Source organism: Carica papaya, chromosome 9 (genome assembly GCF_054855325.1).
Source record: "Carica papaya isolate Zhongbai chromosome 9, ASM5485532v1, whole genome shotgun sequence".
NCBI classification, from domain to species: Eukaryota; Viridiplantae; Streptophyta; class Magnoliopsida; order Brassicales; family Caricaceae; genus Carica; species Carica papaya.
This window is the reverse complement of record NC_142317.1, coordinates 24696679-24768767: the sequence shown is the minus strand read 5'-3', so window position 1 is coordinate 24768767 and position 72089 is coordinate 24696679. Positions and strand designations below refer to the sequence as shown.

At 34.2% G+C, this 72089-nt stretch overlaps 3 protein-coding genes and 3 long non-coding RNA genes across 12 annotated transcripts in view; 2 read left to right on the top strand and 4 right to left on the bottom strand.

The window, feature by feature from the left end:
- Positions 1-812, bottom strand: part of LOC110816826 (protein EDS1L-like) — a 2152-nt gene extending 1340 nt beyond the window's left edge. Inside the window, exons 1-2 of the mRNA XM_022045155.2 lie at positions 486-812; positions 1-371 (exon numbers count right to left, since the gene is read on the bottom strand). The exon at positions 1-371 is cut by the window's left edge and continues 400 nt beyond it. Of these exons, the coding sequence (XP_021900847.1) occupies positions 1-371; positions 486-812 (698 nt within the window). The remainder of the gene's footprint in view (positions 372-485) is intronic.
- Positions 1-5806, top strand: part of LOC110816827 (uncharacterized) — a 10501-nt gene extending 4695 nt beyond the window's left edge. For 4 of the 7 annotated variants that reach the window (XR_015816588.1, XR_015816589.1, XR_015816591.1 and 1 more), the window contains 3 exons: positions 1-843; positions 2657-2721; positions 3392-5806. The exon at positions 1-843 is cut by the window's left edge. This is a non-coding gene — a long non-coding RNA (uncharacterized LOC110816827). The remainder of the gene's footprint in view (positions 844-2656; positions 2722-3391) is intronic. The other 3 variants (XR_015816592.1, XR_015816593.1, XR_015816594.1) reach the window with 1 other exon arrangement.
- Positions 2927-5515, bottom strand: LOC110816824 (formin-like protein 8). The gene is made up of 2 exons (XM_022045154.2): positions 4797-5515; positions 2927-4671 (listed from the first exon to the last, which is right to left on the bottom strand). The coding sequence occupies exons 1-2, from the start codon at positions 5513-5515 to the stop codon at positions 3369-3371; spliced, it is 2022 nt and encodes a 673-aa protein (XP_021900846.2). The 3' UTR covers positions 2927-3368.
- An 11084-nt stretch (positions 5807-16890) lies between the features above and the next one.
- On the bottom strand, positions 16891-23936 carry LOC110816830 (uncharacterized). The gene is made up of 2 exons (XR_002540091.2): positions 23321-23936; positions 16891-17206 (listed from the first exon to the last, which is right to left on the bottom strand). It is a non-coding gene; the product is annotated as an uncharacterized LOC110816830 (long non-coding RNA).
- A 1418-nt stretch (positions 23937-25354) lies between these two features.
- Positions 25355-40281, top strand: LOC148240211 (uncharacterized). Its single transcript, XR_015816545.1, has 3 exons — positions 25355-26160; positions 26349-26414; positions 40046-40281. It is a non-coding gene; the product is annotated as an uncharacterized LOC148240211 (long non-coding RNA).
- Positions 40282-57503: 17222 nt separating this feature from the next.
- LOC110816831 (two-component response regulator ARR5-like) lies at positions 57504-59772 on the bottom strand. The gene is made up of 5 exons (XM_022045158.2): positions 59372-59772; positions 59211-59287; positions 58985-59062; positions 58773-58843; positions 57504-58113 (listed from the first exon to the last, which is right to left on the bottom strand). Exons 1-5 carry the CDS (start codon positions 59502-59504, stop codon positions 57870-57872), a joined length of 603 nt encoding a protein of 200 aa, XP_021900850.2. The 5' UTR covers positions 59505-59772; the 3' UTR covers positions 57504-57869.
- Positions 59773-72089: the final 12317 nt, after the last annotated feature.

The following is a 72089-nucleotide window of genomic DNA, read 5'->3' as shown; positions in this document are numbered from 1 at the left end:
AAGTAGAAAGCTGAAGCTTCCTGTAGAGCTCCCTGCAACAAAAGTGAGGATCTCGGGTTTAAGAGATGAAGGATCTGTTGCATTAGTGGCATTATGGAAGTACGAGGAGCAAGCATAACACGAGGGATAATATCATATTTCATGACAAAGTGAATGAAGTGTCTTGTCCAGTTTTCTCGGCCAAGAGCATGGTTGAATATCCGATCACCGACAAGAGGAGATCCAAAGGTTACACAGAGAGGAGACAACTTGGTGATGTCTGGTTTTTGGTATGTCTCCAAGAACTGGACTGTCATTAGAATTGCAATAGCACCTCCTGAGGAGTGCCCTGTAAACACTACCTGCTTCCTTTCCTTCACAGCCTTATCCACCTGTATATATATATAAAGCAAATGGGTATATCTCAATTTGACTTTACATGTTGACCCAAAAGGATTAAAATTTCTTCAGGAACAACAAATGGGTAGGGACATCACAATTGTTACCTCGTTTTGCAGAGAACGATTTGCGAAAGTTAATTGGAATCTTGCCAAGAAGGCTTCATTAACAATTGAATCTTCATCTTTACCGATGCTTCTCAGAGACGGAAATTGAGTTCGATCTATGGTGGTTTCACCAAAAGGTTTATGAGTAAACCATTCATTTGCAGACCAAGATCCTGGAAAGGCAAAAACAATATCTGATGAATTTCGAGTCTTTTCAGAAAGATATTGCTTATCTGGATTTCTGTGGGCTTTCATTGCCATTGAACATGCTTTCTTGATCAGCTCCTCTCTCACCCGGATATCCTCTTCAACCCATGTACCTGCCATTTCTCTTTCTTTTGCAGCAGCAGCAGGTCAGGTGCTTACCCTACTCCTTATTCTTCTTCTTCTTCTTCTTCTTCTTTTAAGCTTTTGGGAAGGAAGAGATGAAATCTTAATTTCCTGGAAAATACACTTCCAATTGACATCGACTTTTCTGGACCCATGAGCTTTTTTGGTATTTAGCTGACTAACAACGTTGACTTCAATTTCTCCTTGACTTGGCTTAGAAAATTATTGCTTCTCTACATATAGTTTATGATTTCTGTTCATTTTTCCCTTTTAACGGGGTAACTGGTTTTCTTTCACTTTTCTCCATGTTAATGGGCATATACAGTACATTACATAAAAGAAGAACATACAAAGAATGTAATGATTATTATATAAGTATTTATTAGAATTAAATTTTAATTGTGATTACGGAATAAGTTGTAGTTTGATTAATGAGTGAGGGTTATGAATTAAGTTTAGAGTTGTACGTGTAATCACTTTTTTTTACTTTTTAAAATGTGGGATATAAAGGAACATTTATGATTATGATATAACTTCATTTTTAATGTCTTTTTGTTCCATTTATATTGAATTATTTTTTGTCCTTTTGAAAAATAATCAAATTAATTACTATTAACATCATCACTAATATATGATGTCACGTGTCATTATTTTTGGCACATATTTTTTAGTCTGATTTATTTTTTATATCAAACTTCACGTGAAAAAGATATATTGATCTATATTAGTTTAGTTGATATATGATATAAGATATAATATTTAATGTGAAAAAATAATTATTTAATAAATATTACGTTTTAAAATTAATAATTATATATGATATTAAGTTTTAACCGTAACTAATTGATTTATTTAAATATTTTTTGAAAATATAAGTAATTTAACATAAAGGTTATGTAAAACTTAAATTGAACAGAAATAAAATAAAATAAAAAAAAATTTAGCCTCTATATATTTTTAAAAGTTTATAATAATAATTTATAGCTTATTAAAATTTTATTATGTTTGGATTGGGAAAAGGAGAAAGAAGGAAAAGAAAATAAAAGAATTTTCATTTTTGGAGTAAAAAAAAATAATCGATATTTACTGAATGTTATAACTTTCATTAATATTAATAATCAATAAAAATATAATAAATCAACTACTTCAGCAAGTAAAATCTTTCCAAACAAGGTCAAAGATGAAGTTTGACAAGGTACAACCTTCAACAGCCGCAAAATTCTGGTTCTGGAGTTGTACCTTCTGTAAACGCTGACTCTGGGCGGAGGTCCTCACCCTTCTCCGTTGCAATGTTTCACTCCATCTCGGTGAAACGCATATTATCATCTTTTTACGATCATTAACCGATTGGGTTAAGCTTATTTTCTTTCTGCCTTGAAATAATTTGGATTCTGCATTTCCGTTTGGATGCTGAGAAAATAAGTTGGAAACAGAAAATGGACTCTGGTAGTTCTTGGAGACGAAATAGAGTAATAAACACGATTTTCTAAGAGAGACGTTTCTGCTGTTAAATTTGTAAACGTATTTTTTCATCCTGATTTGAAGCATTGCTACATGCTGAAGATGCAATATTGCATCTTGGAGTTACTTGCTTAAATTGTTTCAAGACCATTATACAGTTGAAACAATTTGCATGTTGTTGTTGTTGTTTAGAACATTCTTATATGTATTAAGATTTTACTGAACATGAATACTTGTGATGGAAAATAATGGTAAAATCATTGTTTCTTACTTATTTGAGGAAAAGATAATCTTTCCATGATACTGTTAGAAATCTTTGAGTCTGTTTTGCTATTTTTTACCTGAGTCATGCAAGCTAAAACCTATTTTTGTTGCTGCAGAGAAAGTTTGGAACGTGGGAAACTTCTGTCCAGGCCTAATAACTAAGGCGTCAATTTGTGTGACTGTAAGTTTTCAACTCTAACAACATTTACACCTAGTTTATGGGGCTGAGTGTTCCTTATGTGGATAGAGAGTTATTCTGATGTAGCACAATGGGATAGGGTTTAGATAGGTTAGAAAAATCAAAGAAAAGAAAAAGATAAATTCAATCCACAATCACAGGGATTAGCAATAATCACAGTAATAAGATTCTTAGGCTCTCAATTCAATGAAAGAAAAGCAATAGTTTTATTCATAGGCTGTCTATTTAACAATGATAAACCACCTTTTCATATTGTAAGGTGCCTGCATAGTCTAATATAACTAGAATCTTTAAATAGGAAACTCACACTAATGAAAGCAATATAGTTAATAATTCCTAAACAAGCTAAATTGCTTAATAATACATGAACAATATAGTTACATAATTATTCTTATTGAAATATGTCCACCTTAGTATCTCCTTGTTCTGCATCACAAAACATTGGGTGGCCATGAAATCAATGTTGGCAATTCTACTACCTTGTATACTAATTCCATTTGATCTCAACTGAAAAGGGAATGAAATTCTGAAATTGGATCTGGCTTTTGTAGTCGCTTTTCTTTTGACCAAAGTAAGTTCCCTCCCCAAGTATTCCTGATTTGAGGATGTTAAAATTTCTGACAACCTCCTTAGAAATCATCTTCTGATTCAGGTGAAGATGTTGGCCTAGATAGGTTGGAATGCAAGTTTGGGAAGTTCACTGGAGCTTTAGTTTGCTGTAATGGCAAAGATGGTGATGCTATACCCGTCTTAGCATTCCTCCTCTCCAGCTTCTTAATGATGTCTGCACGAACTCGATCTACCATGTCAAGAAAATCCTTCACAATAACAAATAGTTGAAATGGATGTGCTCCTATGTCTTTGGAAGCTCCTGATTGGTAGTATTTGGTTGTTCTTTTCACAAGATCCATGATTCTTATTTGTTCCTTTCTCAGCACATTAAGCTCCTCTTTGCAGTCCTCCAAGAAAGCTTTCATTTTCTTCACGAACCCAGCTATCTCAATGTTGCTACAGCATGATACAAGTCGCTCAACTTCTGAAAATCTGGTTGAAAGCAAGGAGCACATATTAATGAAGCTGTTGTAGTCTATGGTGGCAGCTTTCTTTAAGTTGGAGAATTCGATGTTTAAGGCTGCAATTGCTGGTAAACCTAGCATCAAGTATTCTCTCTCCTTCTCTTCATCAGTCAAGTTGGTTGAATTTATGTCAATATATTTGCTTTTCTTACTAGTATTTCTGCCAAGGCTATTGTTCCGATTGATCACACGTCGCCCCTCTGATCTAACTACTTGTTCCACAACAAAGTGGAGTAGAGTAGTCTTCCCATCAATACTCTTAACATCAGAAAGCTTTTGAAGAGTACTAAGATCGAAACCTTGTGCATTGCCTCTGGAAGTTCCAGCATTCATCTTGTTTCCAGCCTTGAGAATGGCTTCAAGAAGTTTTAGGAAGAGTCCACGGGTCCTTAGCTCCTTGCACCCTAATTCAAGTGTTTGCAAGGACTCCTTAAGCTGAAGTACTTCAGAGTCATAATTTGATCTAAAGAGCATTGCATTGATGCAAATAAATGCAGAAGGAACGGCTTTCAAGATATGGAAGAGGAAAGATTCTGCATCAGCAAGCTCAGTTAGATTTCCATTGAATTGGAGGATTTTGGCTTCTTCATCTGGGGTTGGAGCAATTCTGATTAGTTTTTCAAGAGTGTCAGCACTTAGTCCCTGACCCTCAAAAAGAGCATCAATGATTTCTTTTCTGGATACTACTAGGGATCTCAGTATAATTGCTGTATTTTGCGATTTTTGGGGCTCGAGGATGAAAACTTGCGTTCTTGGGACTAGATTGTGAGTGCTTGAACTTGATGACTGAGTATGATCACGCCACTTGTTGTTATTGGTGAACCCGAATAGAGCCTCTATCATCTCATCATCAAATCTGCAGACCAAATAACAGTAAGTGGCAAGAAAAAGATATATATGGACATGAATTTATTTATGCTACTCATGCAAGCTAAGGAACAAATGTGGGTGTGAGCATCAGAAACATTTATGCTCAATTACCGGAGAGATCCATCGTTGATATCATTCCAAACCATTGAATGTTCAGCTGTAGCTATGACTTTGTCCCAGTGAAGCAGCTTCAGTTTCATTTGACCAACTCCAGTCCCTTCTAACTTCTCTGAAGTTGGTGCAGGTGGAGGTTTCGTTGATGAAAATGAAGTCATTGTGTTAGGACGGAGATGTGGTGCAGCATTTTTTTTCCCTGTCGTTGGCAGTGGCGGTAGTGGTGGTGGTGGAGGAGGTGGCATTGGCAGTGGTGCAACATTTTTTGCTGGGACTGTTGGTTGAAATGTTTCTGAAGCCAGTAATGGTGCAGGACCAATCACAGTGCATAAATCAGGAGGCCGCTGAGCCTCGCTGCATTCATATTTTTTCGCACTCTCTGATATGGCATCGACTCTCTTTTCTTCTGCATGGTCTTCTTCATAACTAGGATTAAACATAACCTGAAAAATAGTATTTTCACCATCGTCAACTCTCCTCATATAAACAACATCCTTCCCATTTTCATCAACAATCAGTCCTTTAACATTTCTGCCAAACTTTCCAAATTCTTCACGAATAACTCCGGTTTCTTCCTTGCAGAAACTTGGATCAACTTTATTTTTCTGGCAGCATTTTGCAAACTTTTTGAACAGCAAGAAGAAAATCCCAACCACAACCAAAGTAGCTGCAGCTGCGGCAGCAACAGCCTTTACAACAGTTTGATTACTTGACATGTTAAGGATTTGAATAAGAAACTTACAAGTATCTCAACCCACCTTTGATGTTACAGAGAAGAATTTGATGGAAGATATCTTTTGACATTTGTGGCATTGTTGAGTAGAAACAGAGAAAGGAACAGAAGAGAAAGAGAAAGAAAGAAAATTTGAAGATCAGAGTGATTAAAAAGCTGGCAGGCAAGAAGGGTATTGTTTGATTTTATTGTGATTTAAGTATCTATAATATAATCACCGTTGTATTGATGATGTTTGATGGAAGCTTCAATGAAGTTAGTTCTTGCTGGTAAATCTATTTATTCTTTTGCGGGCCATTTATTTCAGTATGACCAAAATACCTTCATCTCAAAACAGCAATTACCTATATAATATATATATATATATATATGTTAAATTACTATGTATCCCATCTATTCTTTTTTTTTTTTTTTCTTTTCTCAATTCTCAATGCTGATTTTTGGAATTCATTCATGACAGCTGAACTACAGTTGTTGATAGTCTTGTGGCTGCATCTTCAACTTGGTAAAAACATTGATGTGAGAATACAATGTTTTTATACGTTGTACGCAAAGTCTTTGGTATTATAATCAATAGAAATATAGAAGCTTGTACACATACCAAAGTCCAGCCCCCATCTGTTATCTGCAATATGGCAACTTGGTGTTAGCATACTTAAAATTGTAGTATATATTTATGGTATAAGAATTCAAAAGCATAAATAGTAGTATTACAGAAAAATAATAATAATAATAATTGTAGTATACATATATAGTATAAGAATTCAAAATCACAAATAGCCCACCACAAGCTTGGTCCTTGGCTTAAAAATATTATTTTCGAAATTTTAAGTCACAAATACATAACACACTTGATACAGAACGTAGGAGTATTATAATTTCTGGTCTTGATGGTTCAAGAAAATATGTATCACACTCTCTCTCATAGTACAGCCAATGTTATGTGGGATCTTATATTTGCAATTTAACTTCTGGGAGGAAAAAAATGAAGTAACCAGTAAAATTAATATATTTATTGATAATAATATGATAGGATATACACCAATACATATCCATTATCAAAATCATTCTTCATAATTCATGAAGAGGTGTGTAATTGAAGTTGTAGTGAATTAAGACATAATCCAAAAAGAGGGGGACCAAGAAGATACAAATTTGATCGCAGAAAAGCAAAAAACATATATTAACTTCTTAAAAGTCTGAGATTTGGTATCTTATTCACTGTTCACTTTGTTAATTTATGGTTTAAATTGATTAGAAATTCAGAATTAAGTGAATCAACCTAATTTTCTGGGTTTTTTCTATAGAATTTATTAAAGCAATTAACTCTTTTGTTTGGTTTAGATCATTTAAAAAAAAAAAAAAAACTAGGGGAATGGTAAATCTTGGATGACAATAATGGGAATGGGCAAATTACTAACAATAATTTTTTTAAAATAAAAAAACACCAGAAACCTGTATGAATCAATTAATTCCGTCATATTTTTATTTATATGGCAATGGTGGGGAATAATCTTAAGACCATCAAGGTATTCTATGGTCTTCATTTTTTTTTTTTTTCAATGGATTTACATCTTTCATTAATGAATTTTTTTATTTTTATATTGTGAGTTATAATTTTGATTGTTCATTACTCAAGAATTCTTGTTTTGATAGTTCATATCATCCATAAATAATGTTTTAATTTAAAATTTAAATTTTTCTATATTTTAACAGTAACATATTGTTTCATGAAGTTAAGGTCCAAAATATTTTTTTTTTTCTAAAATAGGTGTTTCCATGATTCAACCACCAAGTTAATTTTGTTCTATTTAATCCCTAATTCCTGGCCACATATCTTTCTGGCTAATAACGTACATCACATTTTTAACCTCCTTAAATACATGTACCTTTCTCATAGTCATATCGTTGTGTGATGCAAAGTTTACACAGATGGGTTATCGAATAGATTAGATCAAATTAAGAGATAAATAAACATGACTAAGATTATTGGACCTAAATTAAAAGGATAATTTAACACAAACCAAATTTACTTGTGGTCCAAAACAAGTCAAGTTAACTCTTGTCTATTAACCATATTGTAGTAAATAACCTAGAGTGATTGTGAAATATTTTTTCATTATTGATGCAGAATCCAAAATGAACCAGCGTGATTAGAAACTCACACAATTTCATTAAAGATATCAAAAAAATTGATCATATAGAAACCTTACTTACTTAACCCGCTATGAAGAATGATAGAACTTAAGGTCACTACAAATGAAAGAAATAGAATGAAAAAATGCTATAAGATCGTACATTAATAAATAGATCTACTTCTTACTCAACAAAAAAAATGAAGAAAACCTCTCTTGAATAAGACTTATAATATTATTGATTTTAATTTTGAATCCTTACAATGAATACTTGATGGCCTATTTATAGGGTAAGACATGTGAATAAAAATATAATAAGCATCTTCTAATATAAAATTGCAATTACATAGGAAATTAATTAAAATAAATTTCGAACTAAGATAGATATGGTCCTTCCCTTTTTTTTGGTCAATTGTTTCATTTTCTAGCCTTTCCATCATGTGCTTGAAGTAAAAGTTGATGAAACCATTATGCCATTGGATTAATTGGTTGGGCTTGTTTTTCTCTTCATTTGAATGGAGCCTCCTCTTTATGGTCTATGTCCATGCTTAAATCATCCCCTCTTCCTTTAAAAATGATTCGTCCTTAAATCAAATACTTCTTATGCAGGAGTTTCACCAATCCTGTTTTCTTTGAAAATATGTCCTGCAAAATAACACTATTAAACAAAGAAGGTTTGAGGTGAGTTAATATTTTTTTCTTGAAAGAGGACATCCTTAGCTCCTTCGTTTCCATATAGTAAGAGTATCTCTTCATGTTGCTTAATCATTCATTTTCTCCGGACTTGATGGAGTTTTTGAATTGCTACTGATCTTTGAATACCTCCTCAGGTGATAGTGGTGCAAGTGTAAAATTATGATCGTTCATGTTAAAGAAATAACGATTCATATACCCATTATAAGTTGCATATCATACTGTCAAGGTCTTTCCAATAGGATGTGACTAGCATGCATAGACACAACATTGCAAGGATGTGACTAGCATGCATGGACACAACATTGCAATGTACTTTATCAATGTATCGCTCAATAAAGAAAGAAACTAATACCTACTTAGTCATCTTCATCTCTCCACAATCAGTCAACCACTGCAACTTGTAAGTATGAGGATGGCGTGTGCATGTTAACCTAAATTTATCAACTATGGTAGTACTAGCAATGTTAGTATAATTACCCCAATCTATAATGAGACTATATACCTTCTAATTTATAAGGCAACGAGTGTAGAAGATATTCTCTCTCTAGTTACTTTCTTTTGGCTTGATTTGGAAATTCAAAACTCTTTTGATAACTAAAGTTTTCCCTTGGGCTAGATATTCAACACTTTCCTCAACATCCTCCAGTGGTGGCATGTTATCATTATCTTCACTCTCATAACCACTAGCATTATCAACTATGTCATTATCTCTCAATAGCATGATCTTTTTGTTTAGGCATTGAGAAGAGATATGTCCAATTTCAAGACACCTAGAGCATTTAATTGTATTATACTTTTAAGATGAGTTAGGTGTCTTACCTTTTATATTAGGTTGTGCGAACTTTTCTTTTTTTCTCGTATGTTCCCTTATTTCTTTTTTCTTGGGTCATTTCAAGCTGTAGGTAGGGGTGGCATATGATGTGCCTCTCCCTTTATACATGAGTTGTCTCTCGATTTTCATGACCATGTGCACCATGTCTTCCAACTCCATATAGTGTTGCAACTGTACAATGTTGGCAATCTGCTTATTAAGACCTCCCAAGAATCTTGTCATGGTTATTTTGGGATCTTTTTTTATATTGACCCTAATCATGGCCATCTTCATCTCCTTATGATAATTATCAACAAACATAGATCCCTGCATCTAGCGTTACAATTTTTGATGCATTTCTCTATAATAATAATAGAGAATGAACATTTTTTCGCATGATGGCCTTCATCTCTCTCCAAGTGAAGACTTATCATTCCCCGTTAGCCGTCTAGTGATGATTAATTGACCCCACCACACTAGGCTATAATTAGTGAATTTCACAGCTGCCAACTTGATCCTTTTTTCTTCGTTATAGTTGTGGTAGTTGAAGATTAGCTCTACTTTTCTTTCTCACTCTAGGTAGACTTCTGCATCATTCCTACCTTTGAAGGGTGATATCGTTATTTTGATGAAGCTAATATTATTATCCCTCCTATTTTCTCTTTTTCTAACCCAATTTTCCTCATCATTATTACAGGACCCAACCTTATTTTCAAGATGTTGAGTTTTAAGCTACCTTGTATTAGGGGCCCTGTGTCTTGCTTCACTTCAACCACTACTTAAATTATCTACCTTCTTAGTAAGCCGTGTTAATTCTACATGTATAATCTCCATAAGGAGCATTATTTTGGTGGGCCTTTGATACTCGCTTGACATTTTAAGAAAATTTCCTACAAAAGAGTTAGTAAAAAAAATTTTCTCACTAGTTTTCTCGTATTTCAATATTAAACATCTGACATTTTAGCTCCAACAATGAAGGCTTTTTCAAAATTCAGGAGATAAATCATTTTGAATATTAGTTGTAAGAGATAAATTACTTCAAACTAGTTTTAGATTTATTAAAATAAAGATCATCAGATAATGATCTTCCAAAATCTTAGTTATTATCTTTAAATTTTTGAATTGTAACAGGTTAGGAATTTGGCACTAAAAAGTAAGGGATTAGTTTATCCCTTTTTTATATAAATAAGTATTCTGAAATGAAAATAATATAACAATTTTTCATTCTAAAATTTTCTTCTTGGATTACTGCCAACCTTTCTTGTTTTTTAAAACCAACAAGTGGTATCAGAAGCATATTTGGTCTTAGAGGATCTATGAGGAAAATTCCATAAAAAAATTTAAACCCAAAATGTCAATGAGCAACAGTCTTCGCTTAGCAGCCCCAAACACCTTTAAGGGTGAAAACTACCCAATTTGCTTAGTAAAAATGTAAACCTATTTAGAAGCTTTTGAACTTTGGGAGGTGGTAGTAGAAGACAGACTTGTACCTGCACTCCCGAGTGGTCCTACTTTGGCACAAATCAAAGCCTATTTCGAAGAAAAAACCAAAAGATTCAAAGCCAAAACTGTTCTTCAAAATTCAGTGGGAGACTCAGTTTTCCCGAAGATCATGGCATGCAAAACTGCTAAAGAGGCTTGGGATAGATTAAAAGCCGAGTATCAAGGAAGTGACAGAACTAGACAAATGCAGATTTTGAATTTGAAAAGGGATTTTGAAGCTTTAAGCATGAAGGGAGATGAGTCCATAAGCAAATACTCAAATAGAATTTTCTTGATTGTTAACCAAATTCGCTTGCTTGGCGAGGATTTTCTATATAGAAGAATTGTGGAATAGGTTCTTGTGACACTTCCTAAGAGGTTTGAATCTAAAATTTCCTCTCTAAAAAAGTCCAAAGATCTTAATAATATTTCAATTGCTGAATTGATGAGTGATCTTCAAGCACAAGAACAAATGAGGGTTCTGCGGCAAGATAAGATTACTGAAGGAGCCTTTTATGTGCAAAACTAGTAGCAAGAAACAAAAGCAAGCGACAATTTACCAAGAAGTCAAAAGAGAATAATGAAGGCTGTAATGACAAGAAAAAATTTGTACCCTGCAAACACTACAAAAAGACTACTCATATGGAGAAATATTGTTGGTGGAGGTCAGATGCAATATGTGGTATTTGCAGACAACTCGGACATGTTACTAAGGTGTGCAAAAGCAAGAATAAAGACTCTTAAAATGGTCAACAACCTCAAACAGTAGAAACAAAAACTCAGGAGGAGAAACTCTTTGTTGCCTCATGCTTTCGAAGCATAAATACTGACAACGGTTGGCTCATTGATAGCAGATGCATGAACCATATGACATTTAATGTAGTAATCTTTAAAGACCTTGATAAAAGCTTCAGAACCACTATGAGAATTGGCAATGGAGATCTTCTTAAAGTTAAAGGGAAAGGTACAGCAAAAGTAAGAATATCTACAAGTATCAAACTTATTAATAATATTTTATATGTTCCTGAACTTAGTCAAAAATTGTTGGGTGTTGGACAAATGTTGGAGAGAGGTTATTCTCTTGAATTTAAAAACAAAAACTGCATTGTTTTTTATAATGATGGGGCTGAATTGTTTTGGATAAAAATGAAAGAAAATAGCTTTGTTGTGGATTGGAATATGGATAAAGCTTAGACAAGATATGAATTATTCAAGTTTATGGCATAAAAGATTTGGGTACTTCAACCATTAGAGTTTAGCCAAACTCATAAAGCAGAATCTCGTTCATAATATGCCAAAAATTATAGTTGAATCTCATGACTGCGATGCATGTAAATTGGGAAAAAAAACAAAGCTACCATTTTCAAACGGTGAAACTTGGAGGGCATCCCAGAAGTTGCAGCTCATACACATAGATGTGTGCGAACCCATGTCAGTTTCATCAATGAATGGTAACCGATACTTTCTTCTATTCATTGATGATTATTTCAAAATGTATTGGGTCTATTTTCTCAAAGTTAGAAGTGAAGTTTTTGCTATATTTCAACAAATCAAAAATTACATTGAAAACCAAAGTAATTTAAGGATTAAAACGATACGGTCTGACAATGGCACTGAGTACAACTCAAGTCAATTTGAAAATTTTCGCAAAGATGAAGGGATTAAACACCAATTAACAATAACTTATACACCTGAACAAAATGGTGTAAATGAGCGAAAAAACCAAACAGTGATGGAGATGGCTAGGTGCCTAATTTTTGATAAAAATTTACTCAAATATTTTTGGGCCAAAGCTGTAAACACTTCGGTGTATCTCTTAAATAGGCTACCAACCAAAGCTCTCAAGAACAAGACTCCATATGAAGCCATCGGTGCATCATCTTAAAGTATTTGGTAGCATTTGTTTTTATCAATTTTCACAACAGAAGAGGGAGAAGCTGGATAAAAGGGCTGAAAAAGAAATTTTTATTGGTTATAGTCTTGTCACAAAAGGATACAAAATTTATTGTTCGAAAATTAACAAAATTATTATGAGCAAGGATGTTAAATTTAATGAAATGGCAGCTTGGAATTGGGAGAAACTTGAAGATGTCCAATCTGAAATTCCAAGTGATATACCAAACGATTCACAAGCTGTTATAGATGATGAAACTTTTGATACATACTTATCAGAGGTGCAATTTTGTTGTCTCGAAGCCTAGTAATTTTCATGAGGCAAAAGCTTCACCAACATGTAGAAAAATAATACAAGAGGAGATTGATATGATCAATAAAAATGAGACATGGCAGCTTGTTAAAAGACCAGAATAACAGAAAGTGATTGGGGTTAAATGGGTTTTTAAAACCAAACTCAATCCTGATGGCTCAATATGCAAACACAAGGCAAGGCTTGTGATCAAGGGATATTCGCAACAATATGGTGTCGATTACCAAGAAACATTTGCTCTAGTTGCAAGGTACGACACTATCAGATTAATTATTATCTTTGCTGCATTCAAAAATTAGCAGATTCATCAACTGGATATTAAATCTACATTTTTAAATTGCTTTCTTGATGAAAATATCTATGTTGAGCAGTCTGATGGTTTTATAATTTCTTAAAAAGAAGATCATGTATATTTATTGAAAAAGGCTCTTTATGGCCTTAAACAAGCTCCAAGAGCTTGGTACAGCAGAGTAGATAGCCAATTAATATAGCTCGGGTTTAAAAGAAGTGATAGTGAAACAACATTATACATCAAAGGAGCAAATGAAAAAATTTTAGTTGTCTCTCTATATGTAGATGACATGCTTGTGACAGGGGAGGATCCTTAACTCATCCAATTTTTCAAAGCTCAAATGAGGGAAGCTTTCGAAATGATGGATCTTGGACTGATGAAGTACTTTTTGGGCATGGAAGTGGAGCAATCAAGAAATGGCATTTTCATATGTCAAAAAAATTATGTAGCAGAGATCTTAAAGAAATTTCACATGGTAGATTGTAAACCTATGAGTGTTCCAATATCTACCTGTGAGAAATTGAGTAAAGATGTTGATGGAAAGAAGATTGATGAAGGCTTGTATAGAAGTCTTATTGGAAGTCTTTTATATTTTACAGTAACCAGGCTCGATATTATATTTGTTGTGACTATTTTATCAAGATATATGCATTCTCAATCTGAAAAACATTATTCAGCAGCAAAACGTATACTCAGGTATTTAAAAAGTACCATAGACCTTGGTATTATGTATAGAAGTGCTGAAAATGAAGAAGTGAAGCTGCTGGGATATTCTGACAACGATTGGGAAGGCTGCTTGGATGATTTTAAAAGCACTTTAGGGAATCTTTTCTCTTTGGGTTCAAGTATCTTTACATAAAGCTCAAAAAAGCAAGAAATAACAACTTAATCAACAGCTGAAGCTAAATATATTACTGTTGCCTCAACTGTGAATCAAGCCATCTGGTTAATGAGACTCTTAATGGATCTTTGTTGTTAATAAAAAGGTCCAACATAAATCAAATGTGATAATCTTTATGCAGTGTCAATTTCAAAGAACCCGGTATTTAATGGTAGGATAAAACATATCAAGATCAAGTTCCACCTTATTTGAGAAGTTCAACAATCTAATGAAATGGTTCTGGTTCATTATTCTTTTAAAGATCAACTTGCTGATATGCTTACAAAAGCTTTACCTAAGGAGAGGTTTGAAATTCTCAGAGAAAGGATTGGTGTTTGTCACAAAAATGCCAATGAGCAGTATTGAACATCTGGCATTTTAACTCCAGCAGTGAAGACTTTTTTAAAATTCAGCAAATAAAATCATTTTAAATATTAGTTGAAAGAGATAAATTATTTCAAACTAGTTTTAGATTTATTCAAATAAAGATCATTATATAATTATCTTCCAAAATTTTAGTTATTATCTTTAAATTTTTGAATTATAACAGCTTAAGAATTTGGTACTAAAAAGTAGGCGATTAGTTTATTATAAGTATTCTGAAATGAAGAAAATATAACAATCTTTCTTCCTAAAAGTTTCTTCTTGGGTTACTGCCAACCTTTCTTATTTTTTAAAACCAACATTCACTCACTTGGCTTTTATCATCTGATAATCTCATACACTATTGTCTTTTACCTTTATATCTTTCACCTTCAAGTTGAGTGCCAGACAGATCCTCTTAAATCAAAATATTCTCAAGTATTATTTTAAGACACCGCAAAGAGTTCTATATAACAAATACTGCACCAATACTATAAGCAAGAGTATAACACACGAAGGAAAAGATAGTGTGTTATCAATTACGTTAAGCTCTAATATGCAATTTAAATGTTTAGATGCATCAGGGAATTAAAACTTAGAACAATAAAAGAACTGAGAGTAGGAAAAAAATTGACGGTTTATAGAATATGTAGGGATTCAGTATTATTCCAAGGAGAAATCCGAAAGATATACCTACCAATCTATTCCTGATGTACGTTGTGTTTTAAAAAAATATATAACCTTTAATGACTATGTAAGTGTGAATGTACGTAGTTGTAAAAAGAAATTATAGAATAAAATGAGCTTTTACCTTATGAAGAGTTGGTTTTTGCACTATTTCAAAGAAGGATGGTTGAGTACCAAAAAGTTAAGTACTTTTCCAATGAGTATGTTACTTCATCGGGATTTTTTTCCTTTATTTCATTTCTTTTCTTTTTTTTTTTTGCATAAGAATCAAAATTGCAAGAAAAGTAAATTAAAAAAAATTGGTACTCAACAACAATTTTATCAAGTCAAAAAAGCGTCAATTGACGTTATGTCTTATTTGGATCAATGTATGAGATAATTCTTTTTCATTATTTTTTTATAGATGAATAAAAATAAATGGTGCAATAATTTAAAGTGCAACAGTAAACGATAGTAGGTTTAGACGGAGGTAAATCTCTGATACCAATTGATGCGGAACCCAAGATCAACCAGCGTGATCAGGAACTCACATAATTTCATTAAAGGTATTAAAGAAATTGATCATATAAAAACATTCCCTACTTAACCCATTATCAAGAATGATAGGAAATAAGATCACTAGAAATAAAAAAAATAGAATGAAAAAATGTCACAAGGTTATATCTTGATAAGTAAATCCACTCCTTACTTAACAAGAGAGATAAAGAAAACCTCTCTTAAATAAAACTCACAATATTATTGATTTTAATCTTGAATTCTTATAATAAAGACTTGATGGCCTATTTATAGGATAAGTAATGTGAATAAAAATGTAATAAACATCTCCTAATTTAAAATTATAATTATATAGAAAATTAATTAAAATTAAAGTCTAAATCCCTAACTAAGTACAATTACATAAGAAATTAATTAAAATTAATGTTTAAATTCCTAACTAGGATAGATATAATCTTCCCTCTTTTCTTGGCCAATTGCTTCCTTTTCTTGTCTTTTCATAATGTACTTGAAGTAAGTTGATGAGACCATTATGCCCTTAGACTAATTGGTCGTGCTTGTTTTTCTGTTCTTTTGGATGTGACATTCTCTTTATGATTTATATCCATACTCACATCAATTATGGACTTATGAGTACACATATAAATATTTTACAAAATTTAAGATTAAATTTTAGAAATTAATATAAACTACTAAGGTGTCATTAGGAATTTAATTGTTGGGTTTTTCTAAGTAAAGAAAATTTAAATTTTTATTAACTTTACTTAACTTAGAAATTAACAAATTAAAGTACGTTTAAATAAGTTTACATCTAAATTATATTTTCTAAAAATAATCTATCGCTATATATAGCATAAGTATGAATCAAATTTTCTAAAACATTAACCTTCACTAATAACATGATATTTAAAAAATAAACATACATTAAATCTAATTAAAAAATATATCATATTTGACTTCAAACTAATAAATAAAATAAATTATAATTTTTATATTAATTTTTAACACTTTTCATTAATGTAAAAATTACAATCACCAAATTTGTCTTGTTGGAATACATATCTCCAATATGTCTTATTTAATTTTCATATTTTGAAGTTTTTTTTTTTTTAATTTTTAATGCACTTCTCACTAATATCCAATTATTGATGCACTTTCTATCAATTTTTAATTATTGATGCGTATCTTATCAAAATCTAATTGTTGACTCACTTCTTATCAACCTTTAACTATTAATGCGTTTCTCATCAAAATTTGTCATTAATTCCCTTAGAGCACTGCTCTCTAATTTTTTTATGTAACGACCAAACCTGAACATCGACATATGGCTATTTATGACATTCCTATCGAAAAATATATGTGATGAACATAAGCAATAGTTTGAAAAGTATGCTTATACAATCATAGCATATTCCAAATCCTACCCACTGAAATATGACCTTTCACTAGTTCGCCTACTGCCTCCCTCTATTTTCCTTTTTCTGTTTCAGCTGTTTTGTATTTTACATTCCTGTGTACTGTATGAAACTCTATCACCCCTCACTTCCATAAAACTTTAATTTCCTCTCTCTCTATGCTTCCGGGATTATGTGGACTGATTCGAGGCCATCTTCCTGTTTTACATGATCTGCAAAAATAATATTAAATAATAGGATGAACATAAAATGCTTAGTAAGCCCAAATTAGCACCTCAAGCAATTAGAATTTGCATTACAGTGCGGTGACTCATTCATCCTGGTGGTTGTTTTCCTCAACTCCAGTCATATACTTTCAATTTTCCTCTTATTCTAATCCAGCAATTTCTTCAAAATACTTTCAAGACAATTTCATTTTCAAATGGATTATTTACATTCAAATAAAGGATCCCCATTTAATTTACTTACCTCTTTACCTATTTTGTAAAACAATTCTCATTTACTTGCAATATTCTGTACGCAACAATTTTTCTAGTAAGTTGAAGCATTATAACAGAACATACATATCACTAATATTATTCGACACAGCCATTGAACTTACCTAATTATATTTCCACTGTTCATTCTCATCATTTCACATTTTTTTCTCTAATTGCCTTTAATTTCTTTCCCTCCGTATTTCACACTCGACTCTACCAGCCCAACTCTCTTTCTGCGTTGGTCACACCAGAATGTAACACACGCACACCGACCACAAAGGCCATGCACACACACCGTCCACAAAACCCACGCATGCACACACACCCACACAGCTTGCACTTTACGCCTTGAACCCGGCCCTTCAGAGCTTTCTCTTTCTCGACCACATCTCTGCCTTGTTTATCACATGCGTTCGAGAGATTCACTCCCATTTGGACTCTCTGATATTTGGTCCACTCTGCTGACTAAGCATGGGTGAACTGTTCCACATCACATGGCCAACACATGCTACACACACACCACAACAAGAAAATCATCAACACAAAAAAAATATGTTTTGGTTCCAGCTCAGTCCCATCCTGCATTTAGCCTCTGGTTTGTATCATTTAATCTTCCAAATTTGGTTTCATTTCTACCCAACATTTTCTAGATTCAACACTCAAAGGCTTACATTAAAACAGTTCTACTCTAGTATCATTCCCAATAACAAATCCTCAAATTAATGATGTGAGTCGTCTGAGAGTTTCCTTCGAGTTACCTTTATTTTGCTCACTGTTCTCCATCACCCTGAACACCTTCCTTTATTCTTCTTCCCCTCTATGTGTTTGGTTAGTCGGGTTTCTATCTCCAATTTACTCCCAAAATTCATTTGATGGAATGTGTCTACCCGGAATCCCTTCTCACACTCTGAATACTCGAATCACCAACACATCTCAGTCCTCTTCTTCAAACACTGACACGCTCACATTTACATCTATTTCGAAGATAAGGAAATACACATGTATGTACGCCCATTTGTTCGTTCATATGATGCTGTGTACCTTATTCTGGTTTCCAGATTTCCATTCTAAATCTTCCTCATGTGACTTAAATGAATTAACATGCACTTTAAACTCAAATTTGAATCAAAAAAGGCTGAAATGATCTTACCTCCTTGGTTCCGAATGAAGATAGATCGTGTTGATTCCCTTTATACTCCTTAACTCCCCCACAGCCGACGGTGTTCTCTCCAGATTGTTCCCCTCTCCTTTGAAATTCTTTTCAGTTGCGCTCCTCCCCTTCTTCGTTAATCTATCCCTCTTATAACGGCTTTGGAAGTCTCAAGGCTCTTCTACAAAATGCTGATCAGAATCGTCCATTGCCTGTAGTCAGTATTTACACTTCAAATCTTCCCTTTGATCTGATGTGGCGACATCTGAGCCGTTTTTAATGAGGGAAAGGTGCCCTGACGTGACGTGGTTTGCCTACATGGTTGTCTACGATTGGTTCATAGTGGTGTTAGGTAGCTGATATGTTCAAGCTTCCTGATATTAACTCTTCCCCTCATTCCTCCATTTTAGTCCTTTCTTTTCCCTTGTGGATGGCTATAATCCATCCCTCCATGTTAGTCCTTCTTTACTAATATTTAATAAATGATTTGTGAAATTATGTATGTCGAGTTTTCATTCATTATAACAACAAATATGCATTACAATTAATTTCAGAGATTCCGGCTATTATATTTTATCTCTCATTTCTTTTTTTCAAAGACCCATGATCAAAAGAGATTTTCATACTACTTGTTGGATTTTTTCTTGGTGAAGAAAATTTAAAATTTCATTAACTTCACTTAACTCAAAAATTAATAACTTAAAAGTACGTTTAAATAAGATTACATCTAAACTATATTTTCTGAAAATAATTTATCACTATTTAAAATATAAATATAAATCAAATCTCCTATAAAATAAACTCCCACTAATTACTTGATATTTAAAAAATAAATATTGACTAAATCTAATTAGAAAATTTTGACTTCAAACTAATAAATAAAATAAATTATAAATTTTTATATTAAAAATATTTTTTTAATTATGAACTCATGAGTACACATACAAATATTTAAGATTAAATTTTAGAAATTAGTATAAACTATTAGAGTTTCATTAGGAGTTTAATAGCTACCTTATATATAATTTTATGTATTTAACGTTTGATTTAGATACACTACAAAATCTTAGAAAAGAGAAGAAATTAGAAAACAATAAAAACAGAAAGAGAAAAGATTGGAAGAAAAAGATAGGTTTTCCAACAACTATAAAAGTGTTCAAAACTAAATAGAACTTATTTAGAATAAAGAATAAAGAATATTTTGCTTGGTAGTAGATTCTTAGTTACTTTACATGTAACAACCCAGCCTCTGAGCCAGTTGTCATACCAATCAACCTATAACGCTTATTCGTTTCCTGCTTAACGTATAGATCATCAAGTCTCAAGACATCCATCTGCTCAAATTTCATTCCATATAAAACTCATATATATATATATATATATATATGCATACATCTATCCAATTTCTCATATATATCATTTGGAAACATACTATACCACATCACCAAACATAATTAATTGAAAGTGTAATTATCTCTAATTCCTGGAAGAGATATACATATATAACGACATCGATCCGATATCATCCTAAGCTCTAAGACAACAACATTACAATGCGGAACGTTCCTGCTTGCTCCTAAGTTTGGAGGCACATTTCCTGTACGTCTGAATCCTGCTCTCGTTTCACATGTTCTGTAACATACCACATGATGAGCTAAAATGCCTAGTAAGTAAAATTTGAAATTCACACTAAAGCGAATAGAAATATTTACAACTAATATTTATTTAGTCTTGAATATTTATTTGGTCTCCCAACATGCTTGGGTATTAAGTCTTCTTATTTTAAGATTTCTATGTCTTCTTAATCTTTATTGGATTTAGGAGATGTTTCCTTGAAAACTTGACTAGTTGAGATTTTTTTTTCTCCACCTTTTTTTTTTCACCCAAGGGTTTTCCTTCTATTTAGGGGATTTCCTCTTTTTTAGGAGCTTTCTCTTGTTCGAGGAATTATCTCCCTATTGGGAAATTTCCTCCTACTTGAGGGGTTTGTGTCTCCCATTTAGGAGATTTTCTTGAGTGGTAAATTTTTTTCTCCCTTTGAAGGAAATTTGAGATCTCCCTAACAATTCCCTTCCCTAAATCAGTGGAAATGGAGTTTCCTCTCAAAATTCACTTATTCACCATCTCCATTTGGCTTCTAAATGAGGCCCTAATTTCTTTTTATTCTTAAATTTCTCATACTGCCATATATGAATTCCTATATTTTTGGACTTTTGGAGTTATAGTCTTACTTTCTTTTGGGGTCGGATATTTCTCTGTGTGAAGGTTCAAAAGGCATAACCGGTCATTCAAATATTTTGTTATTTTTCTTTCTTCCTCGTCTCTAGTGAACCTAGTGAAGGTATTCTTCCAAAGATTCATCCATGTCATTTGTATTCAAGAATTTTCCTTACAGTCTCCGTTCGAATTTGGCTTGTCTCATTTTTTCTTTCTATTCTGGAGTGGAAGTTATCAATTTTATTTGTACCTCATGTTCCTTTGCCCCTATTGAATCGATTCTTTTAGTGGTAGCTTAAGTCTCCCTTGGTATCTATTGGCATTCTCTATGTTTCATCATGGTCATTGTTTATTCATCCTTTCTAACTGGCTCCAAAGTGAAGCCATGGTTCCTTAATCTTGAATTTATTAAATTCTAATATAAGTAGATCCTACCTTTAGGACTTTAGAATACCATACTCTTCAGTTTCCTTGACACTATCTCCTACATGCACATACGTTTTACTTCTTAACCTAACTTTCTGTAAAACATTTTCTAAATCTTGTACTCTTCATATAGTCCAAACCCTCATGACCCTAAGTCTCATGTAACAAGGAATGTCCTAGGAATATGTGCTCTGATACCAAATATAACAACCCTCGCCTCTGAGGCAGTTGTCATATCAATCAACCTATAAAGCTTATTCATTTCCTACTTGATGTATAAATCATCAAGTCTCATGACATCCATCTGCAAAAATTCCATTCCATATGAAACTCATGTATATACATATATATATATATATATATTTATACATATATCCAAATTCTACCATTTGGAAATATATTGTACTACATCACCAAATGTAATTAATTGAAAGTGTAAGTATAGCTAATTCCTGGAAGAGATATACATATATAACGACATCAATTCGACATCATCCTAAGCTCTAAGACAATGACATTACAATGTGGTACATTCTTGCTTGCCCCTGAGTTTGGAGGCACGTTTCCTGTACGTTCGGATCATGCTTTTGTTTTACCTATTCTGTAATATACCATGTAATGAGCTACAATGCCCAGTAAGTAAAATATGAAATTCACAGCAAAGTGAATAGAAATATTTACAACTAAATTTTCGGTACTGGGTGTTATCCAACCTACCATTTTCCCCTTCCCTCTCTCTCTGCCTATTGTCTACACTTAACTTTACTACATTCTATCACAAACTCCCAAGCTGCAGTAATTTCACCATTTCTTTAAGGAACCTCTACCCAGTACCCTTCTCAGACTCCCCTATGTTTCTACTAAATTTTCCCCAATTCCACTCTATTTTATCCAATTTTTTTCAGTGTTTCCCCTACTATTCATGCCCCTTTTACTTACACCAAACCGTCCCCTAAATCTGTACTCTATAACTGTTCTCTGCCCAGCTTGTTTTCATCCTCACACTGTCATTTTCTACCCATTTCCACTTGCTGACTCTCACCCCTTCCTGCCTTATCCTTTCACTATAACTCCCCCTCAAATATTTTCCTGATTTGACCTTCTGTCAAGGTTGTCCCCCCTTGAGTAAACCTCCAAACACAACAATCTTTTAATCCCCACACACTCGTACCATAGATTTAATAGTTAGTTGTAAGATTTAAATACCTGTAAATTTCCCAGGGCATCAACCCCTCGATCCAATAATCGGGCCACCACAGATACATATATCTATGTAAATTTCCATCGACATATTCAATGCCATACACTTACTCGGGACATCGACCCCTCAACCCAGCAATTGAGCCAAGTAACAAATATACATAATATATATATATAATTTCCATCGATATATTAACTGCCATACACATACTTAGGATATCAACCCCACGACCCAACAACTGGGCCAAGTAATAAATATATATATGTATATATAAATTTTTCATCGACATATTAAATGCAATACACATACTCGATGCATCAACCCCTCAACCCAGCCACTCGGCCAATTAATACAAAATTCACTCCTTCACCGGAACACAGTAAGCACTTAAAAACAAATGTTTATCAATAAATAAAAGAATGTATAATAGGAATCATTAGGCATCGACACCCCCTCCAACAACATATACATGTTCCAATTTCCCTCGTATTCCCTAACTCCTCTTTTTCTTTTTTTTTTCAGTTCCTTTCCTACCCATTCATTTTCTGTGTTACCACCCTCTCCTTTGGTCGACTAAACTAATTGGTTCTCCATTCACCCAGTCTTCTATTTATTTCAGGTTCCCACTCCCTATCACTCAAAATTTCACCTATTTCACCAAGTAAATCCCAGACCTAAATCCCTCTAAATTTCTCTATTTCCCTTTTTTGTCTCTTCTGATTATCCCTTTAGATTCATTGATCCCCTCACCTAAACTTTCCTCAATCTTCTTAATGTCTCTTTAATAATTCCAACACAAAAGAATTCAGTATGTAAATTCTATCTCGAGATGTGAAATGCAAATTGGACTTACCTCTCGGATCTGTGTAATGATGATTCAACGTAGTGTCTCTCCTTCCTCTCCCTACGCCCTCGCGTTAGTGATGGTGCTTTGGTCAATCTACTTGTTGTTCACCCTCCCCCAGCTTTCTTTGATCTCACTGTTCCCACCAGTATATTTTTACTATTCTCTCTCTTTCTCTCTCTAGATTGCCACTCTCCTCTCTTTGTACTAAACTCCTCCCCCTTGTTGGGTTACAGGTGGGAAGAAGAAAATGGAGGTCGTTCGTGGAAGGCTTGGGGCTGGCCTTATGGGCTTAGGTCTTTTGGATTGGGTCGAAGGAAATATTGGACTAGCTGGGTATCACATTACGGTTTCTCCAGCCAATGAGCCTTTGTAACTATAATGTATATATGTATCATAAGTTTTTAATAGATATTAAGATTGTATGATTTAGATAAAATTATAAGTTTTTAGAAATTTAGAGTTGCAAAAAAATGTAAATCGTACGACAATAAGGTTTCAATTTTTTTTTTAATTTTTTTTTTAATCAACTTTCAGCCAACAAACTATATAGTTATATCTAATATTATAAACTTTGCATTAACACAAAGATCATATGTAATATCCAAGACTTAGAAAAGGTTTAAATTCGTAGTGTAATAAAGGATGAACTTTAATTTTTGCATTTTGTAATTTTAAAAATGTGTGAATGTGTTAAATTAAAATTGAAATTCATAAAAAATGTGAAAAATAATTCAAATAATTAATTTAGAACATTTTTGAAATAAAATATTAAAGTCAGGGCCTTTTAAAATTAAAAAGGGATCCATTTGAAAGAATTGTAAGTGACCAATGGTCAATCTGCCATTTTAGAGAAATGGGCCACGTAGGATTGCTGACTCAACCACTTGACCAATAGGATCGTGCCATGTGGACACCACACCAACAAGTGAAGTGACACTGACTGACATATTGATGATTCACGTGCTCGCGATCGGGCGGTCTCCTCCTTGCCATATGGATAGGAACGAACGGTGGGGATCTGTTGAGGGGGGTATTTAAGCCTCACCCTTGTTAGCTCCAAAAAATCCTAGTCATCAAGGGGGGGGGGGGGGGGGGGGGAGATCAGAGAAGAAGGAAGCAGACACCATAAGAGGTAGCAGATGGCAGAGCAATTGCCGCCGTACCGGAGACCTCAAATCGAACCCCTAGTAAGCGCTTTTTTCCCTCTTTCTTCCAACTTTCTTTTTTTAATATCATTTTTAGTATTTATCTTCAATTTTCAGCTAGGAAGTCTGAGCCCAAAAAGAAGTAACCCACACTAACGACATGAGTGAGACGCGACTTTGATAAGTCACCTCTCCTCCTCTTTTTGTCCTTTCTCTTTCCTATTAGGATTTTGATTATTGTATAAAAATTGTTTAAAAAATGAAGCTCAGGGAACATGAAGCCAAACTGTGGCCAATAATCAGAAACGATAACGTTTCAAGCATATGATTTCGATAAAGATTCCTGAAACCAATTCCCATAATCATTATAAAAGTTCAAATCTAAAATGGCTATTGCTTTTTTAAAAAAATTAATGATAACAGGTGCCGATGGAGCTATTTGATTTATGTTCTATAATGTTATTCATGCACATTTTCCTGTTATTTGATTTTGCTCATGATATTAATTATGGCTATATTATTATAACGTATTCATGTATATGATGATTTTCTCGTGTGCGTGTGCATTGGTGTAATAATCTTTATGCATACAGGGAGTGCATGTGTGAGATTTCATTTAGTATGTGGTGATGGATGTTGAGATTGGTGTGTCTCGTAGAGGATTGGAGTTGTACGTGGATGTAAGTAAGGTAAATAGTGAACAAAGATGGGCATGAAAATCCTATGGTAGACTAGAGATAGTACACAATGTATAATTATATGGTTTGGAATAGAAATACGAAAATATTTTAGCTTTGGGTTTTAAGAATTTAATGATGCCAATATAGAAAATAATAAACATAGTAATGAAAATTAAAAATCAAAAGCCAATTGGACACGTAAACGCGTGGAAATTTTTTCCCACACGCCCATCCGCAAGTAAGCATGAAGGGACACCACACTCGAACACAGGGACAAGGTTCACCTGCAATACTCATCCCTGCGAACCAAACTGCTTCCCACCAACCCGCAGAAAATCCCCTCAAACTTTTTGCCACAACTAGGGGAAAATCATTTTTCCCAAACCACGGGCATGCAAGTAATGCTGCATGCCAAGCGAGCGGACACAACCCATGGACAGAACCCACGGACAGCACGAGCATACTGGCCGAGTGTTTCCAGTTGGTGGCTATGATGTAACGACCACTAGCTCCATCTGTTGAGGTGTCCAAGCTGCCCGAGTTTGCTGGCAAGTTTTCCCAGTCAGTTGTTGACCTCTCTAACTTTTCCTCCTATGTTGTCAGCCACCCAAATTGAACAAAAGGCCTAGGTCACTTATATGTGATTTGATGGCCAAAATTTAAGTAGAAAGGTCCCATTTAAATGAGCTTTGTCTTCTACTTTAATCCTTATTTCTTCTAATCGAAAAAAAAAAAGAGGAAAAAATTGAGAGACAATCAAGAGAAAACCATAGGAGAATCAATGAGAACCAGAGAGAAAAAAAAAAAAAAAAAAGAAAAACAGAGCATGGTGTGGATGTGTCTGTGCAAAGAGAATTCTAGCTTCTTTCTCTTCTAAGGGGAGCCTTTCTCTTCTATTTTACGTGAATTAATCCTTCATTTAGTCAATTAAGTCGTCCATTTTAGCCTAGCTAAACCAATTGTTAGAATCTTCAATTGAAGCTCACTTTTTGCTGCGACCAGACCCGAGGGATTGTTTCATGTAACCACTCTTTTCCTTTTCAATTCTTAGATTTCCTTTCGATTTTGTTCACTATATACGTTGAGGATAAGTTGTTTTAAAACTAAGGATGCTTAATTACAGAATCCTTGTGATTAAAACAACCCAAAAATTTGTGAATTCATCTTAGTACACCTTTAATGCATAATAACTGCACAGGCGTGTTGCAGGTAGTTTTTCTTACACAAGGATTGATTTAATCGTGCGTTTGGAGCACTTGAGCTTTCTACAGTAAGGTAAGAATGATAGTAATTTAATTAACACGAATAATGAGGTTTATAGATGAATTTAAGCGGTAACAATCTTACAAAATCATCATTAAGAAGTTGTTTTAACTTAACGATGGAAAAGGGGTGTTCATGCATCTTTCTTTGATTAATTGTGTTTTTCAGTGTTTGAATGTTGATGTATGACATTGATGATGATATAAATGATGTTTTTTTATGAATGGCATAAGCAAAAATAGAAGAAAAATTATGCGAAATGAAGGAGGAGGCCATCTACCTCTAACCTATGTTGTCTAGGCATAAAAGTGCCAGTAAAAGAAGGCAGATACAACCAAGGCGTGCATGAGGCATGCGTAGGACACTGCTTAGGCACCCAAAATTGTCAAGACATATCCCCTGTTATGTTGCGTACGCGCAGTACACTATGTGCAAACGTGGGGCTCTGACAGGCACCCCTACTGCACCGAGAGGGGCTGCGTGCGGATACTATCTTTTGCGTGAAGGCACGTGCATATGCACGCATGGATGTGCACTTGGATGCCTCATTGCCCGAGGCACAATCCCCACAAGCAATGTTGCCCCGTGCAACAAGCTTGCGAGTCGTGCGGGCTTGCCAAGCGTGCACATCCTTGTAGGCTTGCACCATCATGTGTCGTGGGTGAGGGTTCAAGGGGGAAATTCCCCCATTCATGAGTGAATTCCCGTTACTTGTAATTTAAGAAAAGAGAAAAATGAGAATTATATGGAAAAAAGGGAAATTGGCAAGAGAATAATTGGTGAAATAAATTATGGGAACTAAAGAAAAATTGAAATATAAACTTGGTTAAAATAAAATTATACAAAAATATAAAATATAAGGGAAATTAAGGGGTAAAAATGAAGAGGTTAAAAAGAATAGGAACTAATTAAAATTAAGTAGAATTTAGGGAAATTATTTTAAGGGATCTTGGAGATAAGAAAGAAGGATTTTAAACGAAAAATAAAATACGAAATTATGATAAAGAAGAGGGATTAAAAATAAAGATAAAATCTAAATTGTTTGATAAATTTCAAATTAAGAAGGAAATTAAGTTGTTATATCAAATAATATGTGCATTAAGAAAGAAAATAATAAATTAAGTTGCAAATAATTAAGTAACAATGTAAGGAAAGAAAAATCATAAAGGGATGGGATAAGTTTAGAATGAGGTAAGGATAGGATGCATAAGATAAAAACGAAGAAAATAAGGAGTCCAATTAAAATTTAAATAACTCAGTGTCTAGTAAATTCAGTTAACTATTTTCATTCGAGGGATTATTGTGTGATGTCTGGAGCCTTTATCTTATGAATGGGATGATGTGGTTCCACTTTGGTTGGAACAAAAGATTCAGTGTTCTTAAGTGAAACTCAATTGATGGTGACTTCAGTGACCTTGTGTGATATAATGTAATTATGTTATGATGTGATTTATGTTCCCCATTCATAGGATAACTGATATTCTTTATGTTGTCCCTAGAAGAGGTTCAAGCAGCTTTGTACAAAGGTATGTAAACAGTGAAACATAAATTAAGATAATAATTGGTAATAAAACTACAAAGAAAAGTCAGTTGAGTCTTGTGTGTGTGTGTGTTGGGTGATTGAATATAGTATTGAGCGCATTGGAAATCTACTATGATGTGATTTGATGTGATGTGTGTGCCCAAGCATTGTGAGATGTGAATTTTTGAAAATGTAATAAAATAATGTGAATGGATAAGTTATTAATAGCTATGGAAAAATATGGATTTTCAATGTGACTTTAATGTTTTCTAAAATTCCATGAATATATGTTTTAAATGTTATTTGTGTTGTTTCATTACTGTTATTCTTACTAAGTATTTAAAACTCACAACAATCCAATTCCCCCAAATGACTTAACATATCTTCCAGTTGAGCCTTTATTTGATATTTTTCGTGAGAATTAAAGAGTGAAAGAATGACTTTTGTTTTAGTGAGGCTAGTGATGTATGTTTAATAGGTTATCTATACATCTGTAAATAGAAAATGATAATTGTATTGCCTCAATATACTCGTGCATGTAAATTTTTGTAAAGGATGTAGATTATGCGTTTACTATTAAATGCTTTATTTTATTATTCAGTTGGAAGTCATCGCCCAGTGGGCATCAAGATGTCACAGGTAATATTAGAGTAGGATCTCAGGAGCATCCCTTACATTGAGGAAAAGGGTTTAGGATAGGCTATAAAATAATTTTTAGTAGAAATTTGAAATCCTAGATACTCTAGAATCTATTTGTTTATCTCTGAGCAGTGTTTTCCTCATGTAGTCATTATGACACGCGGGAGAGTATCTACTAAGAGACCTGATGATGCTCTTACTAGGGCAGAGTTCACTGAGCTATCTCAGGGCCTAATTCATGTTGTGGGCCAACAGGTCCACCTATAGCAGAATGATGATAGCCCTCAACATGTTAATAACCAGGCTATGCATAACAAGGCCATTGCTAGCAACACATCTGAGTTCAGGAAACTAAATCCTCCTTCATTTAAGGGTGGTCGTGATTTTATGATCACAAAGAGTTAGATGATGCAGATAGAGAAGATTTTCATAATGTTAGAGGTTGATGATGAGCATAAGGTTCCTTTACCTGCTTTTATGTTCTCCGTGAGGCGTAGCACTGGTGAAGGCTGAAGGAAAAGACTTTGCCAAATCTTATTACTTGGAATCATTTTTTGGATGCCTTTTACCATAACTTTTTCCTAATATGGATCGTAGATAAAAAAGAGGAGGAGTTCCAGGACCTCTGATAGGGCAGCTTATCTATGAGCCACTATGCTACTAAGTTTCTTCAATTGTCCAAGTTTGCACTTGAGTTGGTTTTTACTGAAGCCAAGAGGGTAAGACGATTTCTCAAGGGCCTTTGAGTAGATATATATGATTGTGTGGTCATCTTCAGGCCAGGATCATATGTTGAGCTTCTCAAGAATGCTCAATTAGCTGAGGAGTTATTTATAGCTCGATTCAGGCAACCTGGCGGTTCTAGGTTTCCTGAACTGAAAATGAAACAAGTAGCCCATCAAGTACCATTTTTTATCCCAACTATGTGTGTGATTAATGTAGAAAGAAGCATGTCAACCATTCATGCTACAGAGCTACCCATGTTTGCTTTAACTATGGGAATCCAGGACAGTTGGCAAAGAATTGTCCTCATCTTGATCGTAGAGAAGCCACCAGGGGTCAATTCTACCAGCTCAATGAGCCAGATGTTGAAGCCACACCAATAGTCATTGAGGGTATGCTTTTCATTTCTAATTCTTTTGCATATACTTTAATTGACTCTAGTGTTACTCATTCTTTTGTTTCATTAAATTTGTTAAGCATTTGACTGTTAAGCCTGTATCACTAAATAAAACCTTCATATTAGAAACACCAACAAAATAAATCCTATGTCCAATTTAGTCTACAAATCTTGCAGGGTAAACTTTGATAGAGAATTAGATGTAAACCTTTTATTAATATATTTATATGGTTTTGATGTAATTCTGAGCATAAATTAGTTAACTACCTATCATGCCACTCTAGACTATTTTCATAAATTCTCTTTTGTAATCAATCAAGTAATAATAAAATTTTGTTATATAATTTCCTAAACAGATAAACTATTTGTTAATAATGAAATCTTTATAAATTATTCCCAAATTTCCTAACAGAACTTTCTTTGAAATAGATAATATGAATTCTGAATCAAGTATTCACAATATTCCTGTTGTGAGAGACTTCCCAAATGTGTTCCCTAATAATCTTTCAAGTATGCCTCTAGAAAGAGAAGTTGAATTTTCTATTAACCAATCGTCAGGTGCTATACCTATTTCTAAGGCTCCATACCATATGGGTTGAGGAAAACTATAGGAATTGGGTAGCCAACTAGAAGAACTGCAGAATAAAGGTTTCATCAGACCAAGCACTTCTCCCTAGGGTGCTATAGTTTTATTTATAAAACAAATGATGGATCATTCAAAATGTGTATTAACAATTGAGATTTGAATCGGGTAACTATTAAGAACAAGTACCCATTACCTAGAATTGATGATTTATTTAATCAGCTCTAAGGTGTTTATGTGTTCTCAAAGATTAACCTACAATCTAGTTATCACCATCTACGAATCAAAGTCAAAGACATTTCTAGGATGACTTTTAAATCTATACATGGTCAGTATGAGTTTCTTGTTATACCATTTGGACTAACTAATACTCCTACAGTATTCATGGATCTGATGAATCAGGTCTTCAAGCCAGTCCTAAACAAGTATGTTAGAGTATTCATTGATGATATACTGGTTTATTCAAAGAGTTTAGCTGAACATGTTGTGCATATAACACATGTCATAGAGAACTCTCTAGCAGAACAGATTGTATGTCAAATGCTGTAAGTGCGAGTTTTGGTTGACCAGAGTGACTTTTTTAGGGCATATTGTCTCTAGTGAGGGTATTTCTGCAATTCTTAATTGGAAACAACCAACTAATGTGTCATAGGTTCAAAGTTTTCTAGATCTTTCTTAATACTATTGCCAATTTATTGATATTTTTCCAAATATTACAGTTCCATTAACCCGATTAACCCGTAAAAAGACTAAGTTTGTGTGGGATTCCCAATGTGAAAAGAACTTTCTTGAGTTGAACCATAGATTGACTACAGCTCCAATGCCAACTATTCCTAATGGCTCTGACAGTTTCATTGTATATTGTGGTGCATCATCTTGGCTTAGTGTTTATACTGATGCAACATGGTAGAGTAATTATGACGTGATCCTAGATGACTCAAAATTAGTTCCAAAGATGCAATTCCGCATCAAGAAGGAACTCCCATGGAAATCCAGACTCCTGTGGAATAATTACCCACGAGTCTGCTGCAGCACAATAGGCATGCACACACAAGTCTTATAGCTCCCATCCCAAACAGTCAAGTAATCTCAAAAGACTTTTGTTTCTTAGATGGGGTTGTCTCCAACGGGAAAGTGAATCCAAGTTTCCTAAATTAAAAGAGCTTGAAAAGGAAAACAACTACATCCCTAAGTATTTTCCTAAATGGGATTATTCCAAAGAATGGGCCAAGTTAGTTCAAAGAAGACTTCAGGCCCAAGTGGTAATTCATGGGCTTAAAGAATCGCAAAAAAGGCCCATTATTGGCCTAACCCGAGAAGAGCTCAAGTCTTGGTCAAAAACAAGGAGGTATCAAGGCCTCACAATCAAGGAAAGGCTCGGCCCAAAGAGATCACACCAAGGAGAAGAAGCCCGAGCCCTTACATGGGCTTTGAGGCCCATTGGGCATCCATGTGAAGGCACTCATGTGCGAGGAGAGTAGCCCAAGCCACAACCGCACGCTAGCCAGCACGCATGTGGGCATGCCAGATGCACATGCTACATGCATGTCTTAAAATTACAACAAGCTTATTTGAATTTCTAGCCTTGTTTCTTTAAATTTGCCGTGTGATTTTTTTCTAAAATCACATGTGATAATTACTACAATTATTTTATTATTTTGTTTATTATTATTTTCATACAAATCTATCCCTTATGATTACTTACTTATTATTTTAAACTATAGATTGGGATAGAATTTTATCTTATATTTATTTTATTATTTTTCAAGTCTTTATATTTGTTTAGAACTACCCAAGAAAAAGCCTATATAAAAATCTTTACTCATAGGTTGTAAACACACATTGAAAAAAATAATATTTAAAAGTTTAGCTTTCTTCAAGAATTAGTTTTGCTAATTTCTTTTAGAATCTTCAAGTTCTTCAAAATTATGGAGCTTTTTGAAGTCTTGTGAAGCCAAATAGTTTGATCGACTCATCGGAGAAGTCTGTGGTGTCTTTCTTCATTTTGTTTTTATTTCACTTTCTTTATTTATACATGCTATCTAGGTGGGTGTATTCTCAATTGGGCGATTAATAGGTGGCTAAGTTTTTATATTGCATGCGTTATAATAACCTATTATCTTTATTTTTTAACATTATTGTTCATAAATTAGCATTCAAATTTATTTGATTGTTAATTCATTCAATATATTGCTTGAATCTATATTATCCGTTTGATTAAATTAATTTCATGTTTATTTCATTAGTAAAAAAAATCAAAGCCAAAAAATATCTCAATTATACCCCATGAAGAAATTGACACGTTGTTCTGCATCCTTGCATGATTCATTTCGGCCAACTCTCCATCATCTTTCTTTAGCTGAGTGGTATGTATTTCCACGGTGCTCGTTTTAGTGTGACTGAAAAACCTTTGAAGAGTCAAAGGCAAAGTACGTCACCTAACATATGCAAGTGAATTAATTTTTGAATTATATCTTAAAATCTTGCATTAACTTTGCATGAAGAAACTTGACAGTTGTTGAGCATAGCTGATATTGGGCAGTATAATTTGGATAAATCTTTCAGTTATAGCCATCGAAATTGATCGGATCCCTACATTAACCCGCATTTTTCATTCTTCGTGATCTATGTTTCTATCAATTTAATGTGCTTTTATTCCAATATAAAACTAAGGGACTAATCGTTACTAGTTACTTAACACGTGAGAAAAAGCACACCACTCCTTCTTCTGTGTGTTTGTTTATGAGCTTTAGTAGAAATTAGATTCATTTAGTGTTTTTCATTGTATTGTAAAGATTAACATACAAACCCTAATTTAAGTGATTCTTATTTCAAACATTCAACTCAACAGAAAAAACTGTAGAGTGAGAGATTGCAAGGTAAACACGAGTGAAGGTAAGGAAGAGTTTATTTGTTTTCACTAACATTTCCTTGTAGGAATCTTGCACAATGAGTTTTTTTTAAAGAGTTCATTGAATTATGGCGTAACATGCAAAAGCTCCAATATCTAGTTGATGAATGGAAGGACGTAGTGTAAGAAGCATTGAGGGATGAGATGGAATGACCATATCATAATGTGACAGAGATCTTTTTTATTCAATACAAGATTCAAGCTCCTACAGAGGTCGAGCATCCCATCACGAAAGATACAAAAAAAGAATAAAAAGTTGGCCACCTAAATAAGTCATGAGTAGTTACTAAGTCTTTTGTTTTTGATGATGATATCTTACATGATCTAGGAGGAAGTGTCGTTCTGGTTAAGAACTACATCAATGATGAAGTCAGCAAGTTAGGAAAGTATGGTGAGCTTTCTATTGTTATCATTAATCCATTCCCTTTGGATGAAGGACAAGATTTGAGGATGAATCTTTTTTAAGAAAGGGAGGATGATGTGATCCCCCCATAGAAATTCAGACTCCCACGAAATAATTACCAGCGAATCCATTACAACATAATAGACGTGTACACGCAGGTCCTGCAAGTCCCATCCCAAATAGGCAAGTAATCCTAAAATACTTTTATTTCCTAGATGGAGTCGTCTCTGATGAGAAAGTGAATCCAAGTTTTCTTAACTGGAATAGCCCAAAAAGGAAAGCAACTACATCTATAAGTACTTTCTTAAATTAGATTATTCTAAAGAATGGGCCAAGTTGGTCCAAGGAAGACTTAAGGCTGAAGTGGCGGTTCATGGGCTTGAAGAATCACAAGAAAGGCCCATTATTGGTCCAACCCAAGAGAGGCCCAAGTCTTAATCCAAAATAAGGAGGCATCAACGCCTCACAATCAAGGAAAAGCTCGGCCCAAAGAGATCGTACCAAGGAGAATAAGCCTGAGTTGTGACATGGACTTAGAGGTACATTAAGCGCGCAAGTGAGGGCGCTCATGTGCAGGGACAGCAGCCCAAGCCACATTCGCACACAGGTCAACAAACATGTGCGACACAGCTCTGTCGCACACGTGTAGCACGTGCACAAGTGTGTTGTGTGTGTTGCCTGTGCGCACACCGGTAGCACGCATGTGGGTATGTCAGCCGCACATACTGCATGCATGGCTTAAAATTGCAGCAAGCTTATCTGAATTTTTAGCCTTATTTCTTCAAATTTGTCGTGTGATTTTATCTAAAATCACATGTTATAATTACCATAATTATTTTATTATTTTATTTATTGTTATTTTAATATAAATCTATTCTTTAGAATTATTTAATTATTATTTTGAATTATAAATTTCTATAGAATTTTATCTTGTATTTATTTTATTATTTTTTAAAAGTCTTTGTATTTTTTAAAAACTATTCCAAAAAAAACCTATATAAAAGTCTTTGCTCATACATTAAAGACACATTGAAAAGAATAATATTTGAAACTTTTACTTTCTTCAAGAATTAACTTTGCTAATTTTTTTTAGCATCTACAAGTTCTTCAAGATTAGGAAGCTTTCTGAAGTCTTGCGAAGTCGAAGAGTTAGGATCGACTTATTGGGTAAGTCTGTGGTGCCTTTTTTATCATTTTTATTTCCCTTTTCTTTATTTATGAATGTCATCTAGTTGGGTGTATTCTCAATAAGGGAGAATTAATTAGGAAGTTAAGTTTCTATACTGCATGTATTAGTGAAGGTTATAGGAGTTGATTTTATCCTCCTCATACCCTCCCACGTCAAGTAGTTATGGTTCGAGGCAGCTGAAGCCTCATGAGCTCAATTACCCTACCCATGACTTGAGCTTACAGTTATTATTTTCGCCTTGAAGATCTTGTGACATTATCTTTATGATGATACATTTGAGATCTTCACAGACCATAAGAGCCTGAAGTATTTTTTCATTCAGTAGGAATTGAATATGAGATAAAGACGTTGGTTACACCTACTGAAGGCTAATGATTGTAAGATCTCCTATCACCCTGGCAAGGGAAATGTTGTAGCTGATGCCCGCAGTAGGAAAGTGACATGTTTTATTTCCCAACTGATGATCTCTGAGTTATAATTGCTCACTTCTACATAGAATTTGTCTTTAGATACTACAAATGATGGTGCATACATTACTCATTTGCACATTTAACCTATTTTTATTTAGAGAATTAGAGATGCTCAATCCAGGGATCCCAAGACATTAAAGCAAAAAGAGAATTTCTCTAGGTATTAAGTCTAAATTCAGGATCGTTGATGATGGGATCCTTCGATTTAGAGATCGTATATGGGTACAGATAATTCTGAGCTAAAGCAAGATATTTTGAGGGAGGCTTATTCCTCCATATTAGTTATTCATCCTAATATCACCAAGATGTACCACAACTTGAGATCTCGTTTCTGGTGGCGAGGTATAAAGAGAGATATAATTGATTTTATCTCTTAATGTCTTATATGTCAGCAGGTGAAGGGTCGGCACCAAAGGCCCAATGGTCTACTTTAGCCCTTCCCTATTCCTAAATAGAAATAGGAATATATGACCATGGATTTTGTTACAGTCCTACCTTGGACCAATCATGGGTATAATATTGTTTGGGTTATTATTGATAGATTGACCAAGTAAGCCCATTTCTTGGCTATGAAAACTATCGACCCTCTTAGTCGATTAGCATAGTTGTATATACAAAAGATTGTCCGCTTTCATGGCATTCCAATGTTTATTATATCTAATAGAGATTATTGGTTTACCTCTAGGTTTTAGGCTAGCCTTCAGGATGCTCATGACACCAATCTTTCTTTCAACACTTTATTTCACCCACAAACTAATGGTTAATTTAAAAGGAATATTCATACCTTAGAAGATATGTTAAAGGCTTGTATGTTTGATTTTAGAGGTAATTGGGGTAAAGACTTGCCATAGCATATTTTTCTTACAATAATAGCTTCTATTCTAGTATAGGGATGGCACTCTATAAAGCATTGTATGGTAGCCCCTGTCGTTGTCCTACCTATGGGAACAAGGTTGGGTACAGACATTCCTTGGGACCTGACTAGTCATGGAGACTGTTGGTAAGATTTCTATCATCCAAAAGAATCTTCTCACTGCTCAAAGTTCACAGAAGAGTTATGCAGACAATAGAAGAAAGGATATTAAGTTTGTTGTAGGTTGTCATGTTTTCCTTAGATTTCTCTAATCAAGGGAATTATGAGATTTAGAAGACAGGAAAAGGTGAGCTCTAGGTTCATTAGACCTTTTCAGATATTGGAACAGGTTGGAAGAGTGGTTTATTGCCTTACCCTTTCACCTCAGTTTTTTGGTATCCATGATGTTTTTTATATCTCCATGCTCCAGAAATACCACTGTGATATGTCTCATATCATCTCTCTTGAGCCACTTGCCTGCAACCTAACTTGCCTTATGAAGAGTATCTGATCAGAATTCTTCATTGTCAGATAAAAATACTTCACTCTGAAAAGATCTCAATGGTTAAAGCACTCTTGTCTCACCATTCTCCTCAATAGGCTACATGGGAGGTTGAGAATGATATAAGGGACATGTATTCTGGATTATTTAGATAGGTTTCCAAAATTTTTGGACAAATTTTTGTAAGAGAAGGAGAAATGTAATATCCAAACAATTGTAACCTATATTTCCTTTTCATAAAATTCAAAGGTATTTTCTTCATGTTTTGATGTTGCAATTTATTTAAACATACACACGTATTTATTTAAAAGTTAATTAGAAGAGTAAAACCCCAAGAATCACACTCTTTCAACTTGCAAGATTTCAAACAAATCCCCCAACCGCAAGCAACCCTTGCGCGCATCATATACACACACATGGGTGTCTGCCTGTACACATGCATATTGGGATATCCGCATGCGGACACCACTAACACGTATATGCGGGTTGTGCCTACGCACAGCACGCACATAGTTGTGGACACGCAAGTGCACAAAAAAATTTTCAAATGCCCATCTGTGCATTGAAACGAGGGGACACTGCACTCAGACACACAAACAAGGTTCACCTATAATACTCACACATGCGGACCAAACTGTTTCCCTTCAACCCAAGAAAAATCCCCTCAAACTTTTGGCCACGGCTAGGGAAAATCATTTTTCCAAAACCATAAGCATGCAAGTAATGTTGCATGCCAAGCCCGAGGACACAACCCACGGACAGCACCTGCATGCTATCTGAGTGTTTTCTAGCTTATGGCCCTAATGTGATGGATACCAGCTCCATCTGCTAAGATGTCCAAACTACATGAGTTTTCTAGCAAGTTTTCTCGGCCAATTGTTGACCTCTCCATCTTACCCTCCCATGTTGTTGGCCACCCAAATCGAACCAAAGGCCTGGATCACTTGCATGTGATCTGATGGCTAAATTTTAAGCAGAAAATTCTAACTTAAATGGGTTTTGTCTTTTCCTTCATTCCTTATTTCTTCCAATCGAAAAGAAGAGCAAAAAATTGAGAGAGAGTTAAGAGAAAACCATAGGAGAATTAGTGAGAACCTGAGAAATAACAAAAAGGAAAAAAGAGCATAGTGTGCATGTGTCTGTATAGAGAGAAATCCATCCTCTTTTTCTTCCAAGGTAAGCCTTTCTCTTCTATTTCACATGAATTAATCCTTTCTTTAGTTACTCATATTGTCCATTTCAAACTAGCTAAACCGATCATCTTAACAGCTTCAACCGAAGCTCACCTTCTGCTGCGAACAGGCCCAAGGGACTATTTCAGGTAACCACTCTTTTCCTGTTCAATTCTTAGCTTTCCTTTCAATTTTATACACTCTATAGGTTAAGGATAAGTTGTTTCAGAACTAAGGATGATTAATTATCGAATCCCTACAATTAAAATAACCTAGATATTCGTAGATTCATCTTAGAACACCTGTAACACTGTAACTGTTACACAGGCATGTTACAAGCAATTTTTCTTGCTAGGGATCGATTTAATTGTGTGTTTGGAGCTCTTTAGCTTTTTACAGTAATTTAAGAATGATAATAATTTAATTAACATGGATAATGAGGTTTATAGATCCATTTAAAGGGTAAAAATTTTCAAGATCATCACTAAGTCATTGTTTTAAACTTGACAGTTGAGAGTGAATGTATTTATGCATTTTTCTTTGATCAATTGTATCTTTTGGTGCATGAATGTTGATGTATGATGTTGATGATGATTTAAATGATGCTTTTAATGAATGACATCAACGAAAATAAAAGAAAAATGATGTGAAATAGATGAGGCAATCTACCTCTGTCATGTGATGTCTAGGCATAAAGTGCCAGTAAAAGAAGGTAGACATAGTTAGGTCGTGTATGAAGTGCGTGTAAGCCATTACCCAGGTGCCCAAAAGTGTCGAGACATGTCCCCCTATATATTGCGCACAGTCGTAGGGCTCTGTCAAGCGCCCCTGGTGTTGAGAGGGCCTATGTGTGAGCACTATATTCCGCGTGTGAGGCGTGGGCATATGCACGCAATGATGTCTACCTAGACGCTCCATTGCACTAAGGCACATGCCCCATAGGCAATGCTACTCCACGCAGCAAGCTTCTTATCGATATGAGCCTACCAGGTGTGCACATGTCTTAGATCCTTGCAGACTGGCACTATCTTATACCGCGAGTGAGGGTTCAAGGTGGAAATTCCCCCATTCACGAACGGATTCCCGTTTTTTTTAATTTCATAAAGAAGAAAATGAGAATAAGATGGGAAAAGGGAAATTTGGAAAAAGAATAATTGGTAAAATAAACTATCGGAACTAAAGAAAAATTGAAATATAAACTTGGTTAAAATGAAATTATACAAAAATATAAAATAGAAGGGAAATTAAGGGGTAAAATTGAAGATGTTAAAGCAAAATAAGAACTAATTAAAATTAAGTAGAATTTAGGGAAATTATTTTAAGGGATTTTGGAGATAAGTAAGAAGAAATTTAAAACAGAAAATAAAATATGAAATTATGATAAAGAAAAGGGATTAAAAATAGAGATAAAATCTAAATTGTTTGATAAATTTTAAATTAATAAAGAAATTAAGTTGTTATTTCAAATAATATGTGCATTAAGAAAGAAATTAATAAATTAAGTTACAAGGAATTAAGTAGAAAATGTAAAGAGGGAAAAATCATCAAGGAATGGGATAAATTTAGAATTGGGTTAGGATAGGATGGATAAAATAAAAAGAAGAAAATAAAGAGTACAATTAAATTTTAAATAACACAGTGTCTAGTAAATTCGCTTAACTGTTTTCTTTCGAGGGGTTTTTTTGTGATGTCTAGAGCCTTTATCTTATGAATGGGATGATGTGGTTCCACTTTGGTTGGAACAAAGGATTTAGTATTCTTAAGTGCAACTAAATCGATGGCAACCTGAGTGACCTTGTGTGATATGATATAATTGTGTTATGATGTGATTTACATTCCCCATTCATAGTATAACTGGTATTCCTTATGTCCTCCTTAGAAAGAGATTTAAGTGGCTTCGTGCAAATGTGTGTAAACAGTGAAACATAAATTAAGAGAATAATGGGTAATAAAACTACAAAGAAGAGTCAATTGAGTCTTTTATGTGCATGTGTGCGTGTGTGTTTGCAGAATGAATACGGTATTGAGCACATTGGAAATATATTATGATGTAATGTAATGTGTCTGTGCCCAAGCCCTGTGAGATGTGAATTTTTGAAAATGTGATAAAATAATGGGCATGGATAAGTTATTAATAACGATGCAAAAATATGGGACTTTAATTTTTTCATAAATTGCATAAATCTATGTTTTAAATGTTATTTGTGTTATTTCATTACTATTATTCTTATTGAGTATTTGAAATTCACCCCAATTCAATTCCCCATATGACTTGGCAGGTCTTCCAACTAATCCTTGCTTGGATCTTTTTCGTGAGAATTAGAGAGTAAAGGAAGGATTTTGTTTTTTGTGAGGCTAATGATGTATGTTTAATAGGTTATTTATACATCTGTAAGTAGAAAATGATAATTGTATTGCTTCAGTATACTGTTATGTTTAAATGTTTATAAGGGATATAGATTCTGCATTAACTATTAAATGTTTTATTTTACAATTCAATTGGACATTATTTCCTCGTGGGCATTGGGACGTCACCCACTCATACGAGTTGGGGTATGAAGATGGTCAATGATTGTGGCACCCACATCTGTTGGGGTGTAGGGGCAGTTAATGATCGTAGCGCTCATATGGGTTAGGATATGAGGACAATCAATGATTACTCATTAGTTATGGAAATGTTTGAGTATCCACATATAGAGGGGATCCCTACGTAGTAAATGATATTGGTTAAAAAGACATTAGCAGTGAAATTGAAAGGTATGTGAAACTCTAAATATAAAATGGAAGAGAAAAGCAAATTGATCTAATATATATTGCATCTGGTTATATATTCGATATGATGTGACGGTGTTTATGCATGAGAATGCAAGTTGTCTGAATATGAATGTGATGTATTTTGATGGTACCATGAATGAAAAAGGGTAGAAGAGATTTTCTGATAATAAAATGAATTTTATTAAAATTTATATTATGTCGGTGTTTTACTATTTTTTATAACGCTTTGGTAACTTTTTAAATTGGTTGGTTTTCTAACCCTTACTAAGCTAATATCACTCACCCAATCTATTATTTAAACTTTTTATATCATAACGTTCAGGACCCGCTCCCAAACAATAAGAGATTTGCTTCGAACAATATTTAAGGTTATTTATTTCTTTGTAGTAAGTTTCTTTTTTTTGGATTTAGACACGCCTCACAAATATCGAGTATCTAAGACTAAGTTTTGCAAGGACCGTATTTTTTTTATTTTTAAATATTTATTACACGAGATATTTTTGTAAATTATTTGCCATTACATACTTGGGATATGACTAGAACTCCGAATGGGAGTTCGGGTTATTACAGTTAGTATTAGATCTGCGTTCTTCAGAATCATTTCTTGCATATGAGGCTTAGGATAAGTTAAAATGGGAATAATCTCAAAGAATTAAACCTTAAACTTTTTTCTTGTGATGTAGGAAAAAGAAACATGAGGTGATAAAGACCCCCATTGAACAAGGCAGCCCATGAGGATCGTTACAGGAGGACATTGATCGAATCTATGAAATAGTCGAGAGGTTGGTCTCTACCCAGCAGGCCAAAGAGGAGATGAGGGAGTTACCTAATCCCCCTCCACCTCTACCATAGTATGACCCACCTCTACCTCAACAAGATCCAATCCCATTTCAGTATAATCCAGTTCCTCTATAGTACCATCCAGCTCCTCTATAGTACAATCCAGTTCCTCCCCAGTACAATCTAGTTTCTCCTTAATGTAATCTTGTTCCCCTCCAACGAAACCCAACTCCACCCATGATGGGCTTAGGTTACATCTAAAAGTACAAAAGACTTAATCTATCTACTTTTGCAGGGGTATCCAATTTTGAGAAAGCTGAGTACTGGTTAACAGAAATTGAGAAAGCCTTCAAGACACTTGGGGTGACCAGAACAGAAGGTCATCCTTGTCATTTACATGCTCGTAGGTGAAGAAGGACGTTGGTGGCAACTCAAGCAGGCTACTTTGCCCACTTGTGTAACTTAAGAGCAGTTTTTTGCGGCATTCAATGTCGAGTATCTTCTGGAACACCTTTGCTACCAGGAAAAAAAATGGAGTTTGTATAGCTCAGTCAAGAAAGCTTGTCAATCACCGACTATGCTCGGAGGTTCCTTAAGTTGAGTCAATATTCCCTTGATAATATGGCATATGAAGTTAGGAAGGCCAAGAGATTTAAATGTGGTCTTCGCCCTAAGATCAAGCATTAGTTATATGTCCTAGAGCTCCACATATACTCGAGGTGTAGGCCAAAGTGCTACTGATTGAGAGGAATATTCAGAGTTTTTCCTTAGTGGGTAGCAATTCTAGACCCCAATTCTACACCAGAGGCCAACACCAACAGCATCAAACTAGCAGAATAAGAGGCCCAGAGCAGTGTCACAGTTTCTTCACCATAACCCAATTATAGGACGCAAACTAGAATTGCTAGCACTATGGCAGAGATCACAGGACTCGACCTTGCCATCACCTCAACAACACATGCTACAAGTGTAGGAGTACCCAACATTTTGCTAGAGATTGCCCAGTGATCATGAGAGAATTTAGGCCAGCTGTTCAAGAAAAAGTGTATGCTTTTACACAACAGGATCTCAAAGCCCATATAGATGTGGTTCAGGGTATGTATACTATCTATAAACACTCTGTATATGTTTTAATTGACATTGGTTGCATACACTCTTTTATTTTGCATACTTATGCTTGGTATTTGAATATATCTCATGTACATTTTGATTCTATTTTACTGGTGTCTACACTTGCGAGTGGGACATTAATAGCAAACATTATGTATAAGTCTTGCATTGTGAAAATAATAGGTAGAGAACTGAGTGTAGATTTAATATCATTAAATATAAGCGATTATGATGTAATTTTAGGAATGCAGCCTACCACTTTATTGTGAACTGCTATCACAAGAAACTTGTATTTAACATCTCTAATGAAGAATATTTTTCTCGTTAATGTTATCTTAATCTTATCGGTACATCAAGTAATCAATTTAATTGTAAACATAAGAGATTTACATCCAAGATATCCCCATCGTTCGGGACTTTTCTAATGTATTTCTTAAAGAACTACCTAAATTGTCAGTAGATCAAGAAGTGAAATTTGCTATCAATCTTCAACTGGATACTCAACAAATCTAAGTAACCCCATATCGGATGAGCCATGTTGAAATACAAGAATTAAGGAAAAAAATCAAAAAATTTTAAGATAATGACTTCATCTGACATAATGTATCTCCTTGGGATCCAGAGTTACATTTGCAAAGAAGAGTGACTAGATATTAGACTGTGCATAGATTATAGAGAGCTGAATAGGATCACAATTAAGAATAAGTATCTTCTCCCTAGAATTGGTGATCTTTTTTAACAATTACAAGGTACTCAAATCTTTGTAAAGATTAACCTACACTCAAGGTATCATCAGGTAAAGATTAAAGCCGAAGACATCCCAAAGACAGCTTTTTGGACCAAGTATGGAGACTATGAGTTCCTCGTCATGCCATTTGGATTGACAAATACATCTACAATCTTTATGGACTTAATGAATAGGATCTTTAAGCCGTTCTTAGATCAATTTGTTATAGTTTTCATCAATGACATCCGAGTATACTCTAAGAATAAGGAATAGCATCTGGCCCAAGTCTTATCAGTTTTAAAACAAAAACAAAAATAATTGTGTGTACAGTTGAGCAAATATGGATTTTAGCTTGAACAAATTTCCTTCTTGGGGCATATAATATTAAAAAATGGGGTATCAATGAACCCCCGCAAGATTGAGGTCGCAGCAGATTAGAAGCAACTTACTACAGTCAAAGAGGTCAAGTGCTTCTTAGGTATGGTTAGGTATTACCACAGGTTTGTGGAGGAGTTCTCAAGTATAGTAACTCATCTGACATGACTTACAAAAAAAGATACTAAGTTTGAGCTGACTGAAGTATACAAGAAAAGTTTTACAGAACTCAAGAGGCGACTAATCATTACATCTCAATTAACTTTACCGAATGGAAGAGGGGTATACACACTATACAGGGAAGCATCTTATTAGGGATTGGGTTATTTTTTTGATACAGCATGGGCGAGTCATAGCATATGAGTCTAGAAAACAAAAAACTCACGAATGGAATTACCCCACTCATGACTTGAGCTTGCTATGACTATCTACGAGCTAAAAACTTGACGTCATTATTTATATGGAGAAGCATTTAAAATCTATCTTACCATAAGAGTTTAAAATACATATTCATATAGAGAGATATTAATATACGGTAAAGATGTTGGATTGAACTTCTCAAGGATTATGATTGTAAAATTTTGTATCACCCAAGCAATGGTAATATAGTGGCAAATACTCTTAGTAGGAAGAATGCAGGTATATTAGCCTATATGATGTTCTCTCCATGACAATTGGTAAAAGCCATGTAAAGGATATAACTCCGATACCTGGAACGTGTTACATACATGGCTCATTTAAAAATGTAACCCGTGTTGATCCAGAGGATTAAGGAGGATCAGTTGACTGATCCTACCTTAGTAGTCATAAAAAAGGACACAAAATAAGGCTTAAAGCTAGAATTCTGAATTTCCAATGATGGGTTGTTCAGGTTCTAAGGCAAGTTGTGTGTTCCCAATAATGACAAAGGTAAAATGAGACACCATGATAGAGACTTATAATTTAAAGTTCACCATACATCCGAAAAATACCAAGATGTACCAAAATATTCGACCCAATTTTGGTGGAATAATATGAAAATGGATATTGTCGAGTTTATCTCTAATTGTCTCACCTGTGAACGGGTTGAAGCAGAGTATAAATGACCAAGTGACCTACTCCAAATGCTACCGATCCCTGAGTAAAAATGAAAGCATATTATGATGGGACTACCCAAAGACCATTCAGGCCTTGACGTCATTTGGGTAATTGTTGATTAGCTCACCAAATCTTTTCATTTCCTAGCCGTGAAAATGATAGACCCCTTAGACAAGTTGGCTAGAATTTATATTAGAGATATAGTTAGACTACATGAGGTTCTAATGTCAGTAATATCATACAGAAATCCTAGATTCACTTCTAGATTTTGGAAAATCTTTTAATAAGGCATGAGAACTAAGTTATCTTTCAGTACAATATTTCATCCTCAAACAAATAGTCAGTCAGAAAGAACCATTCGTACACTAGAGTACATGCCTAAGGCTTGTGTCTTGGATTTCAAAGGCCATTGGAATGACCACCTACCATTGATAGAGTTTGCCTATAATAACAATTATCAAGCAAAGATCAACATGACCCCTCACAAAGTGTTGTATAGTCGATCTTACAAATCACCAATCTATTAGAAAAAGGCAGGTGACAGGAAATTAATCTGTCTAGATCTTGTAGATGATACTACATCAAAGATAGCTATGATTAGAAAGATTATCCAGGTGGCTCAAAATAGATAAAAGAGTTATACAGATACTCAAATAAGGGACTTGGAATTCACAATGGGTAATCGTGTTTTCTTAAAATTACACCTCTTAAGGTCATCACTAGATTTGTAAAGAAGAAAAAATTAATCCTTCGCTTCATCAGGCCTTTTGAGATTTTGGAAAGAATTGGATCATCTACCTACAGGTTAGCACTACCACCAGAGATGTTCAGAGTTCACAATGTCTTTCATGTGTCAATGTTACGGAAGTATAACCCTAATCCCTGCATGTTATATTTTATGAGTCTATCCAACTTCAGGAGGATCTATCTTATGAATAGATACCCATTCGTATTTTAAATAAAAAAGAAAATGTATTTTGCAACCAAAAAACCCCTTTGTCAAAGTCTTATGGCATAATCACTCTTAGGATGAAGGCACATGGGAATTAAAATCAGACTTTAAAGTTAAACAGCCCCACTTATTCAATGTGTTAGAGCAATTTGGTGGTCCAAATTGCCTTTTCGGCGGAGGGAGAATTGTAATATCTAGGACTTAAAAACTATTTAAATTTATCGTGTAATAAATGATGAACTTTAATTTCTATATTTTATAATTTTAAAAATGTGTGAATGTGTTAATTAAAATCTAAATTCATCGAAAATGTGAAAAATAATTGAAATAATAAATTTAGGACCTTTTTGAAATAAAATATTGAAGTTAAAGCCTTATAAAATTAAAAATGGACCTATTTAAAAGAATTTTAGGTGACTAGGGGAAACTCTATCATTTTGGAGAAATGGGCCACGTAGGACCGCTAGCTCAACCGCGTGACCAGTATGTTTACACTGAAAAATGGACTCCACATCAACAGGTGACGCAACACGAACCAACATGTTGGCGATCCACGTGCTCGTGATCGAGCCATCTCCTCCTTGTTGGACAAGAACGAACGGTGGGATCTGTTAAGACAATGGGTATTTAAGCCTCATCCATTTTAGCTCGAAAAACACTAGCCGGTTAGGAGAGACCGAAAAAGAATGAAGTGGACATCAAAGGAAGAAGTAGATGGTGGAGCAAGGTAGCACTGCCACACTAGAGACCTAGGGAACGAGAAGCCCAACTGTGACCAACAACCAGAGATAATGAAGTTTCAAGCATTTGATTCCACTGCAGAATCCTGAAACCCATTCCCATAATTATTGCTGAAGTTCAAATCTAAAATGACTAATATGTGCTTGTTTTGGAAAAAAATAATGATAACAGGTGTCGATGGAGTTATTTGATTTATGTTCTGTAATTTCGTTCATGCACATTTTTCCATTATTTGATTTTTTTCATGATATTGATTTGGGTTATACTGTTGTAACGTATTCATGTATATGATGATTTTCCCATGTGCGTGTGTTGATATATAATAATCTTTATGTATGCAATGTGTGTGTGTGTGTGTGTGTAAGTGTGCTCATTTGGTATGTGGTGATGGATGTTGATATTGGTGTATATCGTAAAGGATTATAGTTGTACGTGTAAGTAAGTATGTAGCGACCTGGAACTTGAAAGGAAATAAAATCATAAATTGAATGCGAAAGTAAAATGATAGAGTTAAGATTTACATTCCTTACACAATAATTTAGAATGCCCAATAGAGTTACGGGAATGACACTTCTAAAATAACAACCGAAAAATCAAGAAATAAATGAAAGGTAAACAATTAGGTATTCTAGGATGACCTTCACTAGCCTTTGAAGGGAGTCCAGGTAGTGAACTATTCACAACCCTCTTGTTGATCAGGATTTGGATCTTGCTCCTCTTGATCTGAAATGGTTAATGAAAGAGTGAGCTACACTAACCTAATAAGAATATCACACTACTCATCGATACAGAAATGAAGGTTGGTGAAAATCATAAAAATCACTAATGGAGCTCTTAAATTAAGTAAATTCATTTGTCATAAATAAAATTATTTATTGCATACTTACCGTAACGAGATTTTCAAAACTGACCTATAGAGACAATAGGTCAATAACATCATAATCTCATATTTAAGTAAAAAAGAATAACATCTTTTCCTTTTTATTTGCCTACTGGTATTCATAGGGGTCCATAAGGATGTCTCACTACGCGTGAACCAACATCCAACCTTGTCAACTAACTGACCGTCCCCATACCTCCTCCGGTATGAGCACTAAAATATCATCCCTCAATACCCCATCCGGTATGATGATGAAATGGGTCATCCACATACCCCGTCCGGTATGAGCGCCAAAATACCAATCTTCGATACCCCGTCCGGTATGAGGTGACATTCACAGTAGGATTCCCTATGTACCTGATCCGTCCACTATTTTCCAATATATCCAGTAAAGTTGTCATTCATTCATTCACTTAATCAATCAATTTTTTGTTTACATTTAATTTTCTATTTCACAATTTAATTGTAAATCAACGCAAGACAAACAATACATGCATCAAGGAAACACAACTAAATCATTTTACTAATTCCAGTATGTTATCATGCATGTAAATTTGTAAAATCAAACAATCGGTTAAATATGACAATAATAATAAATAACTAGTTCTGACTCCATTAATAACATGTAATTAATTCTCAAAGTTTTCTAAATTACACAAAATATCGTATTATTGATAATTAAACTTCAATTTCATAACAGAAAATAAGATGAAATTTTTACTCGAATTGGTTTTCAAAATACTAAACTTTCAGTTGCGCCTACTAGTGGTCTCCAGCTTTCCTAAATTTTTATGTAGAAATTGAAATACGTTTCACGTATCTAAAAATACCTCCAAAAATCCAAAATTTTTCTACTACGACAATTTGCCTCGAACTGGCCGTTTCAGTCAGTTTTGACCGATTTTATATCCATCCCTGTGAGAAAACACGTTAGGAGGCCTCGGTTGACTGAAAAAAGTCAAAAAATAAAAACTCACTAGCGACTGGATTTTCTAGCGCGACGGCGGGATTTTTAGGCACGGCAACTCCGCCGACTCACCTGCTTGGCTCAATATTTTTCTTCGATCAACCTGTAGAAAACAAAATGTTGAATACAATGGTGAAAAAATCGCACGAAACAGGAATCGGGAAGGGGCTCATTGAAGGTGATTTTTGGTTTTTTCCTTGGCGGCATCGTTGGCCTTTACCTATGGTTTTTGCCTCATCCGCCGATCCTTTTGCTCCGATTTGGCCATGGGGGTGTTCAAAATCAAATTTTGAGGGAATGAAAGAATTTTTACCTTTTTTGGCAGTCGGAGGTGGCTTCGGTGCGACAACAGGCGGTGGTCAGCTCCCTTCTCTAGCGACTGGTTCTTCTTCTCCGACGGGGGGCTGGCGACTCGGATTTGGGTTCGGTGTGAAGTAAGATATTTATACTCATTTTTCTTAAATCTAGGTCGTTCATCGCGTTTGATTCGGTCGTCCGATCGTATTTAAAGAGGAAATGAATCTAAACCGTTTATCGTGATTTGATGTAAACCATACGATCGCGTTTAAAGAGAGAATAAATTTGGGCTGTTCATCGCGTTTAATTGTGACCATCCGATTGCGCCTGAGGAGGAAACGGATCCAAACCATCCATGCGTGCGGGAACTCATCCGGACCGTACGATCACGGGCACATGAATTGCCAGCGTGGCCTCCCGCGTGGCACTGAGTCAATGTGCCTTGCCACGCAACGAGCTCCAGTTCGTCGGGGCTGCTAACTAGGCGATCCTACATGGTATATTTTTTCTTAATTATGTTTTGACCCCCAGTTTTTGATTTCTTTTCCAAAAACATCATCCGAACCCAAATTTTCACTCATTTTTTCAAAATTATTTTTAATTTCATCCTCCACCTATTATTTATATATTTTTAAAATTTTAAAATTAATCTCAGACTAAATTTCGGATCCAGGTATTACAAAGTAAGGTAAAATGTGAACAAAAATGGGCAGGAAAATGCTATGGCATACTAGAGATAGTACACAATGTATAATTATGTGGTTTGAAATGGAAACACAGAAATATTTTAGCTTTGGGGTTTAAGAATTTATAGATGCCAGTATCGAAAATAATAAACATAATAATGAAAATTAAAAACCAAAAGGCAAATTGAAACATAAACTAAAGGGAATAGTAAGTAGGAAAATAAGCAATCTAGAGAAAGAAATCTAGGAAAATAATTAATCTTGGAAGTACAGAATAGACAATTTTATTTTTATCTAAGATAAAGAAAATGGGAAGAATAAGGAATTAAATGAGTTCTAGAATTTTAAAAATTAGGGAAGAATTAATAGTGTATCAATATAATCGAAAGTTAATTGAAAAGGGACTAAGGAGTTAGTAAATCCATTATAGGAAGATAATAAAATGAAGTTAGTAACCCATAATAAAAAAATAAAAGGTTCGGTTAGTGTTATGAAATAATGGAAACGTAAAGAAATTAAATGGATAATTTGAATCGGTGGAATTAATATTGTGGATGAAATGTAGATTATTGTACCTTGATTATGTGATGATTGTGTTTTGGTTATGCAGGGTGAACCCTACTATGGATACGAAAAAAATAGGTTGTGGTATAAGGATGGTTAGTGATTATGGTGCCCACATGGTTTGGGGTGTGAGGGTAGACGATGATCATGGCACTCATATGGGTTAGGGTATGAGGATTGTCAACGATTACTCATTAGTTATGGAAATGTTTGAGTATCCACATGTAGAGGGGATTCCTATGTATTAAATAATATTTTTTAAAACAGTACTATGCGATGAAATTAAAAGTTATATGAAACTCTAAATATCAAAGGAAAGAGAAAAACGAATTGATCTAATCTATGTATTGCACTTGGGTATATATTCAACATGATGTGACGATATTTATGCATGAGAATGCAAGTTGTCTTAACGTGAATGTGATATGTTTTGACCGTACCATGAATGAAAAATGGTATAAGAGATTTTTTGATAATAAAATGAATTTTATTAAAATTTATATCCTGTCAGTATTTTAATATTTTTTATAACACTTTAATAAGTTGTTATGTTGCTTGATTTTCTAACCTTTACTGAGCTAGTGCAATTCAACCAATTCATTAATTAAACTTTCAGATCTAGATATTCAGGACTTCGCTCCCAAACAGTGAGAGATTTGCTAAGAGACCGTTCCTTTTCATTTTACCTTAATTCAAACAATATTTAAAGTTATTTATTTTTTTGCAGTAAATTTTTATTTTTGGGATTTAGAGATGCATCACAAATATCATATATATGATACTAAAGTTATGCAATGAATGTATGTAACGACCCCGAAAATTTAAAAAGAAGTACATATAATAATTTGAGTGCAGAAACGAAATAAATGTTAAGGTTAACATCCCTTACACGATAACTCAAAAGTATTAACAAACATCACGGAACAAATTTTCTGAAAGAAATATAAAAGATGGAAAAAAATAAAGGAAACTATAAAGTATCTAGGGTCTACTCGTAGCCTTTTTACGGATCGGGCTCGGAAATCGAGTCTTCTTGATCTGAAATGGTTAAATAAGGGGTGAGCTACACTAGCCCAGTAAAGACATCATAATATATCGTTGTCACATAAGTAAAAGTTGGTAGGAAACCAAAAATAACCAATGGAGCACAAATTTTAAACAAATTCATTTATCAATAATCAAACCATTTACCGTCCACTTACCGCAATGAAATTTATAAAAAAAACCTATGGAAACAATAACATTATAAATATCATGAATTCATATATAATCTACAACATAGCACATATTATACTTTTATATTCAAATCATCAAACAACAATTGTCTTTTTTTATCAGTCTACTAGTATCCATGGAGATCCATAGGGGTCTCCCCGCTACACGTGAACCATTTCTATTAACAATCTTAATTCCATGACCGTCCCCATACTTTGTCCGGTATGAGCGCCAAGACATTAAACCTCAATACCCCGTCCGGTATGAGTGTCAAATGACCAAGTCTCCATACCCCGTCCGGTATGAGACAACATTCACGGTAGGGTTCCCTATGAACCTGGTCCGTCCACCATCTCCTAAGATATCTAGTGAAGCTGTCACCTTATCTGTTTATTAGATTACATCCCTTTCCTGTTTATTCTTAATCTCTGTTACCAAATTAAACACAATCACATAAATAATGAACATGTACCCGGTAATACAATCATATCTTAAATCCTAAAATCACACAGTGATCAAGTAATACAGTAATACATGCATTTAAAACTCTAAGACCAGATACTGTCATGCCTTTAAACTGTAAAATAAATCAACAGGAATCAACAAAGAACAATATCCGATTTCGGACTCCATTAGCAACCTGTAATTAATTATGCATATTTATCTAACTTGTACAAGAGACCGTATTATTATTTATTCAAATTTCACATCTATGATAGGAAATAGGGTGAGGGGTTCTTACTTGATTTGACGCTAAAAACTAAATGGTTACTGTGCCTACAGGCGGTCCCTAGGTTCCCTGATTTTTTCTTCGGGAATTAAAATGCACTTACGGTACCTATAAGTGTCCCAAATAACCCAAAAATTAGACCCAGAGCCTACTCAGTCAATTTCAGAATTTCGGCACGGCGGCTCTGCCGTGCTCCGACAGCAATCCGCCTCGGGTTGGCTATTTTCGGCTGAACTTGCACGGGTTCCTGCAAGAAAACACACTTAGGTCCCTCAGTGGGCCGAAAAAATATGAAAAATCAAAACTCACCGGTGGTGGGGCTCTCTGGTGCGGCGGCTCCTCCGGCTCACGTTGCGGTTGGGTGTTTTGCTTCGATCAACCTGTAGAGAAGGAAACGGTGATCACAACAGTAGAAAAATCACATCGAACGAGAATCAGAAAGGGCCTCATCGGAGGCATTTTCTGAAACACCCCGCGGCGGTGCCACCAAGCTTCAGCGTTATTTTTCGGCCAATTGGCCGGTTCTTTCACTCCAATTTGGCCATGGGTGCGTTTAAAATTGAATTTCATACAAGAAGGGAAATTTTTACCTCGTTTGGTGGTCGAAAATTGCTCCGGTACGGCGGCGAGTGTCGGCGGTCGGCTCTCCGGTGGCTGGGCTGTCTTCTCCGACGAGGGACTCTAGCGGTTAGGGTTTGGGTTTGGGTTTGGGTGCGGATGAGGTTATTTATACTCATCCGCTTTTAATCTGGGCCGTCTATCGCTTTTAATCTGAACCATCCGATCGCGATTAAATAGGGAGTGAATCTAGGACGTTCATCGCAATTCAATCTGGGTCGTCCGTGCGCGATTCAATCTATATTATCCGTGCGCGATGCAATCTGGACCGTCCGTGCGCATTTTTGATCTGGGCCATCTGCGTGCGTTTTTTATCTAGGCCGTCCGTGCGCACGGGAACGGATCTCAGCCGTTCGATAGTGCGCACGCGGATCGCCCACGTGGCTCCCCCTCCCCCCCCCCCCCCCCCCCCCCCGTGGCCTCCCACGTCAGTGTCTTTGCCACCTGGCGTGTCCTGGTTGGTCGGGACTGCTGACCGGGTAGCTGACGTGGCGTAACTTTTCTAAATTGCGTTTTGACCTCCAGTTTTTGATTTTTTTTTCAAAAATACCCCCAGAATCCAAATTTTTACCCATTTTTCCCAAAATTGTTTTCAATTAAATTCCTAATCAATTTTTACCTTTATTATTATTTTTATTTTTATTAAATGAAATTAAAATTAAATAAATTAAATTAAAATCATATAAATAATAATTATATTTATATATATATAAATAACAATAATAATTTTTAAAAAAAGGAAAGTTTGGTTTACAATATACTTTTTAATTTTAAAATATTTATTATGCGAGATATTTTCATAAATTATTTATCATTATGTACTCAGGATGCGACTAGAACTCGAATGGGAGTTCGAGCCATTACGTCATATCACTTTGATGATAATTAAGGAATTTTTGAATATTCATAATTTAATGATTTTTTTTGTTAGTTCTTTTTAAAATTATAGTTTGTGTTCAATTTATAGACATGTAAGAATCTTTGTTTAATTTAATTTTTCTATTTTTAAAATTTGTTGTTCACCATATGAATCTGAAATTCTATAGTTTGATTTTTAGTTGACGATTTTAGAATGCTACAATATATTATATAATGGTTAAAAATTTTTAAAGTTTGTAGATTTTGTTAATATATTATATATTGAAGTTCCTTTGGTAGTATGGAGAATAGTTAATACGGGGATAATTATCTGTGAATTAAAACTTGATTCTTTTGACTTACCTAGATATGCCTAAATACTCTTTCAAATTGCATAAATCATGAATATGTTTTTCACTAATATGCATATGCATTATTAAAATATTTGAATATTTATCGATATTTTAAGTTAATATTATTTAAAAAAATTTGCATTTTTTAAAGTTAAAAATTCGAAATAGGCATAAGCACAGTATAAATTTAATAGAATATTCATTCCCTTATGTAATTTTAATTTATGTACATGTATATAATGTAATGCCCAAATTTAATTTAATATAAATTAAATTAATTTATGTAATTTTTTAAGTTTTTTAATTTTAATTTAATATAAAAATGAAGTAAATTTGATGGAGGATGAAATTGAAAACGATTTTGGAAAAAAATGGGTGAAAATTTGGGTTCTTATGGTATTTTTGAAAGAAAAATCAAAAAACAGGGGTCAAAATGCAATTTAAAAAATTTGTGCCACATAATATGTCTGATCAGCAGTCCCGACGAACCAAAACGCGCTGCGTGACAACAGACACTGATACGGTGCCACGCGGGAGTCCACGCGGGCGATTTGCGTACCCACGGTCGAAGGGCCCAGATCCGTTCCCATGCGCATGGACGGCCTGGATGCGTTCCCTCCCCAAACGCGATCGAACGGTCATATTTAAACGCGATCAATGCTCCAGATCTACTTCCTATTTAAACACGATCGGATGGTCCATATTAGATTGCGATGGATGGTCCACATTCACTCCTTATTTAATTGCGATCGGATAGTACAGATCAAACGCAATGGACGATTCAGATTAAATGGTGATGGATGTAAATAATCCTCTTCACACCAAACTCTAACCCTAGCCGTCAGACACTCTTGTCGGAGAAGAAGACCTAGCCGCCACAAAGGAGAGCCGCCACCGCACCGGAGTCCTTTTCGACCACCAAAAGAGGTAAAAAAAAAAAATTTTGCTCGGAATTAAGTTTTAAACACCCCCCTGGCCAAATTGGAGTAAAAAGACTGGCAGATTGGCCAAAAACTGCGGGCAAAATTCGGCGGCACTGCCACACAAAATGCCTCTGATGAGGCCCTTTCCGATTCTCATTTTGCATAATTTTTTCACCATTGTGATTACCGTTTCCTTCTCTACAGGTTGACAGGAGCAAAACACTCAACCACAATGTGAGTCGGAGGAGCCGCCGCACTGGAGAGCTCCACCGTCAGTGAGTTTCAATTTTTTATATTTTTTTGGCCAACCGAGGCCCTTTATCATATTTTCTCGCATGGATTGATGGAAAATCGACCAAAAACAGTCGATCCGAGGTAGATAGCCACCGTACTAGAATTCTGAAATTAGCCAAAAATGGGTCCTGAAACCGATTTTGGATTTTTTAAGATATTTTTGGATACTTATAGCGCGTTTTAATCCCAAAAAAAAAATTCAAGGAACCCGAGGACTGCCAGTAGGCGCAATTAACAGCTTACCTTTTTGGATGTCAAATTAAGTAAGAATTTCTCACCCTATTCTATGTTATGGAATTGATGTATAAATAAATAAGAATACAGTATTTTGTATAATTTAAAAAATATTTATAATTAATTACAAATTACTAATAGAAGCAGAACCGAAAATTATCTATTGTTGATTCTGTTGAATTATTTTACAGTTAATTGCACAATAGTATCTCATTGATCGATTTTATATAGTTTTGAATGCATGTATTACTTAATTTATGTGATTACCATTGAATTGGAAAATGTAGACTAAGGAAAAATAAAAAATTATATGATTAAGTGAATGGATAAAACAGCAGCCTTACTGGATATTCTATGAGTTGATGGATGGACTGGGTACAATAGGAAACCCTACCGTGAACATTGTCTCATACTGGACGGGGTATCGAGACTTGGTAATTTGGTACTCATACCGGACGAGATATGGGGAGGGCTCGTTTTACTCTCATACCGGACGGAGTATGGAGACGGCCCGTTAATTGATAATGTTAAAAGAAATGGTTCGCGCGTAGCGGGGACATCCCTATGAACCCCCATGGATGCTAGCAGACTGATGGAAATGGATAGCTGTTATGTGATTTATTGAATATGGATTTATAATGTGTGCATGTTACTGATTACATATGAAATCATGATAAGTACTATGTTATTATCTCTATAGGTTGCTTTTATAAATTTCACTATGGTAAGTGGACGGTAACTGGTTTTATTATTAATAAATGCATTTGTTTAATTAAGTGTTTCATTAATTGTTTTAATTTTCCACCAACCTTCGTTCTGTGTCGGTGAGTAGCGTGATATTCTTACTAGGATAGTGTAGCTCATTTCTTATTTAATTATTTCAGATTAAGAGGTCCAGCATCCAGAGCCCAATCTACAATAGGGTTGCGAGTAGAATGCTAGTTTTATTTATTTTTCGTTTATTTCCTTATTTTTTTTGCATTTATTTCAAAATGGTGATTCACTTAGCACTATTCGGTACTTTAAGTTATTGTGTAAGGAATGTAAACTTTAACTAATTATTTCGTTTCCGTACTTAAATTATAATTTATTTTCTTTGGTATTTTCGAAGCCGTTACATATAATTATTAAATTTATATTATTAATTTTAATATTCTATAAAAATTTAATATCAAAATAAATTAATATGATAGCATATAATGGATAATTTATTTTGAATTATTTGGATTTGTTATTTATTTTAATTTTTTAAATATAGAAATAAATTTTAAATATTATTTAAAATCTCTAATTTGAGTAACGAATAGTTTAGTTAATTTAAATATGTAAATATTATATTTTATATTTGATATTAAGTTCCAATTATGCTAGAATATTATTTTAAATTATATTTTATTTTGTTAGTATTTAATATTTTTAGTTAAGTTTTAATTATTTATTAACTATTTTGTAAAATTGTATAGAATAAAACGGGGGAACTTTTTTATGGATATACATATTTCTTTCTATTGTTATGGGAAAATAAAAATATGGAATTATTAATAATAATATCGTAATAAAAGTAGGGCTAAATTCATGAAGATGTGTATGAGTAAATTTGCTAAGACATAAGTCAACTTTTTAAATTTGATTAAATCAAGTTTGGCTCCCACCCAATACTTGGGATTGAAGTCATTAATTCTTACCAGTTACTCTGCACTAAATGTTTTGCTTCATCAAAATATATAACATTTTTTTTAAAAAAAAAAAAAAAAGACTAACTCAATTTACTCCCATTATCCAAGAGCCTACTTGGGATCACACCAACCATTTTGAAAATCTTTTACTTTATATAGAAATAGTGGGTTAATTAAATGAGAAAAATATATAACATTTAATTAAATTTAGTTTAATCTTTTTAATTAAAAAAAATTAAAATTAAATTATCTATTTTTCTACTTTTTTTTTTTAGACGACCTCTTCTTTCAATATGATTTGTTTAATAGGTTTATAACTATTTCTCTTATTACAATATTTAGGTCTGATTTCATCTAAATTTTTTTAGTTCATCCAAATATTTTCACTCGTCGTCTGCTAAAATAATTTTTGGATATGAACTTTTTTATAATATAATTTAATTTTCTTTTATTACGATACGATACCTACTACTCTTAACTAATTTTTAAATGTAAATTTTAATTTACGTGTAGCCATACCGTAAGAAAGAATTATTTACAAATTTAAAACGTTGGTTAGCTACCTCTCATTTTGTTTGCAGTCAATTATTATTTAATTGATTTTTAATACAAGAAATGGTGATCGCAACAAATCTTACGGAAAGCTCCACAAATGTGTAAAAAAGGGATTTGAAAGTTTTATTGGAAGCGGTGGTCATTTTGTGGAGTTTACACACCCACTACATGTGTGACCAAAATCATTTCATCAATGTCTCACCCACATTTTTACTTTAATAATAATAATAATAATAATAATAATTTGATTAAATAGATTATTATTTAATTATAAAACAAATTATATTTAAAAAAAAAATTGCTTAAAATTATAATTAAAAAACTTAAATTCTAGTAACAATTTTACCAAATTGAAGCAGAAAAAAGATTATTTGTATATTATTTAAATATCTAACTTTGAAAATGTAAATTAATTACAATCTACAAATTGAACTGAAAAAAACCTTCCAATTTCATTTATAGAAAGAATGAAGAAGGTTCCAATCTGTTTTTTTCAACACGAAAGACCCCTCCAAATTGAATTCCATTTCCTACACAACAAAAATCATAATCTCTTTGTCAGCAATTTTTGTCTGCTGCTAATAGTATGCACAGAACTCATCTAAATCTCTCCTCCTCATCTACTACATACATACTTTCAAAAATTCCCTCCCCCGCCTGCAAGTTAGTCTCTCCCATTCTCAGTTTTATACGTCGACAAGTTGGTCTCTGACAAGTTAATCTCCCGTTTGCAGTTTAGCCTGCTTCGTCGTCAGAGATGAAGACAATTGCTGGGAGTTGGGTAAACCAGAGGCAAGTGATGGCTGATCCATCTCGATTTTGTCAAGCTTTCTCTTGCAAATTCTTGGTGGGTTTCTTTTTTCCTCTGGTTCCCCTTTCATAATGAAATCTTTCAGGCGTTTTACATCAGATAACTTAACAGGCTTTAGTAGAAATTCCTCTGCACCTTCCTCCAAACATCTGTAATATTATAATAATAATCCTATCAAGTCCAACTTTTGCCAGATTCACCCCGCTTAATTAATTAATTAAATTAAGATCATGATAATCAAAAGCTGATTATTGTCCAGCAGATCAGTTGATTACAAAAAGCGAGTTAAAAAGAGAGAATCAAATTCAAATCTTCTAAAGAAAGATTTTCTTGTTAGGAAAAAGCATATTTTTCAGAGCAAAATCAGACAAGGAGGCAATCATCGGATGAAATTTGGTTGTCCAAAGAATATATATAATCAGAGTTTGAATAATATAATATCTTTAAATTATAATTTATGGGATCCACAAGATCAACGAAAATTCGATATGGATCTGGACCCGTGTACTGTACACAGCCATGTGAAATTTTATATTATTCACCAAAATCTCCTACTTTTGATTTTTTTTCCTAATTTTGCACAACAACCTTTTTTAGCCTTGTGAAATTAAATTAACCCATTAAAGAACAATTCAAGTCAAGATGATTTAACTATTTATCAATCCATGGATTTCAACAGGAAAATACTTCTTTTATGTTTTTCTGGCAAGCAGAGGAATATTTTGATCAATGATTCTACAATGAGATTTGCAGGGAAAATGGAACATTGATTTAATCATTTTTGTAATGAGATTTGCAGAGTTATTACCTATCGATGCGAGGCAATATATTCTCTGAAGACATGATCACAACTGGAATTTCTCTTAGAGCTGATGATTCCTGAAAACATAATTTCATGCAATACCAAATCAACATCGTTTAGGAAATTTGCTTATGTTTCTCTTTTCTTCTTTTAAAATGTTTAGGTTTACCGAGAAACAAACAGAGGTTTAGTGAGAAGATGGAGAAGACGAGACTAACCTTGATCTTCTTGAGAAGTTCATATCCAGTCATACCAGGCATCGAGTAATCAGTCATTATCAAGTTCACCTTCAAACCCTGCCGTAATCCAACACCAAATCAGCCACCAAAAATACAAAAATAAAAATAAAAAGAAAACAAGCTAGTAGTCGATTGATATTCTTTTACTTTCTTTCTTTCATTTTCTCAGCAACCAAACAAAAAAGAACCGGAATTATTATCTCACCTCAAACCCAACGGAACTTTTCTCCCCATCCAACCCTAGATACTGAAGAGCCCTTGTTCCACTATCCACAGCCGTCACTGCAAAATTCCATAAACTCAAGTTACTTAAAAAAATCTCCATCTAAAACAAAATGGAAAACAGAAGACAGATAATTTTTATACCTTTGCAAGAGGATATCTTAAGGAGTCTCTCAATGACTTTACGGTCGACGTGGCTATCATCGACGGCGAGAACATGCAACTCCGGCGAGAGATCGGCGACCTCGGGAATCAAAACTTGAGCGGCCATGGCCATTTGTTGTTGGAGGAAATTGGAAATGATTTGTTAGGTTTGTTGGGAGGGTAAGTACGGTGGGTGTGTTTTATAATGGGGGTAAGGTAAGGTTGATGTAAATTGCAGGAGAAGATTTGAGGGAGGAAGAAAGTGGTGGTGTTGGCTTTAAACGGGAAATACATATATATATATATATAGAGAGAGAGAGAGATTTAAAATGAAGAGTAAAGGTGGAGATTCTGAGGATCCAATTTCGTAAGATCTTTGCAAATCTTCTTTAGTAAAAGGCAAGTTGTTTATGGTCCTGTCAAACATCATATAATAATAATATTTGGTTTGATCGTATCTCCTTCAAATTTCTATAAATCAAAATCTTTTATTAATTATTAACTCTTGGGTAACACTAAAACTCTTTCTTTAATAAATGAAATTATAATCGTAAAATTTAAATATTCAAATACAAGTTACTTTATTATGTATTTATTAAGTATGTAATGTTGAATAAAATAAATTATATACTGATTCTATATACATATAAAAAAATATATTAATAATAAGGTAAGTCATTTTTTATTTTTAAAATATTTTTTTGTGAACAATATTCTTGAAATATGTAATTTTTTTATTTATTTACCTAGTGTAAATGAATTACTCATATTTAATACAATTAAAATTGAATAAAATGAAAAAGTGCAATCATAATTTTTCTTTTAAAAAACAGAAAAGTAATATTTGTAAAAATATTTTCATGGCATATGATGATTAAATTATAAATTTATTAAAAAAAAATTTCACTACATTTTGATATTTAATAAAATTATTTAAATTCGTAGTGTTTTTTTATAAAGCTATAAAAATAACATATATTAAAAATAATCTATTTTAAATAATATAATAAGCTTTTTTTTCTCATACATTTCCGTACTCTTGAATGACGATTTTTGACCAACACCCTCGGGCGTATCACACAGCCACCTGGATCCCAAGTACACCAACAAGATTTCCAGGATCTTACACTATATGTCAGTTAATTTTTATTACATCATTTTTTTAAAAAAACAATTTATTATTACACCCAAAATTATATATAATAAATATTTATCAAACTTTAATTTTTTGGGATCCCAAAGGAAATCCAAAAGCAAGCTTGGCTTTTTGTTCAACTAAAGAGATTATCACCGTCAAGCTGCAGAATCCAAGACAAACCAATATTACCAAGACGTTTGATTGACCGCCGGTCAAAACGACGACGTAGTCAAACCCAACCGGCGGCGTCAGGAAAAGGCAAGCCGCCGTTAACTAAACTATTCCCATTTCTGGTACGGACAGTTCGATACGTGTGAAATCTTGAGTTGATACGGTGCGTTCTGCTCCCGCACAGGTAGGGTCCACTCAAATTAAGTAATTTTCGTTTTCTTTTTTTTTTTTTTTTTTTTTTCCCTAATTTTACTAAAATTAAAGTTAATATTAAAAAAGTCATAAGATTTAATATTATGATAAATAAAAGTATATCTCAAATAAAATTATAAGTCCTCATAAGAGCTTTATTCTTAAAATATTTTAAGTACATATATAAAATATCATGTACAAAATATTTTTTTATAATAAATATAAAATATTTCTTAATATATAGATAAAATATTTTTTAAAAATATAAATAATATGGTATAAGAAATTAGCAGAACATTTTGTACGGAATTCGATGCGTTTTGATGATTAATTTATTTGTTGGGATTTTTTTCTGTTTTATAAAATTAAAAAATATATATTTGGAGAAGATTTTGCGAATCAGACGGCTGGGAAGTGAATGTTGAGGTGACAATTCAACTTTCTCTCTCTTCACCACCCTGTACAATAAAATTAAAATTTAATTAAAGGAAAATCTTTTATAATACTAATACCATAATAGTTGCTCTTTTACTTTTTGAGTGAAGATGATTATTTATGTTTGCTCAATTTATTATTTTATAAATTTATAATACACTAAAATCATTATATTTTACAATTTTCATTCATGAAAAATTTACTACGTTATTATATTTTCTGTCATTACCATTCTCTTTAATTTTATTTGTTTCACCAATAATATTACAATATTAATTTCATTTCAATTTTTATTTAGATTTTTTACCTCTTTAACTTAAAATTTATTAATACATAAATATTTATTTGATCTTAATTGATTTTAACTAGTATTTTATTTTATATCAAATTTAAATTTTAATATACTATTTTTACAGCCGTAAGATATATATTACTGCTATCATATTTATCTTAATTTTTTTACATAAAATAAAAAATATGTGAATATTTTAGTATAACTATAATAATAAACTAGTGCAAATTATCTTTCATCTTTAATAGTAAAAATATAAGGCCTCGACATAAATTATGAAATCGATGTAATATGTCATAAAATTCTAATGTAATAATACATCATACAGTGAAGTGAAACCAATTTCTATTTCAAAAGTAAATATCCACAATGCATTCAGCCACATGTATTCTGTCCTATTTATTTCAAACCATCAGTATCACATCTACTAACTCGATATGCAATGTAGAAATTTGTTTACAAGAGTAACATTAAACTATTATGTATAAGTGTGTGTATCAATGGTTAGTATTCTATTTAGCTGATCTGCCTCTTCTAGGTGTTGGGCTCCATTGATGGTAATTTTAATTCGGGCTCTTGTTTTACACCATCTGAAAAATAACATGTAATGAGTATACACAGGCTTAATAAGTTAAATTTAGAACTTGAAAATAACGTATGAAAATTAGTTTAATTCCTAGGCTGGTATCCTCTCTTTGATTCCATTTATTCTGTTCCCTCCCCCCCCCCCCCCCTTCCCTGCCTTATCCCAACAGTTTCTCCTACTCCTATTCTGTTTTATTTTATTTGTGAGTAATTCTGTACTGCCAAATCACATAACCATACTCCCATTTACAAAGCCACTACTTCCCTCTGAAATTCTCATTCGATTTATGTCCTCTCCTATTTACCCCACCCACTGTTCTCTTCCTATAGATAGTTCTCAATTCACGTGTTTCCTTTATTTTCCTTTCAATCATCTAGGCTTATTCCCACGCTCCTCAGTTTCTCCTCACTAACCCAACAGTTTTCCTCACATCTCAGACTTGCAGAAATTATCCTCCCCAAGCTGCAAGGTTTTATGAAGCTCATCAACTTCCACTTAGCACAATTTTGATGTTAAACCACTCCCTCTTCTATTCCTAATTATTTTCATTATTATTTTAGTTTTACTTATAATCTTAGATGTCATCATATAAGTAAAACAAAATGAAGATCTTCAACCATTACTGGCCATAAACTTTGTTCATAAACACACAAACAGCCAGCATATATCGGCATTAATTGGCCATACATACACACATTTGCCAATATCGGCATACCATAACATAAATCAGCAGTTTCTTCACCTGTATCTTCCCTAAGTTTCACTCATTTCTCATACTCTAATCAGTTATGTGACATCCCAGATGCTAATTAAGATATGTGGGTATTAGATACAGAAATAGAATTATGAGTGCATGATAAAAATTATATGCAGTAGAGCAAATTAATACAAATCTCTTATAAATATATGAGTTTCAATTACATATATATTATTGAGGTCAGAAATGGTTGCAAAATACAATGTCAAGATACAAAAGAGAGCAACTTCTTTCACTATGTTATTGGACTCATCAGAGGGCGAGGACGATTATGCACTCAAGATTTGCAAATCCACGGAATCCTTATAAACTTCAATAGGTAAGTTAGCTGGTGGTTCTTCATTATCTTCCTTATCTGGGGAGGGGGGGGAGAGAGGTATGAAAAGAGTGAGTTCCATATTTCAGTAAGAAAAACAGCATTTAAATAATATTGTAAGGCTTTAAAGGTGAATTATTGTAACATAAATACTTATCATTTAGTAACTTCGTAGACCAATCTTATCTTATGAAAATAATGTATTTATTAGAGAAAACATCATGTTAATATAATCAAGACAAACACACAACATGCCAGATAATGAAGAAAATCAAACAAATCATTAAATGCTCATATTTTTATGTCATGCTTCGCGAAATCCTTACAACTTCTATCTCTAAAGGCAGATATAGATTTTCGACTATCCATATAGAATAATCAGATCAGATACAGATAACGATAATTTGCAGAGAGATATTTTCGGCTTATAAAACCATGGCACAATTTATGACCACGATCGTACTAATCATAGTGGTCATATCAAATATTCTATAGTCATAACAGTACTTAGCCAACTGTGATCTCTAACAGATATTTGCATCACCACTCTCGTCAAAAGGTACGTCGTCATCCACAAGGAGCAGTTCTCTTACGTCTTTCTAGACCAGATGGGAGAGGAGGAAAACAGATATCCCGGATGGGGATAGGGGAACAAATACCCCTCAAAACTAAAAAGTTTAAGGAGATACTTGATGCGTTATGCATTTCAATACAGATACATACTTTAGACCATTCATGCTTCAATCTTTTTTTTTTGTTCTTTTTATTTTCCAAATAACCTTACCGGTTTCATATTATTTTAATTACATGCAAATCATTAAGTGTTTATCACTCACACAACATGCTTGAAATCAAGAATAATTCAACTTAGTAAGTCAACAAAACACAAAACAGGCAAAACCACAGAGTTATCAATTTAATTTTTTCTTTTTGTCTAAAAATATTCTTTAAGACATTTAAAAAAATACTAAATTTCTTACCAAAACATTGATAATCTCTTCTACACCGTTCTTCTTTTCCTCCTTTCTTCTCTCTCTCTCTCTCTTGAAAGGTAGATGAATGAATGTGTAGAGAAAATAGGAAGGAAGAGCCCCTACTTATAGAAAATGAGAGTCATTAGATTTGCTCCAAGTAGTAAAATTCAATGAAGAGAGAGAGAAAAAGAAATGATCAGCACGAAAAACGGAGGATGAAGACCTCCTCCACCAGCGGCAGCACCAGGAGCAACAACACTAGGAGCAGCGGCACGCCACCCGAGGTGCACAGTGACACACTGCCGAGGCGGTAGTTGTCTCCCTCGTCTGGTACACTATAGGACTAGCTTGCATGCGTATGGGCTACCCTGTCGCGCGTAGAAACTAGCCTGTGCGCAGGCCCCAGGCACGCCATATCCACGCAGGCCTACTGTGCGAACGGCACACGCACAGTGTGCGGTGCCTGTCCACACGCGAAGTGACCCGAATAAATAGGGTTTTTCAAATACAAACTAAGCACAATAGTGAGCAAAGTTAAATAATTAAATTTGGTCCCCTTTCTCATGGGATTTTCTCCCTATTTTTCTATTTTTTTTTCAAAAATTATTTTATTCAAAATTTTAGGGTTAAATAATTAAATTAAAATAAAATTTAATAAAATAAAAATCGGTAAAATTTATGAATCACAAAAATAAATAAGTTCAGTATGACCATAAGACCCGAATAAATAGGGTTTTTTAAATACAAATTAAGCAGTGGTGAACAGGATGTTACACCCCCTACCTTAGAAAAATTTGGTCTCTAAATTTGTCTCGAACAAATCTGAAAACTTTTTCCTCAACTCGTTTTCTAACTCCTACGTTGCCTCTTTCAGGGTATGATGCTGCCACTATACTTTCACTATGGGAATCGTTTTGTTGTACAAGACCTTGTCAGTCCATCTAAGAATATCCACTGGAATTTTTTCATACGTCATATCAGCTTGTGTCTGCGTTTTATCGTGAACAATGAAATGAAAAGGGTCAGGATGGTACCTTTTGAGCATCTAGACGTGAAAAACATCATGTAAACATGTAAACGCTCGGGGTAGAGTAAGACAGTACGCCATGGGTCCAATCCATTCAACAATTCGAAAAGATCCTACATAATGTAGGCTTAACTTTCCTCTTTTTCTGAATCGCATCTTTCCCTTGTAGGGAAAAACTTTGAAAAAAGCTAGGTCTCCAACGGGGAATTCCAGGGGTCACCTATGATCATCGATGTAACTCTTCTAGTAGCTCTGAGCGGCAGTCAAGTACTTACTGTAACAGCTTAAAATTTAATTGAATGGCAATATTGAATTACTAAAAGTATTAGCAGAAGCAATTAAGAATTTAGAGTTTGCATTCCTTATACAGTTTAATCAAAATGCCCAATAGGGATACAAGAATGTATCTTGAAGGAAATTAAAATAACAGAAAGAAAAATGCCACTAGAAACCTATACGATCGACCTCCGCAACGTAACTGATGAAAAATAAGAGACAACCTTTAATCGCTAACTTTCTTATTATTCATGATCCAAATCTTGGTCATCCTGATCTGAAATGGTTAAATAAGGGGAATGAGCTACATTACCCAGTAAAAATACCAATATTTCACAACCGGTATGGAAAATTAAAAGTTAGTAAAAATCGTAAAACAATCAATGAAGCTATTTTTTTTAGGTAAATTCATTTAATTTTAAAAATATTAGTTTCATACTCACCTTTAGGTTCTCAAATACGACTTGTGAAGACAAAAATCAAGATAGCAATTCATTAGACATTCTAAGAAACAACAATAATCAAACTTTACTTTTTTATTGGTAGCTCTAGGGATTTATAGAGGTTCCCACTATAGGTGGACAATATCCAATCTCTTAATTAACCAGTCGTCCCCATACCCGTCTGGTAATGGGCACCAAACGTACCACTACCTAAATACCTCATGTAACACCCAAATTTAATTTTAATGTAATGTAAAATTAACTTATAAATGTAATTTTTTAATTTTTTAATTTTAATTTAGTGTGAAAATGGAAGAAATTTGATGGAGGATGAAATTGAAAACGATTTTGGAAAAAAAAGATAAAAATTTAGGTTATGGAGGGTATTTTTGAAAGAAAAATCAGAAACCAATGGTCAAAATACAATTTAAAAAATTTGTGCCACGTAGGATGTCTGCTCAGCAGTCCTGGCGAATCAGAACAGGCCGCGTGGCAACGGATGTTGACACGATACCACGCAGGAGGGCATGCGGGCGATCCGTGTGCCTATGATTAAACGGCCAAATCCATTCCCGCGCACACAGATGACTTGGATGCGTTCCCTCCCTAAACGCAGTCGGATGGCCAAATTTAAATACGATCGGACGGTCCAGATTCACTCCCTATTTAATCACGATCGGACGATTTAGATCAAACGAGATAGACGGTCCCGATTAGATGGAGACGGAGATAAAAAAATTTCTTCACACCAAACCCTAACCCTAGCCGCCATACACCCTCCCTGGAGAAGAAGACCCAGTCGCTGTGAAGGAGAGCTATCGCCACCCGCTGTCGCACCGGAGCCCTTTTCGACTGCCGAAAGAGGTAAAAATTTCCTAATTTGCTTGGAATTCAATTTTAAACAATTCTATGGCTAAATCGGAGCAAAAGAACCGGTTGATTGGCCGAAAAATGTGGGTGAAACTCGGTAGTGCGTAATTTTTCCACCGTTATGATTATCGTTTCCTTCTCTATAGGTTGACTAGAGCAAAATACCCAACTGTAATGTGAGCCGGGGGAGTCGCCGCACCGGAGAGCCCCTATTTTTTGTATTTTGTCGGTCAACCGAGGCCCCTTAACATATTTTCTCACATGAATTGATGTAAAATCGGCCTAATTTAGCCAAAAACAGTCGAAAACAACTGACCCGAGGCGGACCGCTGCCGGAGCACGGTGGAGCCACCATGACGAAATTCCAGAATTGGGCAAAGTGGGTCCTAACACTGTTTTTGGATTTTTGGGGATATTTGTAGGTATTTGTAGTGCATTTTAATCCCCGAAAAAAAAATTAAAAAATTCGAGAACTGCTAGTGGGTGTAGTCAACAGCTTAGCCTTTCGAGCATCAAATTGAGTAAGAATCCCTCACCCTATTCTCTGTTATGGAATTGAAGTCTAAATAAATAATAATACGGTAGTTTGTATAATTTAGAAGATATTCATAATTAATTACGGGTTACTAATGGAGCTAGAACTGGAAATTATTATGGTTGATTTTGTTGAATTTTTTTACAGTTAATTGCATAATAGTATTTCATTGATCGATTTTTGTAGTTTTGAATGCATGTATTATTTGATTTATGTGATTACCATTGAATTAGAAAATGGAGACTAAAGAAAAACTGAAAATTGTGTGATTAAGTGAATGGATGAAACGACAGCCTCACTGGATATCCTGAAAGATGGTGGACGGATCGGGTACAATAGGGAATCCTACCGTGAATGTTGTCTCGTACCGGACGGGGTATCGAGACTTGGTAATTTGGCGCTCATACCGGAAGGGGTATGGGGACGACCCGTTTCACCCTCATACTAGACGGGGTATCGAGACTTGATAATTTGGCGTTCATACCAGACAGAGTATGGGGACGGCCCGTTAATTGAGAATGTTAAAAAAAATATTCACGCGTAGTGGGAACATCCCTATGAACCCCCATAGATATCAGCAAGCTGATAAAAACAGACAGTTGTTGTTTTGGTTATTTGAATATGAAAGTATAATATGTGCTATATTGCTAATTACATATGAAATCATGATATGTATAATGTTATTGTTTCTATAGGTTATTTTTATAAAATTTTACAACGGTAAGTGGACGGCAAATAGTTTATTGTTGATAAATGAATTTATTTAATTAAGAGCTCCATTAGTTGTTTTGATTTTTTACCAACCTTCATTTCTGTGTCGGTGAGTGCCGTGATTATTTTTACTGGGCTAGTGTAGTTCATTCCTTATTTAACTATTTTAGATCAAGATGATCAGAATCCGAAGTCCGATCCACAATAAGGTTGCGAATAAGATGCTAGTTTTATTTAATTTTTGTTTATTTCCTTATTTTTTTTGTATTTCTTCCAAAAGGGTAATTTTCCTAACACTATTTGTTACTTTAAGTTATTGTGTATGGAATGTAAACCTTAACTATTTATTCCGCTTCCGCGCTTAATTCATAATTTATTTCATTTGGAATTTCTGGGGTCGTTACACCTTGTCTGGTAATGAGGGTGAACAAGTGCTTCCTAACCTCTTCCGATATGGGACTTCTCAGCCTCGTTCGACTAAGACAATGTCAACAGTAAACTTTGCCCTATGAACCGGGTTCATACACCTTTTTTCATGACACCAGGTAAGTCTTCCGCATACATATCCTTATTTTTAACCAGCCATCCATTACATACAACAATCTTATCTCATAATTACAGGACATTAGAATGATAATTAAATAGACAATACAATTTGAAACTTTAATAATTGAGAAAAATGTAGTCAAGATATTTATTCCAAACCAATCAACATATAGGGATAAAACAGTTAAGTAAATCAATAAATGAGAAGGCAATTAAACCTGTGAATTAAAGTGCATGCGGTAAATGAATAATAACAGCCTAGCAATAATGAACAGTACAAATAAAATAAGTAATTATATATTGATCAGTTACCAGCTCCACTGGTGACCTGTATTAATCAATTAGGGATTCTCAATATTCACAAATTACAATATTTATTATTTATTGAACTTTAATTAACCATAACGAGATAAATGATGAAGGATTCTTACAAATGATAGCGACCTTCTCAATAGTCTCTTAGATGAAGTCCGGTCTCGAATTATGCTGGTTTCTAACTTCACTCCAACAAGTCAGAGAATGGCAAGGCCTACCATACAAGGCTTCATACAGAGCTATGCTGATATTTGAATGATAACTATTATTATAAGCAAATTCATATTGGGGAAGAGACTCATACCAGTTATTGCCAAAGTCAAAGACGCAAGCATGCAACATATCTGCTAATGTTTAGATCGTACGTTCTGACTGACTATATGTTTGAGGATGATAAACGGTATTAAAGTACAATCCAGATCTAAAGCTTCCTGAAAGTTATCCCAAAAGTGAGAGGTAAATCAAGGATCTCCATCAGACACAATGGATAAGGGAACACCATGAAGTCGAACAATCTCATCAACATAAAGATGAGTAAATTTGCTGGTGGAGTTAGTGGTTCGTATGGGCAAAAAGTGGGCAGTATTGATTAGTCAGTCAACAATGATCCAAATAACATTTCAATCAGAACAGGTCTTGGGTAGTCTAATGACAAAATTCATGGTTACATGCTCTCACTTCTATTTTGGAATCGGGAGGTCTTGTAACAAACTGTTGGGTCTCTGATGTTCTGTCTTAATCCTCTGGCAAGTAAGGCATCGAGAGATGTAGTAAACTATATCCTTCTTTATTTTCAGCTACCAATATTGACGCTTTAAATCTCAGTACATCTTAGTACCCTCGGGGTGGATAAATAGCTTAGAAGCATGGACAGTGTTGAGTACATCTACCTTTACAGCGACGAGAACCCAAATTCAGTTCCAAAATCTAAACAACCCATCATTTAAAATCCTGAAATTAAGAAATTCGTCAGAAGAGAACTTACCCAGATTCTTGGTGAGTTCCTGATCCGTGGATTAAGCTTCCCAAATTTCATGAAGAGATCTAGTATGGCTCGGATCTAAGCGAGATAGGTACATTTGTCATAGTAGCTTATGTGGAACAACTACATAATATCCATTAATTTCCAACTACAGGCCATGATTTGGCCAACACTGCAGACTCCTTTCGGCTTAGCGCATCAGCGACTACATTTTTTCTACCAGGGTGATAGATGATTTTGCAGTCATAGTCCTTCAGGAGATCTATTTAATATCACTGTCTCATATTTAACTCCCTCTATGAGAAGAAGTACTTCAAACTCTTGTGATTAGTGTAAATCTTGAAAGTCTGACCAAACAACTAATGATGTCGTATCTTCAGGGCAAAGATAATGGCCGATTATTTTAGGTCATGGGTCAGGTAATTTCGCTCATAAGATTTCAACTGTTGGGATCCATAAGCGATTACTCTACCATATTGCATCAAAAAGCACCTCAAGCGAACATGAGATGCATCGCAGTAAACCTAAAATCTTCCAGTATTGTCAGGGAGGATCAATACCAGACCAAAGGTAAGATGACCCTTAAATTTCATAAAACTTTCACTTCATTTATTATTCCAGACAAATAGCACGCCTTTTCGGGTGAGTCAAGCCTATAGAGCAGCAATCTTAGAAAATCCGTTGATGAATTGTTAATAATGACCCGTCAAGCTAAGGAAACTAAGTACATCGGCCACATTAGAGGGCGAATTCCGATGGATTACTGCTTCACCTTGAACAGATCCATTGAAACTCCTTCACTTGAAATTATATAACCGAGGAAGGAGACTCGATCCAACCAGAAAGAGCATTTATTAAGTTTAGCATATAGTCGGTTCCGGCAAAGGGTCTCCAACACTTTAGACAAGTGTACTGTATGTTCCTCCAAGCTTTTGGAGTACACTAAGATTCATCAATAAATACGATGACGTATTAATCTATTGCGTGCCAGAAAACTCTATTTATGAGCTCCACGAAGGTTGCAGAGGCATTGGTTAACCCGAACGATATTACTCTGAACTTATATAAATTGTACTTGCACCAGAAAGTGGCCTTCGAAATATCTTCTTCTTTGACTCTCAACTAGTGATATCCCATCCTGAGGTCAATCTTGGAGAAGACCTTAACTCCTTACAATTGGTCAAAGAGGTCATTGATTTGAAGTAAAAGGTACTTATTTTTAACCGTTACTCGATTAAGTTTCTGGTAGTCTACGTATAGTCTGAGGGAACTATCTTTTTTTTTTCACAAACAATATTAGAGCGCCCCAAGGAGAATGATTAGGGCGAATAAACTTTTGGATAATCAGTTTAGAAAATTATTTTTCTAGTTCTGCTAGCTCAGCATGACTCATATGATAGATGGATCTCCAGATTGGTTGGGTCCCGGGCAGCAGCTCAATTAAAAATTCTACCTCTTGTGGGGGAGGCAAACTAGAAAGCTCGATGGGAAAGACATCTAGAAAGTTGTAAATAATCGGTATAGAATACACAACAGGATCAGCACCCATATTCCTGTTTATTTAATTTTTTAAAAAAATAATAACAATACATTTTATTTCTTTTTTAGGGATTGTAAGGATACAATTTTACTTTCACAATCAATTATTACTCTATATTTTTCTAACCAGTCCATTCCTAATATCACATCAAATCCTAAAAAAATTAATAATATTAAATTCACACATACTTATATTCCTAAAGCTTTTATCTTACAATTTTTATATACACAATGAGCTTCTAGTAATCCCCTAGAGAGACTTTCTACCATTAATACTTCTGCTAAAGATTCTTCCCTAATATCAAGCTTACAAGCAAATGTACAGTAAATAAAATAGTGAGTAGCACATGTATCGATCAAAGCTTTGGTAGAAGTATCATGAATAGAAAGTTTACCCTTGATAAGAACAGGAGTAGGGAGAGCATCAATTTCATTTAGGTGGTACACACGACCTTATGATATAGGTCTGATCACGTCCTTCAGTCGCTAAGGGCAGTCCTTAAGATATTGAGTGCTTCTGCATCAGTAGCAGACGTGATTGATACATCGATAGTGTAGGTCACCATGCGAGCGACCACAACGCTAACATGGTTGGGTAGGTTGGGCAGGCTAT

What these genes read in the sequence shown, in the direction of transcription:
- LOC110816824 (XM_022045154.2), bottom strand. Translation starts at nt 5,515, where the DNA reads ATGTCAAGTAATCAAACTGTTGTAAAGGCTGTTGCTGCCGCAGCTGCA. An exon ending in ATCAACGATGGATCTCTCCG is followed by an intron (nt 4,672 to 4,796) that starts GTAATTGAGCAT and finishes TTTGGTCTGCAG; the next exon opens with ATTTGATGATGAGATGATAG.
- LOC110816831 (XM_022045158.2), bottom strand. Translation starts at nt 59,504, where the DNA reads ATGGCCATGGCCGCTCAAGTTTTGATTCCCGAGGTCGCCGATCTCTCG. An exon ending in AAAGTTCCGTTGGGTTTGAG is followed by an intron (nt 59,063 to 59,210) that starts GTGAGATAATAA and finishes GGATTACGGCAG; the next exon opens with GGTTTGAAGGTGAACTTGAT. An exon ending in AACTTCTCAAGAAGATCAAG is followed by an intron (nt 58,844 to 58,984) that starts GTTAGTCTCGTC and finishes TTATGTTTTCAG; the next exon opens with GAATCATCAGCTCTAAGAGA.